The sequence below is a fragment of the Natrix helvetica genome, assembly GCF_964273705.1.
Source record: "Natrix helvetica genome assembly, chromosome: 3".
Lineage (NCBI taxonomy): Eukaryota > Metazoa > Chordata > Lepidosauria > Squamata > Natricidae > Natrix > Natrix helvetica.
Window position 1 is genome coordinate 52,303,275 of NC_138549.1, and position 72,089 is coordinate 52,375,363.

The window sequence follows — 72,089 nt, forward strand, 5'->3', positions numbered from 1 at the left end:
GAAAGCAAGAAGGGGATACCTGGTTCCTGAACAAAAGTCTTTATGGTCTGAAACAGTCAGGTTTAATGTGGTATTTATGTCTTACTGACAAACTAAATTCAATGGGCTTTATTAAGTCCGAAACTGATGAATGCGTGTTCACAAAAAGATCTAACAAAGTTTATGAGATAATTCTTGTTTATGTTGATGATATTGTTTATATTGGTCCAAATAAGAAAATGAGTGAGATTTTTGCCAAAAGTTTGCAGAGATACTTCACACTGAAATCTTTAGGACACATTAGCACTTATTTAGGTGTTCAAATTGAAAAGACACAGAAGGGGTTTAGTCTTTCACAAGAAGAGAAAATTGACCACATTCTACATCATTGCAACATGAAAGATGCTAGCACAACAAAGGCACCCATGCAAACAGATTTTCACAACTTAACACATGAACCAAGTCCTGAGTTCGAGGACCAAACACTTTATCATTCAGTCATTGGTTCACTATTATACATCAGTAGTTGGACCAGACCTGACATAGCACTTAGTGTTAATCTTTTATCACGACACGTAGGTAAGGCAACACAATTTCATTGGTCATGCATTAAGAAGTTGTTGAAATACCTGAAACACATGAAGTTATTGCTAGAACCAACACACACTGATCAACCAAAGTTGATTTGTTTTTCTGATTCTGACTGGGCGAGTGACAAGAAGTCACGCTAAAGCACTTCTGGTTACATGATGTTCCTAAATGGTTGTCCTGTTTACTGGCAAGTGAGAAAACAGAGTTTTGTTTCATGTTCATCTACTGAAGCTGAATATGCTTGTGTTTCAGATGCTTGTAATTCTCTAACGTGGTTTGATGCTTTGATCACAGATATCTGGACGCGTTCGATTCGACCAATCACCGTGATGGAAGATAATGTATCTGTTGTTTATATTTCTGAGTCACATTTTACAGGTTCTAGGTCCAGACACATTGACATTCGTTATCAAAACACAAAGCAATTAGTTAAGCATGGTTTTGTTAAATTGCAATATGTTTCTACACATGATCAGATTGCAGATATGCTGAACAAACCACTTCCTGTAAATCAACACGAGTATCTGCGAAAGAAGATGTGCCTTAATTGACGATTTGATGATGTCAGCCCAGACTAGCAAAAGAAGGGGTGTCACGATGTTAAAAAGTTTGCTAGACATGAACTGACTGGAAACTGACACTCAAGAGTTAAACTAAGAAAGCTTTATTGCGCAGGTCATAAAACAAAGTTATCTGAAAGTGATTTATTGCGCATGCTTCACACATTCCAGAACTATTCCTTTGTTCATTTGTTGACAATGATAACTCAAAATGGTGCAAATTTATTGATCCTAAACATGTGATTGTCATTTCACTATCTGCTAATTTTGAGGAAGACATTGACTGGTCCAGGATTCATTCCAATGACCCTGGAGTTTATTTTCCTAGAGATGATATTGCAGATGTCACGCAGCCTGATGACAATTTGCAGGCAGATATTCCTTCTACCAGTTCTTCACAACCTGATGTTGTGTCTTTGCAAGCCGCGGATGCTGATGCTAGCGACGAACGTGAGGACGAGGACGAAGAAGAAGAAAAAGACTGGACTGTTGTTCCGAGACGTTCCAAGAGGGCCACAAAAGGAATCCCTCCACAACAATATTCGTGGCAACTGACAAAAACACCATTGCCTTTGATTTGCAACGTTACTCTTCCTCCTGAGACATTCACACAAATCAAACAGCTTTCTGATTCCGAGCAAGACAAATGGTATGATGCAATGCAGGATGAAATGGACAGTTTAAAGAAACTTAATGTATTCACAGCTGCAAAACCTCCAGCAAACAAGAAAGTCATTGGCACTCGATGGGTCTACAGAATCAAGAAGAAACCGAATGGTGAGTCTTTATACAAAGCCAGACTTGTAGCTCAGTGTTTCGCTCAACGTTATCCTGAGGACTACACAAACACTTACTCACCAACAGTCAGAACTGAAAGTGTAAAAATTGCTTTAACCACTGCAACTATTCTTGGTTTAGAAGTTTTCCAATTTGATGTGGACACAGCTCATCTACATGCAGACCTAGATGAAGAGATCTACGTGAGAAGCCCTCCAGGATTCTGAAAGCAAGAAGGGGATACCTGGTTCCTGAACAAAAGTCTTTATGGTCTGAAACAGTCAGGTTTAATGTGGTACTTATGTCTTACTGACAAACTAAATTCAATGGGCTTTATTAAGTCCGAAACTGATGAATGCGTGTTCACAAAAAGATCTAACAATGCATATGAGATAATTCTTGTTTATGTTGATGATATTGTTTAGTCTCTTTTCAGGAAACATTTTTCTTCTAAGGAGAGGCTGCCTGTCAGGCCTCTAGTTATGTTCCTTTTAGGATCTTTGGCCCACCACGCTCTCTATTATTTCATTATGCTGTTTCATTAGTGTAGTAATTGGGAGGGGGGAATAGAAAGGAGTAGAATTGTGGAATGTGTTGTTGTCATTCTTTTCTAGAAGCCAAAGTCATCTTTTGTCTCCATACCTCGACACCTGACCAGAAGCAGCTGGGTGGAGATGCCAGCGTGGAAGATTGGACCATGTGATGGATTTATGGGTGTGGGGATAAGATCATGAACTTCCAACTGGGTGGAATCCCAGGAAGTTCTTCAGATTTGGGATTTTCCTCAGATGTGCCAACATGTCTGTCTTATTAAATTGGAACTTTAAGGATAGCTCTGCCTTAGACTCTGATTTAATTCTGCATAATATTTGGAACGCTGACACCTCCAGCCTCCGAGTAGCAGTGTTATTGTTGCAATTTTCTTTGTTTCTTTTTGTATCTTTTTTGTATTTGAAATTTTAAAAAGGTCCGATTCTTGAACAAGGTAGAAAAACACCCACAGTAATGAAAGAGGAGAATTTTAGTCCATAGGTTACAAAGAATAATAAAAGAAAAAAAATAGAAGAAAACTTAATCCATTCGTTTTAAAAGGCTTGCATAAATTCCATCCATGAACATAACATTTAAAAAGTTAGATAACCCAGTCCAAAACCATTCCAAACTTAATTCTGCCACTTATTTCTTCTGTTCTCCAATTTAAATTAATTTTAACTTTTATAGGCAGTCTCTTTTAAAACGGCAAAAATTCTTCACCAGCTGGAAACACTTTCTCTTTCCGTATCCTTCCGTTTTAGAGCCGCCCCGACTTCATCAGCCTTGGCTGGATCTTTTGTCGCCGGCTTGAAGAACTTCTCTTGCATCGATCAGGGACTTTGCGATGTCCCTGAGATCAGCAAGAGATATTCTTCCTGTTCACAGTCTCTGCGGGACAGTTTAGGTCTGATTGGACCACCCAAAAGTATCGGCTGCAGTTTCGGAGCATCTAGACGGCACGTCCGTATCGTCGCAACGTTGGCTCCTCCTCAGAATGCTTTGGTTTTATGCCCTCTGTTGGCCCCCACCCCAAAGCTTCCCCTCCCCGTGTAAGAAATGCATTCTGATTGGTGGTGAGATGCCCAGGGGGCAGTGCATGGGCAACTATGTAGGCTGTGTTGTATGTTCTGCTGGCTGATGAAATCACGCCAGGTCCCATGTGGTGAGATGGGTAGAAGGCTAATCCTACCTTTGTTATGCAGAATAGACTGGCCAAGGCCTTTAATGGCCCATTGACAAAGGTGGGGTCTATTAAGAGTGAGTCTGTTTCCTGCCTAAAAACATGTTTCTGTTTCTGATCCAGGGAAATGTAATATTCTGCTTTTTCAATATTTCCCAGGATATTTCATTTTTCTAGGAGAGGGGTGAGTAACTTCCTATAGAGCTTAACAATTTGCTTCATACAGGGACAAAAATAATAGTTATTCTGAGATCCTCAGAAATTTTCAGATGAACTCTGTCTAACACTTTGAACTGGGTAGTTTTACCAAAGCACTCTCCTACTTGAAAAGTAGCAGCAAACCTCTAATAGAGCTATATATGTGCAAACATGATTTGGAACTTTTGAAAAATGCTGGAGCCAAGTACATCATCCCTTAAACCAGTGGTCACCAACTGGTGGTCCGTGAGAACATTTTGGTGGTCTGTAGAAAAATTATTTGCATTTTTAATATTGCACTAGATACTAAATACTATTTATCTTTTAAAAAATCATATTAGTGATATATGTGGGATTTAAAAATTATGAATTTAGTGGTCCCTGAGGTCCGAAAGGTTGGTGACCCTGCCTTAAACCAATCAAGTCAAACCAATTTTTTCAGGCTTTGATATAAATAGAGGAGAATAACAAGAGGATTTTTATTGCAGCCTTATTCTTCTTTTTTTTTTAGAAACTACTGTGTCACCTCATGTTCCCATGCCCTTTACTTGCTGTTGCCCCTATAACTATTGAAGCTTTATGGAAGTGTATGTTTGTGAAATGGTTGATAAAGGGATTTTTAATATCGGAATTTTTTTTTTAATAAGAGCTTCATTTTATTACAAGTTCATAGTTGGTTATTTTTTGCAAACAGAAATCTAACGAATAAACATATATAGCAAAAATATGGCTTGGGAATATTAGCAATTAATTTTACTTCCAGTTTGTGTGAAGAAATGCATAGGAGCAGGGTCAGAGGATAGCATATGTGTGATGAAAGAAATGTCCTTCTGGGTTCGGCTCCAAGTGGGGAAAAAGACACTGGAGACATGGAGGCTGCTTGGAAAGATGGTTTTAATGGTGGACAGGACCACATGGCTTGAGTCCTGAATAGAAAAGGTGATCACATGCTTCAATGTTGGGGAGAAGAAGAGAAAGGCCGATGGAGGGGCTTGCTAGGCTTTTTATAATCTGTTCAGTCCCACCTCTGTTTCCTGTTCCTGTGTAAGAAATGTATTCTGATTGGTTGTCAGACTCACATGGGCCCATGCTGGGGCAACTCTCTAGGTTGAGTCCAGGTTTGTTGAATTCTCAGAGTTCTCAGATGCCATGTGGTCAGTTGAGTAAAGGCTTATATTATCATGCCTTAATCCCATCCCCCTGGAGCTGAAGGGGAGAACTCTTTATTATGTAAAGGGACTGGTTTGGCCACCTCAATGGCCCATTGACAAAGTGGGTAGAGGCAGGAAGCTACAGGGAGCTATTCTCAATTTAAAACATGTTTCTTCCTTTTCACATCCAGGGAAATATAATATTCTGCCTTTTCAATATTTCCTAGGATATTTCATTTTTCTGGGAGAGGGCTGGGTGAGTGGTTGGGAAACTAACGTTTATAGGTTAACATGGTTTACAAGCCAAATTGTGTTTTATAAAGTATGATTAAGGTTTAGAATAATGTTAAGGACCACACACAGTTAGAAGCTCGGCCCAAATTAGCAACAGGCACACACCAATGAACTCTGAGCAAAATCGTTATCACAGGTATGGTATGGTAGTGCGATTTCTGCAACTTACAGAGTCTCTTTACATATACATTTAGAACTACTGAGGTAGAACGGTATTAGGAAAAATTACAGCAGTTATAACGAGACATCCTTATGCAACGATACTTCCGGTTTGGTCGTCAGCACCACCCATTCCGCAGCCGGCCGAAAAAAACGCGTTCTGCCGCTGTATGCCTTTCCTTACACGCCGGTTGCATCAGCCAGGCCCGGGGTCCTTCTTGAGCAGCCTAGCATATTGCCTGACCGAACCGCGATTTATTTTCTAAACTGGCCCCTGGGCAAAGCAAGGATGCAAGATTTAACTCCGTTCCTAGTTATTTTGCAGCATCGTCTGGGAGTAAGCCGCGTGCCTCATAAATTACTGGGTTCTGTAGGAAAAGGTCAGGCAGACTCGGCGGACTTCTAACTTCTTTTCAGGCAAGATGGCGGGAACCGAAGCGGGTGTGACACTGGGGCAGCCGCATCTTTCGCGGCAAGACCTGACTACTTTGGTAAGAAGGGAATTCGGAGTGGGGAGGGCGCGTCATCTGAAGGGTGCAGTATTCCAACGGTTGCCCTACGCTATTTTTGCCCGGTACTGGGTGATGGTCCGAGTTCAGAAAATCTGCCTCGCCTTGCTCGTCTTCTGCCTTTTTGTTCCTATCAGGGTAGTTAGAATGGGAAGGAAAGGTTTTATGACGGTGGGAAAGAAATCTCCCAAATGTTCTTACACTTCTTTTTCGCTATATACAATAATGTTACTTCATTTAGTACGAAAGTACAAAGCCATAATGCCAGGCAGAGGGTCGTCCTACCCTTAAAAGCTAGTTCCAGCGAAAGAAACGTGATCTCTATCGATAACTGAATTCCGACGTTATATGGTTGTGTTCAGAGAAAATATTTCCCACCCTTTCTGCTTCATTCTCTAGCGCAATCAGTACAGGGTAGAACACAGAGAAGCTGAGTTCCCATTGCATACTGTACAGTACAAGGCTATGCTTTAGTTATGTTCGGTCAGATTTGCATAAAAAGTCACACAATACTATAAAGTTAGAATGGTAGTACATTCCCAACCCACACCTGGCCTTAAGTATACCCGTAGTAGCTGGGATCTTCAGTGCTACTAATGATAATTATGAAAAATTGTTAGCATAGTTCTCATTTCATTTTGGAAATATATGTTTATTTAGCATTTTACAATAAATTGGATAAAAGTGTTTCTTTGAGTAACGATGCATTAACTCATTATCCATTGCAACAAGCACATTTAAATTGTCAGGTACTAAAATATATTCAAAAAATTATAATATTCCTATTTGATGAAATTGAATAAAATTTACAATGATAATTTGTTGTAATGATATAAAATTCATTCAGTGATATTTTATTTTGATTTATTAAATTTATAGGCAGCCCATCTCATTGTTAGCAACTCTGGGATTCCTATAAACTTAATAAATTAGTATTTTTATAAAGAGAAGCAAACTGGCATTGGTCTTGTTGGAAAAGTAAAACAAGCTGTGGCTTTCATTGCATAGTGTGATTTTGATATTTTAAAACGATATTTGTGGCACATAAAATTGTTTGGAATCCTTACATGGAGAGAATATGCTACCAGTTAACATTGCATATTTCACAGTGTGATGTATTTGTTGTTTGCAACTGTGGTTGTGATCTCATGATAAATAAGTCTTTTTCCATTCACTTTTCCTCCTTGAAAAATAGGACTATACTAATTTTACGTAAGGAACTTGTTAGGATAAATATAAAGAAACACAGTCTCTTCGTTTTTTCCCAAAAATTATATACTTTTATTAATTCATTCATAAAATAGTATAAAATAAAAACAATTGACTATAGAAAAACAAAAGCAAAGAAAAACTTTAAACAAAAAAATAATACGCAGAAGACACAAACTGTAATTAAAATCATATCCCAACTATTTTTGTAAATCTTTAAAATGTTGGAAGTGTTGGAAGAAATGTCCTTCTGGGTATAGTTCCAAGCGGGGGAAAAGACACTGGAAACATGGCTGCTTGGAAAGATGGTTTAATGGTGCACAGGAGCATGGCTTGAACTCCTGAACAGAAAAGTGTATCACATGCTTCCAGATGTTGGATGAAGAAGAAAAGAGAGTGAGATGCTGAGAGTCCCTGGTTTTATGGCCTCTCTGGCCTTTGAACCTGAGCTTGTATTCTGATTGGTTCTCAGACTCCCATGGGGCCATGCAGCGGCAACTCTCTAGGCTGTGTTTTTTGAGTCCAAGTTTGGGTGAGCATTGCTTCTTCCCAGGTGCCCTGTGGTGAGATGGGTAAAGGGCTAATACTATAATGCCTTAATCCCATCAACCTGGAGCTGAAGTGGGAGATTTTTGTTATGTAGAACAGACTGGTTCAGGCATTTTAATAGCTCATTGACAAAGGTGGGGGCTAAAGAGTGAGTCTGTTTCCTGCCTAAAACATGTTTCTCCATTTCTGATCCAGGCAAATATAATATTCTGCTTTTTCAATATTTCCCAGGATATTTCATTTTTTTGGAGGGGGTGGTGGTTAACTTCCTACAAAAATAAAAACCTAACATTAAGAGCTTTTAATGTTGACCAAGCCAGTTTAAAAGGATTTCCAAAGGGAGAGATAGGACATTTTCCTGATTAACCACCTACAATTTTCTCAAAAGTTGCTAACAACTCTGAAATTCCATTCTTTATGTCTTGAATTATAGTATTATCCCATCTAATTCTTTTGTTATTATTAGAGCACAAAATCCTTCTTTGTTCTGAACATATTAAATCCCAAAAAGTTGGCATGTATTCAGTACACATGGTATTTTTAAAAAACAATTTTCTCAATATTTCTATCAATGTATAAATTTTTTACAATGCCAATGCAAAAGATCCATTCTAAATGAAAGATTATAGTAGATATGAAAAACAATATTTTGATAAATTCAATTTTAAATCACAGGACATCAATTTGAGGACTTCATGTGTGCAAGCTTTATAGCTAATCATGTTTATAGGATAATTATAAGATAAGATAAAATGTTTTATGACATGAACAGCATAATTTATATAACTACTTTTTAAACATTATTTCAAACCACATTTTTAAAAAATCTCATCACTCTAAAAACAGTGGAGGGAAAAGTGGTGTATTAGAATTCAGTTTTATTTAGTTGCAAAATAATCTTAAACTAAGTGTAGAATTCTTAGTAGAGCAAGTATCTAAAAGTATAATTTTACTTGAATAGTAAAACCTGGACTTGAGAGATCTGCTTTTTTACATTATGGAAACCTCAAAAAATCCTTTATATATTTTGGAATCTTTAATGCTCTGGAATTCACTAATAATCTGTTCTTTGCAGGATGTTACAAAATTAACCCCTCTGTCACCAGAAGTCATCAGTAGACAAGCTACAATTAATATAGGTAAGAATATAACAAATTATAGCTAGAGGTTGCTGTCTGGTATTAATTGCGTACTATTCACTGTGCAGTGCTTCAGTAGACGCTGTTAGAAAATACTATATCATTTTATTCATTTGTTTATTTAAAGTTTAACCTAAAATGTGAGCATGTAAGACATAAATGCATGTACTGTAGCTCTGTAGAAACCCTCTGTATTGTTTAGTTCAGGGGTGTCAAACTCGCATTGTCACGTCATGTGACATATCGCAACTTTTTCAACTTCACTAAAACGGGAATGGGCGTAGCCAGTGAGTGATGTATCTGACCTGTGGGCTGTGAGTTTGACACCCTGGTTTAGTTGGATCACAAATCATATTCTGCTGTTGGGATCCTCAAACTTTTTAAACAGGGGACCAATTCATGGTCCCTCAAACTGTTGGCTGGACTCTGCAGGCCAAAAATGTTGGCCGTACTGGGGCGGGACTTGCTGCCAGCATGAATGGCTGCTCGGACAGAGAGCTCTGTTAGTAGCAGCCAAATCTAACGTCCGGAGGAGGTTTGATGAAAAGATTTTGATAAGCCAAGCCTTCCTGGAAGGAAGACTGAAGAGAGGTTGGTTTGACACGACCATAGGACGGCAATCCATGGTCTGTGCTTGAAATCTTCATATCCCCGGACGTGGAAGAGGGCGACAGTAATGGCCATCCCAAAATGCTGACAAGAGTTCAAAGCAAGTGAGGATTTATTACAGAGAGCTGTCGGAGTTGCGAGTGACCTAACAGCTTCCGGATCTTGGAGAAGGTAATTCTATCCCAAAACAGCTCAAGAGATTAAGGGCTCCAAGAAGAAGTGGGGGGGTTGCTTTCCCTCCTTTATCACAGCGGCGAGAAGTAATATGCTGAGTGAAAAATGGAGACTTTATCTTTTTACTCTCTGAACTGTCTGATAAGCTGAACCTAAACCTAATCTGTTAACATAACAAAGCCAGCTGTAAATAACTCTGACTATACGGATAGCTTCAGGGGGTTTTGAGTTAATTATACAAGTCTGGAAGGCTCGAAGGGAAAAATATATTTTAGCAACATATATAGGTGGAGTGATTGCAGTTGGTCAGCGTCTGGACAAGTGGAAGAGCGACATCTACTGGCGAAATCTGGAATTTCCCCCTCTCTTAATACCCTAAGAGAAAACAGGATTTTTGCTGACTATATTCTCTGGACAACCTTTGGATACTACTATCTGGAGAGAGAGAAAGAAGATCTATCGGAGCAGGGGAACTCAGAACATTTGCATATAACTATCCAACACAGGAGGGACGCATCTAAGGTTGAACTTAAAACCTAGGAATTAATGTGATAATACTACCAACAAAGGAATATATTGTTTTTGCTATTGTTATTGTTGTAAGATTACTAACCCTAACTTCTTTCAATATTATTGGCACTAGTACTGATTAATCTAGGATAATATAAGTAATAACTATAAGCATTCTACCCTTAGATTTTATTAAGTTATTAAAATAGATTATTAGATTAATAGAAAGTTAGGAGTATTATAAATGTGACATACACACACACATATATATATATACAGTGATTAACCGATAAGTCTCTCATACTATCCCACTATCCTATGACAGCTGTTCCTATATAACACACGAACTAATCGATATATAGAGTTTACGACCCTCTATCACTATTTAAAATTGATATTTGAGTAGAGATAGAGGGAAGAGGAGAGGGAGAAGAAGAAAGGTAGGTAGGCAGGAAGGAAGGAAGGAAGGAAGAAAGAAAGAAAGAAGGAAGGTAGGAAGGAGGGAGGAAGGAAGGAAGAAAGAAAGAAAGAAAGAAAGAAAGAAAGAAAGAAAGAAAGAAAGAAGGGGGACTGGAGAAAGTCACGAGGGAGAGAAGTAAGTGGGAGTTCTGGGGAAAAATTAAAGTAGGGATCCAATTCCTCCAAAAAATGACAAGTAGTACAAATTTTACAAAAATTGGCACGGGGAGGAAGCCAGCATCCCAGCCATCCCTAGCGGCTGCCAGTCCCTCGAACCAAAGATCTTCAGAGGATATGCCTCAGAGAGAAAGATCCAACTCAACTAAGGAATTGCAGATGGTGCTACAGTCTATGCAAGAGCCAATGGCTAAAAATCACGAAGAACTTAAAAAGGATATTAAAGAAATAAGAATCAGAAATTAACATTGGCTACGGTGTATAAAGAAAATCTTTACAAGATGTTCTACAGATGGCATCTCCCGCCAGCACGGCTATCTAAAATGTTCAAAGATTTGGCCCCAAATTGCTGGAAGTGTAAAAAAACACCAGGCACCTTCTACCATATGTGGTGGACGTGCAATGAGGCAAAAAAATATTGGAAAATGATCCAATCATGGTTAGAACAAATGGTGGGAGAACAAATTATGTTTAAACCAGAAACTTTTCTCCTAGGCATAATACCGGAGGGGTTTAAGAAAGATACACTCTATCTAATTATACATATACTGACTGCAGCGCGCATAACCTATGCACAGCATTGGAAAAAAGAAAATACACCATCAGAGCTAGATATAATCAGAAAAGTGTTGGCCTGTGCAGAAGCAGATAGGCTCACTTTGGAACTTAAAAATAAAGGGGAATCAGAATATTTTGAGGTATGGAATAGATTTTATGAGTGGTATAAGTTAAGATGACAAGACTGGAACAAATGTATATATTGTGATCGAACAGAAGGACAGACAATGTATTAAGTAAAATAACTGTTAATGGTTGAAACTAGCTGTACATAATATGAATATATGATCACCCCGACTCCGCGGCATTGCATTGTTTTAAATGTAAAAACAATAAAAATATATTTTAAAAAAATGTTGGCCGTACCTTCCATAGAGCTCCATTCCATAGAGCTCGCAAAGGTAAGTCCTGCACTTGGCCGAAGGGTGAGGGCCAGCAGGTGGGCGGGGCAGCCTCATGATCCTGCGTGGGTTGGATTAATGGCATTGTCGGCCTGTGTCTGGCCCGCATGCTGTAGTTTGAGGACTCCTGTTCTAGGATGTATAATGCTTTATGGCTTGACTTTGTTCAGTTTCTTTAATTCACCACCTAAATAGTCTGAATTCATTTTAATTTGTAAGTCTTAAATGGTTTCCATCATCATCCCCACCCCCAAAGGGTTATTATTTGATTCCTGGATTGTATTGTATTTTCAGTAGGAACCGTTCATTTGATTTCTATCTTTTCTATACCTTTCTGGTCCTTTCTTTAAACTTCTAAGAAGCTTGAGTGTGTGTGTGTGTGTCACGGAGAGGGAGAGGAAGAAAAGAGTAAATTCATCTCATTCCATACTCTGCTCTAGTTAATCTTGCTACACTGAAAATAATTCAATTATATGTAGCATAGTCTGTATTGGAAGGAAGGTTAGGATTCAAAAGATCATCTTATTATAGAATTGATGTTGCCTCAACATTAAAAGGAGGTTAATTTTTGCTCTGCAAAATGTTTTATGTTAACATTGCTACAGCTAGACTTGAAGTATAACGAAGTTCTACAATGTTTTGTTGTTTTTAAATCATTTAATTTGGCTAATGTCTCAGTTGCTATGGAAAGCCAATGTTTTATATCATTCTAGTTCTGTTGTCCATTACAATACAAGAAAAAGGAGTTGAGTTTTTCATACAGTAAATGCTTGGGGATAACATTAATATAATTTATTAATATATTTAATATTTAAATAGATGTTGGGGATTATAAAATTCATTCACTTCTTAGAGAATTTTTATGAAATTAATAACAAATTTTGCTTTTAAAATCTAGGTACAATTGGCCATGTAGCTCATGGAAAATCAACAGTAGTAAAAGCAATTTCTGGAGTTCACACAGTCAGATTCAAAAATGAACTGGAAAGAAATATCACTATCAAGCTTGGCTATGCCAATGCTAAGGTTTGTCACTATTGTACATCTAATCAAATTATACGTTTTTATTTGAACCATCATCTTGTTTAATTTAAACTCAACTGATCGCTAGTGAAGACTTACTGTCTTTTCTCTGCAGATTTACAAGCTTGATGATCCAAATTGTTCCCGGCCAGAATGTTACCGATCCTGTGGAAGCAGTACACCTGATGAATTCCCTACAGATATCCCTGGGACCAAAGGCAATTTTAAATTAGTCAGGTGACAAATCTAGTTCAACATGATTTGTTTTTTATACATACATTTTGTGTGAAATTATATGTAAGTAAGTAGGTATAGTTAAACTTTGATTTCACTAGAAAACGTTTCCCCCCAAAACTTTTCAAAAACGATGGCTAATTATGATAGGGCCCTTCAAACTGAACACAAATATCACTTCAGAATGACTTTATCATATAGGAATAATGAGAAATATAAAATTAACATTTAATGACTATAATGTATTTAATCATATAATATTCCAACACACTGCATGAGTTCAATAGGACTAAAATGTTTTGCTGCTGATTTTTATTTGTACTCCGTGTCTAATATAGCCTTTTTGAATTTCAGTCTGTTATTAGTTGTTTTTAGTGATTAGACATCGAATTAGTGTGTTGATAATCTTAACTGAACATTTCCATAAATTCTGTTGTGCTTTGTTTACTTGTAATTATGTTATATAACTCAAGTCATTAATAGTTTATATTTTTAAAAAAAATTGAAAAAAAAATTAAAATATATTGATATATTCCCTAGACAGAATACAAATCTGTTTTATTTAAACTCAGAAAATATGTTAATACATGGCACAGGGGGGAAAGGGTGTGTGTACATCACACACACATGCACATACACATAAAACATATTTATAGTGCAATATGTTATTTAAAAACAAGTTAATAATTAAAATTTTAAGAAAAAATTAATCTCTGAGAAAGCTGTTCTCTGTTAGAATCTTGTAGTCTCTCAAGAAAGATACAACTTTTTTCACATCTATATATACAAAAGCAAAATACCACTCATGCATCATCATGAAATCTCCAGAACCGTAAAGCGTACAGACTTCAATTTTGCCACATATGTTCCTCTTGGCTTCTAAGTGCTCACTAAGAAAGTATTTTTTGAAATGACCATCAGAGCATCAGTATTTCCTATACTAGTTTACTATAACATGTCAAAATTCATGTTTTTTTTTACATTTTTACACCTAATAACTAATATAATTCTTTTGTTAGGAAATATTATTTATGGTTATTCTTTTTTCTCCTTTCCTTATATTATAGACATGTCTCTTTTGTGGATTGTCCTGGCCATGACATTTTGATGGCTACGATGTTGAATGGAGCAGCTGTCATGGATGCAGCTTTACTGTTAATAGGTAATTATTATTGTAGGAGTTTGATATTGCAATAGATCTATGACATTGTGGCTAAGGACTTGTAATGTTAATATTATGCTTGCAAGTTACATTATGTCATGTTATGCTGGAGAAGGCAACACTCTGGAGGAATGCATTCCTAAAAATGTAGTGAAAAGTAGCTATTGGGACAAAGAGGGCAGGGAAATGAATGGCCACTAGTAGAGAAAGGCAAATAATTTTCAGTTCATCCTTATTATTTTTCTTAGCAATGACTAAGAAGATTCAAGCACTGCTGTGTAATCATCAAATGTATTGCCTGATTGAATTTAATAAGGTTTTGAAGCAAGTTAATATATTACGTGCTACTTTCTCTGCTGGAAAATAGACATAAAATTAGTGGCTGACATTAGCAGATACTAAAGTAGGCTTCCTGCTATCTCTGCTGCAGAAAGAAAGAATATGAAATTCACAGCAGTGTAAGACAGATAGAAATCTTTTGCCAGATTTAGTTCTAGATACTGCACTGACTAGTTTATAGTGAATGTATTCAGTCAACCTCACATCCAATACATTTTCTCTCTTTTTGTCACATGCATACAGGTATGTTAGCATTGAAACATAGGAGTTGACAGAAGTAAGATTGTGCTAATGTTCATTTTGCTCTAAGGATATATTTCTTGCACTACATAATCAATTAGAGGCACAAACTTCACATCTTTGTAAACAAGATTTCATTAATTATAATCCTTATTGCAACACACACTATACTCATTACATGAAATTCACATGTACAGTTTCACTCTCAGGTGTTCTAATTATTCTTAATTATAATTTACAGGAGGATTAGTATCCTGTACTTTAACCGTTTATTAAGAAGTCGATCAGTGTTCTATATTCTGCTGTAAACATTGTTTTTCTGTTATTCCAGCTGGCAATGAATCATGTCCTCAGCCGCAGACCTCAGAACACTTAGCTGCTATTGAAATTATGAAACTGAAACACATTCTAATTCTACAGAATAAAATTGATTTGGTCAAAGAGAGCCAAGCCAAAGAACAGTATGAACAAATTCTAGCATTTGTGCAAGGTGAGTTTCCAGGTCAAAATCAAGAAGTCTCTCTTTTTTACTATAAGCCAACTTTTGTCTTTTCTCACAAACAGCTCATTTTCACACTTATTGCCATATCAAATTTGTCAAACTAATTTTGCAAATTTATTAGTTAATTTTAGTAAATTTATCCACGATCAGAACTCCAAAGCAAACAAACAAAAAGTGACTAAAGGATAAATGGGGTAAAGAAACCCCATTAACCCCAGTAAAGAAACCAAGTCAAACTCCCAAGAAATTCATAATAGCAAGGACCTTGACAAAGAGAGAGTCAAACAAGACCCTCGTATATCAAGATTGTACTAATAATTTAGACCTGCCAAAATTGTTCCTTAAAAGATCTTAGTCTAGAACAGGGGTGTCAAACTCAATTTCATTGAGGGCTGCATCAGGGCTGTGGTTGACCTCGGAGCGGGCATGTGTGGCTGATTGGGTGGGTGTGGCCAACTGGGTGGACATGGCCAGCTTGACGCCACTCCCAAACTGCTGACATGTTTCCTCTTCGCATTGGGTAGACTGGGCCGAAGTGACACGGGCGATCCTGCGGGCCAGATGCCACTCACAGGCCTTGTGTTTGACACCCCTTGTCGAGAAGAATAATGGGTTCAGCAAGAGGTTCTTTTTCAGTGTTACATATTTTATTTTTTAAATAAATGTATATAGCCACCCAACTTACACATTGGTGACTGCAGTTTGTAAAATGATGTAATAGAATGTGTGGATAATCTTGGGGATCGAGAGGCAGAAAATCTGCCCCTCGATCCTGCTTAGGAAATAATCAGATCTGTATTAAGAAACTGGACTTACTTAGTTTTTTCTTTGAAAACATTTCACTTTTCATCCAAGAAGTTTTAGCTTCAGAAGCTTCAGTTTTAAATGAAGAAATTAGAACTAAAGAAGCTTCTTCAATGAGAAGCAAAATGTTTTCAAAGGAAAAAGAACAAGGAAATCCAGTTGCCTTTTGGAAAAAACACTTTTGGGACAACCATTATCTGTATGATTGAGAATCTCCATAGACTATCAGATGAGAGATGGAGGAGTTTCCAGTGGCTAGAGAGAAAGAAATTTAGGATTAGTCCTAACTGATCAGATGTTTAAAACAGACAAGATGAAGTTTGTACCTTCAGTCATGCAAGATTCTGTAAAAGTTGTCTTACACTAAAGTAAAATTGCTTATTTTGTTGTGCATCTTGTCTGGTTTACCTGGGAATATTGTCATAAAAACAGTCTGTAGTACTTCTGGTGGTTTGGTTTAGCATCAATTCTATGTAATCCAGTCACTTCATTTGCAGTAGAACATTTTAAACATTGAGCCAACTAATACATGAAGAATAGAAACATACAATTTAATTTGATTGCAACAGTACAGTCTGTGTAGAATTTGTAACTGGTGTTGGTGCATATTACAATTATAGTCTTGTCTAAAATTGTAAGATTTTCTATTTGTAATAGCCTATATCTGTTAAAAGTACAATATTTATCCAGTTGATTTCAAGTCCCTGTAGAGTGCTTATCTCAAAGAAAGCAGTGTATATTGTTGCTATCTTTTGCTTATCTGTTCTTAAGCAAAATTATAGACTCAGATTTTGCACTAAATACTCTTGCACTCTAATAACAACAAAAAAGAGTAAAGAAAATTAATTTATCCGACATTCTATTTGTTTCTTAGTCTTTTCTTAGATTTTTTTTGTAAGAGATTATCAAATATTGGTTAAAAAAATAAGGATTAGTTTTTAACCTTTTAATCCTTGTTAGGCCAGCTTTTGTTTGTTTGTTTGTTTCTTATATAAAACTCTTTAATTTAGTTTGGGCAGTAGAGAAATAAACAAATATTTCCTAGCAGAAAATAATCCTGAAAATGCTCAGTTACTTTTAGTCAAGAAGAAGCCAGAAAAGCCATTTTTATGATTAGAATATCTTCTTGCTGATTACTCAGAGGAGGAATTTGGAGAGTGATAGCTAATTGTAACTACTACTTCAAATTAAAGACCAGTAGATGAACAGAAAATAAATTGATGTTTCAACTGAAGGAAGCATTTTTCACTACAAATTCTTTCCTATGCTTAATTGTGGCATGAAGAACTCTTTGAAGCATAAAAATCAAATCTTTGAATTTTTGCTATTCATCCTCAAACATTAATTTTTGAGGAATAGAATTGATTTATTGAAATTATGATTACCGTATTTTTTCGGAGTATAACATGCACCACGATTTTGAAGAGATAAATTTTAAAAAAAAGTTTTTTCCCTCCCTGGACACTCTGCCGGCCTCCCAAATCCTCGGCACACCCCGTTTTTTGTGAAACATTTTTTTTTTTGTAAAAAAACGGGCCAAGCAGAGAGTTTGGAGGCATGCAAAGTGCTCCTGGGAGCCAGGGAGAACAAAACCGTGACGTGTGGAGGCTCAATTTTCCTAAAGGGTAAGGCTTTTATCGATCTCAAATCCGCTTTTCTCTACCCCTTCCACGGCAGGGCAGGACTAAAGATCTTTCTCCAGATTCCAGGCTGCAGGGATCGCCCGCTGCCTGAAATGCTCTTTTTCCTCCCCAATTGAAAAAACGGGGGCGTGCATTCCTCCTGGCCAGATCCATCTCCCGGGCCAGGAGCAGAAGCCAACTGCCCTTCAGCTGGGTTGTCTAAAGAAACGGGAGTCTGAGCAGCGAGCCACCTTGTCTTATGCCTCCTGCGTAGTGCTCGCTTCACTTGCCCCTTCTCCTGATGACCCAGTCAGCCAAATTTGGAGCATAAGACGTACCCAGATTTTCACCCTCTTTTTTGAGGGGTAAAAGGTGCGTCTTATACTCCGGAAAATACAGTATTTGTTCTGAACCGACTTTTCTTTAGCAAACCATTCTGTTAGTGAATCTGTATGGTTTCTTTTTTTCTTGTCCAAAAACGGATATATTCTGTAGATCAGGGGTGTCAAATTCAATTCCATGACAGCCATGGGTCTGACTCAAGTAATTCAGGACCCCACTCACGAGCGAGGCCACATTCTGGATCTTGTGTTTGTCTCCGACCAGTGGACGAGTGATCTGGGAAGAGGGCATTTAGTCATCACGCCCCTGTCATGGTCAGATCACTCACTTCTCCAGCTTGACTTCCCTGGCGCTACTTCCCACCGCGGGGAGGCGGAACCAGATTATCCCAGATGGTTCCGCCCCAAGCGCCTGATGGAACCGGATAGGTTCCAGGCTGAGCTTGGGCCATTTCCTGCTGACCTGTCCCGCTCCCGGGCTGAGGACCTGGTAGCCGCATGGAATAGTGCGGCTGCCGGTGCCTTGGACCGGGTGGCGCCTTTGCGGCCTCTCCGACGGCCACGATCGACCCGAGCCCCCTGGTTTAACGGGGAGCTAAGGGCGATGAAACGCCTTAGGAGACGCCTGGAGAGTAAGTGGAGATCCTCTCGCTCCGAAGCTGACCGAACACAGGTAAGAGCCTACATAAGGACCTACCTTGTGGCAATAAGAGTGGCCAAACGTCAGTATTGTGCCACTCTTATAGCGTCCGCAGAGAACCGCCCTGCTGCCCTGTTTCGGGTGACCCGCTCCCTTCTGTCACAGGAGCAGCGGGACCCCCCATTGCAGGGCAGGGCAGAGGAATTTGGAGAGTTCCTGCAGGATAAAATCGATCATATCCGGAGAGGTTGGACCCACTCCAGTGCTCCAGTGGGGACGTCCGAGACTAGTCTTGAGAGACCATGCTGGGAGGAGTTTGACCCTGTTGTCATCAAAGATTTGGACAGGTTGCGCGGGCGACTGCGGGCCACCACATGTTTACTGGACCCGTGTCCCTCCTGGTTGGTGCTGGCCTCCTGGGAGGGCTCACGAGTCTGGCTACTGGGACTGGTGAACGCTTCGTTGGGGGAGGGCCGGATGCCGGCCGCCTTGAAAGAGGCGGTGGTCAGGCCCCTGCTCAAGAAGCCTTCTCTGGACCCAAAGGAACTAGCAAATTATCGTCCTGTCTCCAACCTTCCTTTTTTAGCAAAGGTTGTTGAGAGTGTGGTGGCTCAGCAGTTTCTGCATCACCTGGAGGAAGATGATTATCTAGACCCGCGCCAGTCCGGCTTCCGACTCGGTCACAGCACGGAGACGGCCTTGGTCGCGTTGGTGGATGATCTCTGGAGGGCAAAGGATGAGGGTTGTTCCTCCATCCTTGTTCTATTAGATCTCTCGGCGGCCTTCGATACCATCGACCATGGTATCCTACTGCGCCGGCTGGAGGGGTTGGGGATTGGAGGCACCGTGCTACGGTGGTTCCACTCCTACCTCTCTGGCCGGACGCAATGTGTGTTGACGGGGGAGCAGAGGTCGACCGCAAGGCCCCTCATTTGTGGGGTCCCACAGGGGTCGATTCTCTCGCCTCTCTTGTTCAACGTATATATGAAGCCGCTGGGCGAGATCATCCGTGGTTTTGGGGTGAGTTACCATCTGTACGCTGATGATACTCAGTTGTACATTTCCACCCCAAACCACCCCAACGAGGCTGTCGAAGTGATGACCCGATGTCTGGAAGCCGTACGGGTCTGGATGGATGACAGCAGGCTCAGGCTCAACCCCTCCAAGACAGAGTGGCTGTGGTTCCCGGCTTCCCGATTCAATCAGCATATTCCATCGCTGACCATCGGGGATGAGCAATTAGCCCCGGTGGAAGGGGCGCGCAACTTGGGCGTCCTCCTTGACGATCGGCTGACCTTAGAAGATCACGTGGCGGCCGTGGCAAGGGGGGCGTTCCACCAGGTTCGCCTCGTGCGCCAGTTGCGGCCCCTTTTGGACCGGGAGGCCTTGCGCACAGTCACTCACGTGCTGGTGACGTCCCGCCTGGACTACTGTAACGCTCTCTACATGGGGCTCCCCTTGAGGTGCACCCGGAGACTGCAGTTGGTCCAGAATGCAGCCGCGCGGGTTATTATGGGGAGATCGAGATTCTCCCATATAACACCTATCCTGAGCGAGCTGCACTGGCTTCCTGTGGCCTACCGGGTGCGCTTTAAGGTACTGGTTACCATCTTCAAAGCGCTCCATGGCACAGGGCCTAGTTACCTGCGGGATCGCGTCCTGCCCCATACATCCCTGCGACCCACTCGCTCACACAGGGAGGGGCTACTCCGGGTGCCGTCCTCTAGAGAGTGCCTGGGGACGGTGCCCAGGAGTAGGGCCTTCTCTGTGGTGGGCCCTACCCTTTGGAATGACCTCCCCCCAGACATCCGGACAACAACCGATCTTCGCTCCTTCCGTATGAAGCTGAAGACCTACCTGTTTTGTCAAGCCGGCCTGGCATAACGTTACTATCTTGCCACCCCAGGTCATTTTACAATGGGAAATTTTGTTTTTAATATTTTTGGGGTTTTAAACTTTGTAAGTATGCTTATTTATGGACTTATTTTTACCTCCTCTGCACGATTTTATGGTGCTATCTTGATTATTGCTCTGTACGTCGCCCCGAGTCCCTGTGGGGAGAGGGGGCGACTAATAAGTTCAATAAAATAAATAATAATAATAATAATTTCATTGAGGGCTGCATCAGGGTTGTGTTTCACCTCAGAGGGCTGGGGGCATGGCTATGGTGGGCATGACAGCACTCAGCCTCCTGCAGCACTCTGCCAGCCAAAACAGGGTGCAGGGGTTAATTATAAAATGTGGGCTTTGTTTTGTGACATCCAGGGGTGTAACCTGCACAGAAAATACACTTTTGTTTTGTTATGAAGAAATATCCTCAAACTCAGGGAAAATATCCCCAAACTCTGTAGACTTACTTTTAGCTGCACTCCTTCCCAGCAAACAGCAAATTTTGAAGCTCCAGGTAAAGCGATTCGTTTTAGGATGAGTAACCACAGTTTGTATGTTGGAGGTTCCTAAAAGAATGCTGGGAAACTGTATTTTAAAGAACATTTGAGGGAAGGGTGCAGAATAGCCCTTCTCTGCCTGAGGCTGTACAGACCCAGCACCAATCAAAACACTTTTTGTTAAGCAACTGATCAACACTGACAGAATAAGCCACTAGAATATGAAAATAAGAGCAAACTCCACTTCCTTCTAGTATACCTAGTTTGGTAATGAAACATCTGCAATAAAGCCATCAAGGTCCGAGAGCACCAAGGACCCCACAGTTCAACCCTGAGCTACAAATATTCTATCAATAAACACTTTTTGGTTACTCAGAGACTGCCTTATATGAGATGGCTCCCAATGGATTTCATTCTAAATTTTGATATGATTTCTGTAAATAAGGAATGTAAAATTATAATGGCTGAATTTTTGATCCTTCATACATAAAAAAATACAAAGCTAAGGGATAAACAAATAAACAGATTTGAAGGGGAAAGGCTCAGGAAAGCTAGAGTGAAAGTGTAAGAAAAAAAGAGGCAAGAAGGAAAATCGAAAAAGAATGACTTCCAACTTTCTGTGGTACAGATATAAGTAAAAAATATATCAAACTCTTACTCTAAGATTAACATTTGTCTATATTATTTCTATAATCCCATATCTAATCATCAAAGCCCCAGATCAACTTTTAATTTCAGTTTCTCACAAAAAGTCCAGTAATGTACTGCTTTAATCACTATTTGTTAAGGAAACCACAACTGATTTATTTAATTGCACCAAACTCTAAATAAAAAAGGAATGGAAAATCCTAAACTCTAGTGTAGACCCATGCTTCTCAACTTTGGAAACTTTTAAGGTGCATGACTTCAATTCCCAGAATTCCCTAGGCAGCATGAAGTTCGTCCATATTAAACTTGCCAACACTGAAAAACGCTGATCTACAGATAGGAATTTTTCCATTCCACTTTTACTAGTTCTTAATGATTTTTTTGGAGTATAAGATGCTCCATAGCACATTAGTTTTTGAGGAGGAAAATGAGAGAAAAAAATTCTGCCTCTGTTTACCAGCATCCATCGATATTCATCTGGCTAGTGTCCTTGCAGCCAACAGCCTGGTCAACTTCAGCACGTTATCGCAGCCTGATTCAGCACTAGCAGCTGATTGGCGATTGGATCGACCTCCCAGAATACCGTCAATCAGCTAGTCCAACCTGCGGTGATCGCCAGAGCCCATTGCCACCTCCACTTGTGTTTTTGGCATCCGTGTGTTGCGTTTTCTGCCTCTGCATGCTCCGTTTTAGTCCTGTTCCAGACTGCAGGGATTGCCACAGCACATCGCCGCTGATCGCTGCCTCTGCACGTTGCATTTTTGGCCTACGTGCATTGTATTTTCGGCTTCTACCCACCCCATTTTTGGCCTCACATCGCGTTTTTGGCCCGTTGCAGGTGGCAGGGATCAGAGGCCGAAAATGCAACAGATGGAGGCAGCGATCAGAGGCGATGTGCTGTGTCGATCCCCGTAGCCAGGAACGGGTCTAAAACATAGTACTGAGGTCAAAAACGCGGCACCTAGAGGCTGAAAATGGCCGAAGTGTAGGGGGGGGCGGGGCTTCGGTAATATTTGCTGTATAAGACACACAGACATTTCCACCCACTTTTAAGGGGAAGGGATAAGCATCTTTTTAAAAAAAAGATTTTATTTTATTATAAACAATCTATCGTCCATTAAACAGTGTGTTGTCTGTGTACAAATATCTTGTGCAATAACAAATTTACAATCGTATTCATTATTTATCTATTCCAGTTTAATACCAATACCCTAAATATCTAATACTATAACAATCCTCTTAATTTATTTAGCTCTATTAATTATTTTAACTCTATTAATGCATTTTTACACAGCCAATTTTACTTCTAATTCTTATATTTATTCTCTAACCATTGATAAATGATACCCATATAATATAATAATCAGTTTGTTCTTTCTCTTTAATTGCCAGTGTTAATCTGTTCATTTCTGCACATTCTAATATTTTCCTAATCACATTTCCCTCTGTGAGAATCTCTTCGCTTTTCCAATTATGTGCAAATACAATTCTAGCTGCTGTTATAACATGAATGATCAAATATACATTTTTTTAACCATAAGTTTCTGGTAAAATCCCCAACAGCAATATTTCAGATTTTATGTCTACATGTTGTATTATCTTTTCTAACCACGTATGTATTTTGGTCCAGTATTTTTTTGCTTCTGCACATGTCCACCACATGATAGTACGAGCCAGGTGTCTGGTGGCATTTCCAACATTTAATTGATTTGTCCTTGAACATCTTCGCCAATCTTGCTGGTAGCAAGTGTCTTCTATAAAACATTTTATACAAATTCTCCTTATACACAGTTGATATTGTTAATTTATAATTTCTATCCCATAATTGCTGCCATTTAGCTAGTTCTATTGTATAACCATTTTTTTTGCCCAGGCTATCACTGTTTACTTGTTTTTCTTCTATCTTAATACTCATTAAGTAGCTATACAATTTTTAAAATCATCCTCTCTTCTGTTCCTGTTAATATCTTATCTAATTCTGTCAAATCCATATAGAAACCATATAATTTAGCATCTTTTTCATACCTAGACTGTATTTGCAGTTGTGTATTCCAAGCTATATCGATCCCGTTTTTCTAATTCTTGTTTAGTTTTGAGCTCCCCCTTTTCATTCAAAATATCCTTGTATCTAACAATATTTCCCTTATTGATAATATTTGGGTGTATTAGTGCTTCCATCGTCAAAAGCCAAACTGATATCTTTAAATATTGTTGTTCTCTTAATTTTATCCCATATTAACAATAAAACATTTCTTATATAGTGTTTTTGATACTAACCATGTATCTTACTTTTCCCATACCATAAGAAGGCATACCGACCCAATTGTAAATCATGTCTCTCCAATGTTCATAGTCTTATGTTTCTCAATACAATGCATTCTTTCATTCATGTTAACACTGCTGCCTACTAATATAATTCCCAATTTGGTAATCCAAAACCTCTAACTCTTGCATCCAGTAACATTTTAAATTAATTTTTGCTTTTCCCCTGCCGGATATATTTTATTATTGACTTATTAAGATCTTCAAAGTAATTTTTTCTCCAGTCTTATTGGAGTTGTTTGAAATAAATATAGTAACTTTGGTAATACATTCAACTTAATTGTAGCTATTCTTCCTATTAATGATAATTGCAAGCTTTTCAATTTTTCCAGGTCTGTCTTAATTTGTTGTATCATCTTATAAGAATTATCTTCCTTAATTGTTACACATCTCACAGTTAATTGAATCCCTAAATATTTTACTTTTATTGTGATCTGGATATCTAATCTGTTCATTAGCTCTCTTTTTTGTTTTTCTGTAATATTCTTCACTAAAATCTTAGTTTTTCCTTTGTTTATTTTCAGACCTGTCACTTCACCATACACTTCTATTCTTTTTAGCAGTTTAGGCCCTGTTTCTTGTGGATCTTCTAAGATAAAAACCAGATCATCTGTAAATGCCTGCAATTTATATTCTTCCTCTTTTTATCCCATGCCTCTTATCTCCTTATCCTTTCTAATATTTCTGTTTAATTCTTCCAGCGTCAGTATAACGGGCACAGAGGACATCCCTGCCTTGTGCCTTTCGTTATGTTAACTTTTTCTGTCATGTCTCCATTTACTATCACTTCAACAGTTTGTTTATAGTATATTGCCTTAATCATTTTAATAAATCTCTCCCCAAAACCCATAACTTTAAATTGTGTCAACATAAAATGTCAGCTCATGTTATCAAATGCTTTCTGTGCATCAAGGAAGATCAAGGCCATTTAGTGTGCTTTATAGTATTCCAGCGTATTTAGCATTATCCTCATATTGTCTTTTATTTGTCTCTGGTAAAAAGCCATTCTGATCTGTATGTATAAATTGGCTTTAAAATCTCTTTAATGTTTCTGCTATTATTGAAGCAAAATCTTATAGTCCACATTCAATAACAATATCGGCCTATAGTTTTTTATCCGTTGCAGATCTGCATCTTCTTTTGGTATGAGAGTAATATATGCGTTTGCCTCTGATAGTAGTTCATTGAATACTTCCAACATTAAATTACCTATAGCAGTGATGGTGAACCTATAACACGCGTGCCACAGGTGGCACGCGGAGCCATTTGTCAGGGCACGCGAGGCGCTGCCCTGTCAGCTGGCCAGCACGTATGCGTGCGCTGGCCAACTGAATTCACCTTTTTAAAAGCCATTTTTCGCCCTCCCCAGGCTCCAGAGGCTTTATAGGCACCTGGGGATGGCGAAAAGAGCCCCCCTGGCCCTCTGGAGGCTTCAGGGACCGTCCGGAGGCTTCCCTGATGCCTTTGGAGCGCTTAAAACGACGCTCCGAGCAAACCGGAAGTCACTTCCGGTTTGCTTGGAGAGTGGTTTTAAGCGTTGCAAAGGCTTCAGGGACTGTCCGGAGGCTTCCCTGACGCCTTCGGAGCGCTTAAAACGACCCTCCGAGCAAACTGGAAGTGACTTCCGGTTTGCTCGGAGGGTCGTTTTAAGCATTCCGAAGGCTTCAGGGAAGCCTCCGGACGGTCCCTGAAGCCTGCAGGAGGCCTCTGGGGGGGCGGGGGAGGCGCTTTTCGCCCTCCCCAGGCTCCTCTAAAGCCTCTGGAGCCTGGGGAGGGCGAAAAAAGCATGTAAAAATGGGGGGATCGCGCGTTGTGCACGCATGCGCACTGGGGGGTCACGCATTGCATTATGGGTGCGGCATGCCCACACACGACCCCCCCTGCACTCCCCCCCATGTGGCACGCGAGCCAAAATAGGTTCGCCATCGCTGACCTATAGTATCTAGTAGTGTTTTGTATAGTTCTGCTGGTAGTCCATCCAGACCTGGTGTTTTGCCATTCTTTTGTCTTTTAATTGCTTCTGTTAATTCCATCATTGTTATTCTTTCATCTAGTGCTATTTTAACTGTTTCTGGTACTGTGGATAACTCTACTTTTTCTAACTATTGTTTTTTGTAGTAATCAAAGTAATTAAAGTACATCTAATACTCTGAAAAATATGATACGTATGAGCAATCATAATGCAAAATCCTCACTTCCACCCCATTCCAGAATAACCAGAATTCCTCACTAACCTGTTTTCCACCGCTGTTCTCCTGTGTGCAGGGCAACAAAAGAAGACCATGTGACTACCAGTTTAGAAAAAAATGCAATCAGACCTTCCAACTCCTGGCGGGGAGAGATCTCGCCAAATTAGGTGTGACTGAACTTTTTTTTTTACTGGTAGTCACATGGTCTTTTGTTGCCCTGTGTGCCGGAGAAAGAAGCTGGAAAGCAGGTTAGTGAGGGAATTGTCTTTGCTGTAGGATTTTGCAGGTGGTGGTTTAGGCCACAAATGGGCCACGGAGGGGCCGCACATGACCCATTTTCGCTAGAAGAGGCACCGCCAGCTGGTCCTTTGCTATTTCCAAACTGGCCAGATGTAAGCACCCCACGGGCCTTGAATTTGACATTCCTGCTATAGATATTGTCAGGCCTGTAGTTATGTTCTTTTTAGGATTTTTGGCCTGCCACACTTTCTTATAATTTCTTATGCTGTTTCATTAGTGTAGTAGTTGGGAGGGGGGAATAGAAAGTAGATTTGTGGAATGTATTGTTGTCATTCTTTTATAGAAGCTCAAGGTCATCTTTTGTCTCTGCACCTCAACACCTGACCGGAAACAGAGGGGTGTAGATGTCAGCGTGGAAGATGATGATTGGAACATGTGATGGATTTGTGGGTGTGGGGATAGATCATGAACTTTCAACTGGGTGGAATTCCAGGAAGAACATTAGAGTTGGAATTCCATAGACGTGTAACTTGCCTGTATGATTAAAAAGGAACTTTAAGGATGATTCTACCTTGGTCTCTGATGATTTCATACATGGTATTTAGAACGCCTGACATTATTCCAACTCTCCCTTTAAAATAATTCACTAGCACCCCCCCTCACAGAGGGGGGGGGGCTGGTGATGGGGGGTGCTGAATTCCCATCGCTGACCGGGACAGCGTAAAATATCAGAAATAATGAGAAAGCTTTTGGTGATAAGAAGCTGAGAGCTGAGAGCTGACGCTTCAAAGGCAATGGAATGCTGCTTCAAGATTTATTGCATCTGGCAAGAGGACGCAGGGGGCTGGAAAAGGCTTTTCCTACACCCGGTTAGAAGATGAAAGGAATGGAGATTCAAGCCATCCCCACGCAGTCATCTCTGATGGGCTTCCCTGACCATCTCGGACAACTAAACGTGAGTGCAGGCTCCCCCTCCTTCCCCCCAGCTTGGAAACAAGGCTTGGAAAAAAAACCTGGATTGGAGATTTTGACTCCTTCCAGACAGCAATAAATGAAATGGCTTATTACCCTGCAAATGAGTGGGAGACAGATTCCCTATCAAAATGGGAATTTCAACCCAGCCAGCAAGAAGGGATTTGGCCAGCATCTTTCACTTGCCAGCCACAAATTGGGCTGCAACCAGTGAATGAAGCACCACCAGATTGGGCTTTCTTCCCAGAGTATGGATGGATAAGATGCTACTGGGCAACTCCTTTGCCATCAACATGGGAAAATGCTCCAAGCCATCAGATGACACCTACTTGGCCCATAACTCCTCCAAGCCAGCAGGAGGGTCCTTGGCACATAAAACCCCCTAGCCAGCCATCATTGGTTGAGCTGCAACCTGTGAAGCAGGCAACCCCGGGATGGGTCTTAACCCCAGGTCATGGATGGGAGGAATGCCAGTGGGCACCTGCCCTCCCTCAGCAGATGGCACCATGGCAGAAAACTGGGCAGTGGCCAACCGAGGGATTGACCTCCCCACCGGTTCCAGTCTCGCCTGCAAGGCCCCAAAAGGTTCTTACCCCACCTCCCTACAGAGAAGCAATCTCCAAAGGGGAAGAAGGGATTACCAAAGAGAGGCCTGCAGGATGTATGGCAGGAAAATGTGCACCTGCAATGCCCCAAGTGGTTCTTGCCCCACCTTCCTACAGAGAAGCAATCTCCACCATGGAAGAAGGGATTACCAAAGAGAGGCCTGCAGGATGGGAAGCGGGACAAGGTGCATCTGCAGTGCCCCAAAAGGTTCTTACCCTACCTTCCTACAGAGAAGCAATCTCCATCATGGAATAAGGGTTTACCAAGGGGGAAGCTGCAAGTTGGAGAGCAAGCCAATGTGATGAAACAGTTCCTACATTTAGAAAAGTAACTAGGTTCCATTCCTCGTGGGGGCCAATAAAATGCCACCATTGCTGTCAACTTGGCCACAGAGCGTCAGAGTGCTTGGCTCCAGCCCCCATGCCACAAACGTGCGCACTAACCACCACGGCGGTAAAGAGAGGGCCCCAGATGCCACCACAGAAGAGTCATCTGGGCCAACAATCTCCGGAGGAGGATCCCCAACTTAAGGTGACAAAGAGTCCAACTAAGAGGGAGGCCTCGGAGGGGGAAAAGCCCAAACGACCTCTGGAAGAGGATCCCCAACTTAAGGTGACGAAGAGTCCTACCAAGGGGGAGGCCTCAGAGGAGGGAATTGGCGAAGAACAAATGTGTGTACCAATCGCCACGGTGGTAAAGAGAGGGCCCCAGATGCCACCACAGAAGAGTCATCTGGGCCAACAACCTCTGGAAGAGGATCCTCAACTTAAGGTGACGAAAAGTCCTACCAAGGGGGAGGCCTCGGAGGAGGAAAAAGGCCAGCCGTGGATGATTGAATCCAGGAGCCCAGAACCTATAGCACCTGCAGCAGAGAGCCCTAACCGACCATGGGAAGAGGTGGCAATGGACTTCATTGTGGAACTCCCAGACAGCATTGGGAATAGAGTAATCTGGACAGCTATTGATTTGGTTTCTAAGCAGCAAACGAATTAGCGAAAATGTTTGTGAAACACATTTATCGCCTGCACGGAGTACCCAAGAGGATCATTTCAGACCGCGGAGTCCAGTTCACAGCCAATTTCTGGAGAGAGGTCCTGAGATCCATTGGGTCCACACAAGAACTGAGCTCAGAGGCTCATCCCAGCATGAACTGCGCAGCAGAGAGAGACAATGCGGTGGTGGAACAATACATCCGGTCTTTTGTGGACTATCAACAAGACAACTGGTCGGACTTGCTACCCTTTGCCGAAGTGGCATACAACGATGCGGTCCACAGCAGCACAGGATTAGCGGGTTTCCAGATTACCAGTGGCATGGAAATTGTTGCCATACCTGAGCTGCCGAGAAAACCACCCTCCTCCATGCCTTTGGATGAATGGATGGACACGCTAGAGAAAGGATGGGAGAATACGAAGAAGGCTCTAGCAATTGCGGCAGAAGCCTACACGAAGCAAGCTGAGAAACATCACTCGCTCCAAAACCCCTTCTGTGTGGGGGACAAAGTTTTTGTATCTACCAAATCATAAGATTAAGAATGCCTAGTAAGGAATTGGGTCCAAAATTTCTAGGTCCATTCCCAATAGTGAAGATAGTTAACCCAGTTACAGTTCAACTCAGTCTACCCAGAAGTCTAGGGAAAATTGACCCAGAATTTCATTGTAGCTTGTTGAAGCCAGTAATTGGGTCTAACATAAGAGCATCCACCCAAACTCACTCTCCTCCTGTAGTGATAGAAGGGGAAACACAATCTGAGGTGGAAAAAATTGTAGACTCCAGGCTGAATAGGGGTCGCTTACAGTACTTAGTGCGTTGGAAGGGTTACCCTTGGTCTGAAGCTACTTGGGTGAACAGTGGGAACCAAAAAGTGGAGAAGTTAGTAAAGCAATTCCATGAGAAGTTTCCCGATAAGTCAATGGGTTCCCCTGGGTGGAGAAGAGGTGGTTAATTTTGTTATGTTAACTTCTATGTTATTCTCTTTTCAGGAAACATTTTTCTTCTGAGGAGAGGCTGCCTGTCAGGCCTGTAGTTATGTTCTTTTTAGGATTTTTGGCCTGCCACACTTTCTTATAATTTCTTATGCTGTTTCATTAGTGTAGTAGTTGGGTGGGGGGAATAGAAAGGAGTAGAATTGTGGAATGTTTTGTTGTCATTGTTTTGTAGAAGCTCAAGGTCATCTTTTGTCTCCACACCTCAACACCTGACCGGAAGCAGAGGGGTGTAAATGCCAGCGTGGAAGATGATGATTGGAACATGTGATGGATTTGTGGGTGTGGGGATAGATCATGAACTTTCAACTGGGTGGAATTCCAGGAAGAACATTAGAGTTGGAATTCCATAGACGTGCTAACTTGCCTGTATGATTAAAAGGGAACTTTAAGGATGATTCTGCCTTGGTCTCTGATGATTTTATACATGGTATTTAGAACGCCTGACAGATATAAAGCAAAAAGTGTATTTGTGCTGGAGTTTCCAATATGTTAATCATAATAGAGCATTACAAGTATTATAATACGTGACTGTTTGTTGAAATAGGTACAGTTGCAGAAGGAGCTCCAATTATTCCAATCTCAGCACAGCTAAAATACAACATTGAAGTTGTTTGTGAATACATTGTAAAGAAAATTCCAGTGCCTTTAAGGGACTTCACATCAGAACCAAGGCTTATTGGTATGTCCATTTGAATCACTGATTCTACCTAGAAAATACACTGACACAAGTATTTGGTTAATGATGTGATAAATACATATTTACTGTAGTCATTGGTACTGTTGTTAACATAGCATCTTTGCTACATAAAACGTATAGGAAATATTTTGATATGACAAATTTAGCTTAAATTTAGCTATATATCATTAATTCTAACTGAACATGATATGTTGTGTGATTAGAATCTAGCAGGACACATATTTAGATGAATTGGAACATGTTAAAATAGTGTGTATTTATGTAACATTTTATAACTTCATAATGATTTAACTTTCTGTGCCCTCTTAATTGAGTGATGGTAAGCATAGTCATAAGAAATTAAAACATTGATTTCATAGGGCCAATATTTATTGATTTGAGGACTGCAACCTTTAACAGATAAGTGGAACTCATTATTTTGTATGACTAATACACTTTTTTTGTCAAATCAGTAACAGTTTGTCTTATATTGTTGAGGTCCTTATTCAAGAAAACTGAATAGATGGCTCCCATAAACTGATTTTGAAATTCCACTTTGTAAATTATGATGTCTTGCAAGTTTCTGTTCAAAATAAATAAATCTGATATTGCTTTGTGCTCCTAGAATTAATAACTTTTTGAATTGAACTGTCAGATATATTTTTATAAATGGGTAAAATGTCTAGAAGAAATTTATTTCTAGACATGCAATGTTTGTTTCAAGAGTTTCTGATAATGTCACATCTACCACATGAAGGTCAATCAAGAAACTGATTTGAGGAAGCAGTCACATATATTTTTAGTTTCTTTATGTATAAATTTATTTTAATTAAATTATCTTACCATCTTACTTTACCATGGGGACCCCCCAGATTACTGGGGGGCAATATGTTGACTCTGTAAACTGCTTAGAGAGGGCTGTAAACTGCTAGAGAAGGCTGTAAAGCACTGTGAAGTGGTATAAGTCTAAGTGCTATTGCTAGTGTGATCTTCCAAAAAGAAATAAGGAACCAACAACATACAACAAATCAGTGGCTTAATAAAGTATTAGATCCAGAGTGTAACTAATTGATAAATATATTATGGTATTAAAATGTTTAAAGTTTTTTGCAAGCTGAACTTAATGCAATATTCTTTTCAGTTATTAGATCTTTTGATGTTAATAAGCCTGGATGTGAAGTTGATGACTTGAAGGGAGGTGTAGCTGGTGGTAGCATTCTCAAAGGTGTGTTAAAGGTAATGTTTCTTTCCAATGCTGATTAACAAACTGTTATCATTTTATGTTAATGATAGAATTGTATGTATTTTTCCTCCTATTCCTTTTACATACCGTGTTTCCTTGAAAATAAGACAGTCTTATTTTATTTTGACCCCCATAATAAGGGCTTAGCCTTATTATCGGGGGGGGGGGGGCTTATTTTCTGGCAGGTGGGGCGGGTGAGAAGCGAGACGTGCGTCTTACCTTTCCAGCTCTGTTGCATTCCTCGCCATTGTGTCCAGGGAAACACATTGTAAAAAAAACCTTCTTGTGAGTTCAAACTTCTCGAACGCGAGGTTTTTTTACGTGTTTGCCTGCACAGAGTGGCCAAGAGACACAATGAGCTGTCAGTGTCCAGTAAGATGCGGGTCTCGTGCTAGGGTGCAATTTGGGGGGTGGCATTTGGGATGGGTCGGGCCGGAAGATGCATGTCTTACTGGACACTGGCAGCTCTGTTGTGTCACTCAACCAGTCTGCAGGGAAACACCTTGCACAGTAAAGAAAAAACTTCTCACGAGTTCGAGAAGTTCTTAATTGCTTGCACTCACGAGAAGTTTTTTCTTTACTGTGCAAGGTGTTTCCCTGCACAGACTGGCCAAGAGACACAACAGAGCTGCCAGTGTCCGGTAAGATATGTGTCTTGCACTGGGATGCAATTTGGGGTGTGGCAGGTGGTGCGCAAGACACGGTGGATGCTCTTTGTGGCAGGCCCTCTTTTTGCACAGCCATCACCATTACTGTTAGGTACGGTAATGGTGTGTGGAGTGCATGGGGCATGTCCCCCCTTCCCTCCCTCCAAAAGCAACTAGAGGAAATGGTGGGGATCGGCTGCGCATGTGTTTTAGTAGTTTGGGGTGATGGTGGTAATTTGGGGGGAGAGTATTTAGCCAATGCCCTGAAAAGCCTGATTGGGCTTAGTATCAGAACATGTCACATTTTTGGGGAAACACAGTATGTGGGAGTTGAGGGATTCTCCAGAACTTATTTGGTGAACATGAAGGCTAGGAGATTAAAACTAAATCCTGTTGGATGAATCAAAGTCCATAAGTTTAGATATAATAATAGTATAAATTGATGTTTTTGACAGTAACTCTCCTGTCATATCCCAGGCCAAGTGTGTGAGTGTGTGTGTGTGTATGTGCGTGCATGCGCACACACACACATAATTTTGTTCTCTTTACTAAAAGGATTGCAAACAAAGGCACTTGCAATATAGAGACAAATCCCCACTCCTGTCCCCCTCAAGTTCAACAAGTTTGGCTTAGAAGTTTCCAAATCAAAGCAGCATGCAAGAAAGTAGTGAAGCAAAGTCCAAAGATCAAAGCTTGTGGTTGGCATTTCCAGGCTCAAAATCAGGGTTGTAAAGTTTTGCAAGTCAAGCTACAAGGAATGGGATTTAACTGGCAGTTGTCAATAGAGAGCTCTATTGCCTGTTCTACACTCTTTGCAGACCACCAAACTGTTGTGTTGGGAGGAAGTGGTAATTCCACATCCCCATTTTCAGAAAGCTAAGGCATTTGTGACTTCTGTTTGTGGTTTTGCCTTACTTCTTTTGGCTAATTCACATGGAAGTCCATTTGGTGGTGCTGGAGCTGTCTATGTCACCCCCGAAACAGCAAGCCTCTGGTGAGCTGTCTCGTGGTTGCCATTCGGAGAGGGGAGGATGCAGGGGCATGACTGGGAGCTGAACTGATCAGCTGGGAGGCTGAAAATGGAATGGCTGTGCTGATCAGCTGGGAGGTTGACAGCAAATGGATCAGCTGGGTGTCGGAGCTGATCGACTGGGAAGCAAAGCGCCAAACAGCTGCAGCATGGAGAGCCGGCCAGCAACTGAGAGTCGGCCTACACATGGCCAAAGATTCCAGGCTGTTAGCAGTGTCCAGAAGCCAAGGGTGTGGAGTAGGCGCGGGCATGGGGATGTTAAGATGCGACGGAAATACTGTGGGTAATGCTGACTTTGTATGTCATTCAGTGCCCGGTTTCCAAGCTTTCCAGAATAAAACACTTCAAACAAAAACTGTGTTGCGTGAGGTTTCTTGGTGCTGGATACACGCAACATGACTGTCTGCTTATCATCAGTCAGCATTTCTGACTTTGCTTTGCTGCTGGTTGCTCATCATTAGTCCTCTCTTGTGAATCTGAGAATGTCAATAGCCCAAGAATGGAATCAATGACATTGTTTCAAGATCTTTGTTGTGATCTCTGGAATGCTTGGCATTTGGAACAATGATCTCCATGCCATACTCTCCATTATTTATGGTATCTCCTTAATTTCTTAAGATGCTTAATTTCTGTGATGCTTATCATGTAAAATGATGATTGGGGAAAAACAAGCACTCCCACTGCTTCTGAAACTAATCATTAGTATATCTGGACACATTATAGAGAAAACCAGTGTTCTACATAAGCGTGTGCAAACCATGGCTATAGTAAACTGACATAGAGAATTGGCTATAAAATCCATTACCAATGCACTATATAGAGATTGCTATATAATAACCTTCCTTTCTTATATCTTTTATTATTAGGTTGGCCAGGAACTGGAGGTGAGACCTGGCATTGTCTCAAAGGATAGTGAAGGAAAACTTATGTGCAAGCCTATTTTCTCCAAAATTGTATCTCTGTTTGCAGAACATAATGATTTGCAATATGCTGCACCAGGAGGCCTTATTGGTATGCCTGTTTTACATTTATGTTTAAGAGAACATGGAAGATACCAAGATAAGACTTTGGCTATGAATATATAGTTTCAGGGACTTTCTTTGCAACAGCTATGTTTCTATATTTTCTAAAACCATTTTTAAAGTGGTAGTTATAGTATTATATGTGCATTATATACATATTAACTCAAGCTAGAATTGAATACTTTTCAGTTTCATTTAATGTTTTATTTATAGCACAACACACAGTGATAGAATGAAGATCTATCAACAATAGAGGAAAACATAAGGGTTTTTAAGTTTTAGCTCATTCACCATTCTGTAATGGCTCTTGGATGAAGGGGAAAGGGAACTATAACTCTTACAACACTCCAGTTTGTTTTGCTATGGTTTAGGAGTCTATATTCCTGGTAGTGATGCATTTTTACTGTGAGCTGTGTCTTTACTATCACTGTTTCCCCTGAGAATGTGTTTTGAACAACTTCCAAATCATCTGGAATTCAACAAATGTTATAATATTCATTTATTAATACATATTTATGTAGTATTACAAATAAAATTATAAAAGAAACTTTGCAATAGTAAAGCATATATCTAAGCAGCAGAATCTATTTTTGGCAAATTCATTAGAATTGTTAAACTATTCTTATAAGATCCAAGAAAAAGAAAAGAATCCATTGCAATGGCCAACTGATCAATTTAAATAAATAAATATTACTCTAAAAGCACTGAATAGTGCCTGGTGATTTAAAAGTAACTTAACAATTGAAAACCTGTTGCTTTTTAAAAATAAAAATATTTTGTTATTAGGTGTTGGTACCAAGATTGACCCAACTTTGTGCCGAGCTGATCGAATGGTAGGGCAAGTTTTAGGTGCAGTTGAAGCACTACCTGAAATATTCACAGAACTTGAAATTTCCTACTTCTTGTTGAGGCGATTACTGGGTGTCCGTACTGAAGGGGACAAGAAAGCTGCCAAGGTTAGTTATTTCTGATAAATCTGGACATTCTGTAAATTTCTGTAATTTAAAAGGGATGCTTGCAAATTTAAAATGGTACAAATTGCACATGTCTTTAAAATGTTTTACTACTTGTAGGTGCAAAAATTATCTAAAAATGAAGTACTAATGGTAAACATAGGATCTCTTTCAACTGGAGGACGGGTCAGTGCAGTGAAAGCTGATCTGGGGAAAATAGTGCTAACTAATCCTGTATGCACTGAAGTAGGAGAAAAAATTGCCCTTAGTCGAAGAGTTGAAAAACATTGGCGGTAAGTTGATTTGAAAGGAAACATAATGTATCACTATAAATACATTTTAAGCTAAACACAAATTATTGGATGAATCTAGCAGAAAAAGCAGATAATATAAAGTTAGTATCTATGCTGCTGGATGTAATCCATGATACTTAATACTAATTAATAACTTGTTGGACCTGACATAATGTTTCAAAACACACTAAACATTGTTTTTCCATGCTGGTAAATAGATATTCCTTTCCAGTCTACCTAATAGTTTTCCATTTATCCTTGCATCCTGCCATTCTATAGATGTTGAAAGTATTTGTCAAGAGTTGCCTCAAACCACGAGATGGGTGGCAAATTTAATAATAGTTAATAAAATAAATTCCTCCATAAATTTTTCAGGTTCCTTTTGTATTTTTGTAAAACTGTGTTCCTTGATGTCTCTTCTTATGCATAGATGTAATATTTTAACAACATAAGAGGTACTATTTAGAGATTGCAATTTCTATTTATAATGGTAAAATTCTAAGTTCAATAAAATATTGAACTTATTATTATAGTAATAATTTCAGTTATTAAAATATCACACAACTCTATTCTAAGGACTGTTGTTGCTTGTGTTGATGTTTCCTATCAAATATAAAATGTCAAAGATGCTAAATAAATGGAACACAAGTAGTCTTTGAAGACTGCTTAGCAACTGCTCAAAATCATAATAGCATTGAAAAAGTAAGTTTATAGTTGGTCCTCAAACTTATGATGGATGCAGAATTCCAAGATCATGTGATCAGAATTCTATTTTTTATCACCTCAGTCTCCCAGTCACATAATCACAATTTGTGACTTTCATGGCTGGCTTTTGATATGAAGTCAGTGGGGAAGGTGACAATAATTGCAACTCACAGTCACGTGATTTGCTTAACTACATCAGAACTTACATAACTCAAGCATGGTCATTCCCATGTTTCACTTACTACTGCGTTGCTACCCATTCTAACTCTCATGAGAGAACTTACCTGGATACAAGTGGTGTACAAAGCATTTCATATTGAAGCAATCAGATTTTGGATTTTTTTTCTGATAATGGCCAATTCCAGTATTCAAAAGTGATTCATGAATTATCTGGAATGGGAAATGATTACTAATGTTTGCATAATGTTATCTTATATATTGTATTTAGAGGTTCTTCTTTTATTCTAATTTTTTTTTGATACCTTGAAGTTAATCTGCTTTTCTTGTTTTCCAGTTTAATTGGATGGGGACAAATTAGAAGAGGAGTAACAATCAAGCCTACTGTGGATGATGATTGAAAGCAAAAGGCCAATTCTTCAATTTGTAAAAAATGATGTGTGTTGGAGTGCATTTTTAGTGAGGAAGCTGTTGCACAGATGTCCACATTGTATTGAAAATCAAATCTCTTGACGGTATCTGCAATAAATTAAATAAATTAGCAAATATGGATCTAATTCTCCAGTATTTCACAAAAACTAAATTTGTTTTGTGTTTATGTCAGTTTTTTAGAGACTGTGTGGGGCTGACTATTTGATTTTAAACAATGTAACTCAAGAGCCCATAATCTGATTTGGAATTTTGAAAATTACTTATTTTTTCATTTAACTCTTATAGGTAATTGAGTAACAAAAAACCAAAATGTTTGTCAATGAAACAAATTTAAATAAACTTTTCTTGGAAGATGAATTTTCTTTCTTGTTACATACCATACTTTGACCTTGCAGCAAATATGATTCTACATATTATTAAATGCTTGAATATCCTATTTATCTGCCAGTAAATGTTTTTTAAAAACTAAACCCCTCAAAAGAGAACTCTGAAATATAATTCCAATTACACAGCCAAAATAAAATATTTGCAGCCACAATGGACAGTATCCAAAAAGGGAAGTTAATTATTGTCTATTTTAATTATTTGGAAAAGGCTAAAATTATTGTATAGAAATGCGGTATAACTGAATTGTAAGTTGAGAAGTAAATAATGATTGATGCAGTAGATCTGGTTTAATGTAATTATGATGTAATACCATATCAGTCATTCATGACATTTAGCTACTCAGTATCCTGTGGGATTGCTAATAGAACATGAATACTTATTTGAAAGTTTAGCTGGGGTGATACATTCATTTTGATTATTGCAATTGATCCTACCAAGATAACTTAAAGCTTCTCCACTTTTTAATGTCTCTTGCCATAGAGTTATTCTTGATTGTTACCTGTCAAGCAACCATATTCTTGCAGCAGATTGAAAATATTGTTTTTCTTAACTCTTTTGCCTTTTGTGGTCCTATGATATTTAATATCACATTATCTCCATAATATTTCAGCATGTATTCCTCTTCAAATTCTCACATATCCATCTTTGGTATGGAATTAATAAGCACACTAATCTAACTTGTATTATTGAGAGCAGGTTGGACAACAGTGGGAATATAACCTTGTCAGTAATTTGCACATAGTAGTTTTTAGTCCTGTATTAGTCATGCCAGTTTGACTAAGAAAAAAAGTGGCTGTAAGCACTGATCTAGAAGTAACCAGTTGGGAGTTTTTCCAATTGGGCTGTTAAACTGGTGTTACTGCTGGAATACTAATTACTTACCTGCATGGCAGTGACTCTACAAGCTCCTGATTGTCACTCAGGATTGGGACTGGAACTCCCGAAGTATCCTGGAAAGAAAGTCTGATGAAACTTGTGAATTCATGACCTCCATGACAATTATAGTCCTTTTCAGGTAATCTGACCTGGGAGGATATAGAGTGGTTTTTATTTCATTTCAGATGAATTGTGATCTAGAAATGAAATACATTATGCTATTGTGGTTAAATAATTTTTGCATTAAACTGCACTTCCAAGCTGCCTTTGACTTCAATATAGATGGTGGACCTTTTCAAGTGGACCCAAAATTGTCCAGTAGTTTTCCTTTTAGTTGCAAGATTATTTGAGCATAAAATTACTCATTTCTCAGAACCTAATTCCATTATTAGTAAGCTTTATGTGAAGTGTCTTGAGTAATGGCCCCTGAAGGGCAATCTGAAATACATTTGATTTAATATTAAAACTTTTTCAAGCAGAATATGGAATTGTTTTCTTTCATTTTTATTTTATTTTTTATGAATAATGCAGCAATTATACTCTGCAAATATTCATATGGATGGTTTAAAAATAGTTTAATGTTAACTATTTTCTATCCTTGAAATTGGCATATATTGGATTTTCTCCTGTTCTATAGTTTGAAATGTCAAATTCTGTTCTGATAAAGTTTATCTTGTCTCCTTTAAGGTTTTGGTCTAGGAAAATACTTAGTGTTTTCAGACTGATCATCAATCTATGTAACTATGAAACACACCTAGCATGTGTTTTACTGGGATCAGTATAGGACTCCAAGGAATTTCTGCCATGAAAACAAAATTTCTGAAGGAAAAAAACATAGCCTCAACCTAGGATTGGTCCTCCTGTTGCATAGTTTCTAGAGATCCCTTGAAAATTTACATTGTCTTAAATATTGTATTAATCATTCCATCATAAAAATTCTAAAACCAAAATATATTGATTTTCCAGAAACAAATTATTTTTCCAGGCTTGGAGACTATGCCAAAAAACAGAGGTTGACTATTGTTTTTGTTGGTTAGTAAAAGAAGAAAATGGGTAACAAAAAAAGGCTTGGTTTACATATCACACTAAGTAAAAATCAGATGTTATGTTCATCTTAATACAACAAATTAAGTTTTATTCAAACAAACCAGTTTAGGATAATGTACAAAACTTCCTATTTATTGTATCAGTAAGAATTATAATAACCTTGCATTTGAATATATACTTGGAGTTTAACATTAGCTGATATAGTGGTATTGTCCTGTTATAGTTGAATTTGAGCCAATATCAACAGGATTGTTAATATGACTGCTGTTCTTCATAGCTTAAATACAAGAATTACGGACTTTTCAGGCATGAAAATTGGCTAAGAATGGCACAATGTAGGATGAAATCTATATTGCTCATAATGTAATTTCCAAGCCTTTTTTACCTCTTATTTTCTTTACTCTATGATTCATTTTTGTGATTGTATTGATCCTTTTATACAGTTTTATATTTTGTACCTTTGATTGGTGTATCAAAAATTGTGCAAACCAGCCAATTTATTCAATTAACATACTATATGTTTTATTTGGTTACGAAGAAAAGGTTGGCTCATTAGACCAAAAGGTCCCTCTAAGTCAGAATTTTGTTTGCAAAGTAACTAATTAGATGTTTCTTGAAAGGATTTCATGCAGACACATGCAAGACTGTCATGTAGACAGTCTTTATCTTCCTACATGTTTAAACCTATTTTTAATTCTAAACTGAATTCTCAGCATTACATCATGTGACACTGAATTCCATAAACTATGGTGTATAAAGTGTTCTTTATGAGGATGGATAGTTGCTCCTGACTACTTCAACTTTTAATGTAGTCCTCCCCTAAATATCATACATTTTATTAAACCAAGTTATTAAAACAATAAACCATGCAATTAAAATAATATTAGGGAAACAAGATACACAACAATTTACTAAACATGGTAATGTATTTTATTGCTAATAATTGAAGGTACACAGAAAATAAAATAACAGGAGAGGTCTTCTCCTTCCAGAGGATGGATTTCAGTTCTCAGAATTCCCCAGCTAGTTTGACTATATTATACCTGAGAATTTAGCAACTTGAAATTTACTTTAACTTTAAAAATGCTATCTAAGCTTAATAGAAAATATAAAAAAATAGCATCTATAACACAAAGCAAAGGCACAAAATTGTGTTCTGCTGTTAACGCAATGAGATGCAATGCATATGTGATTTGCATTTTAGGGCTCCACAGGAAATTAGCCTTAATTTGATCCATACTCATATCAAGTATCCAAAATTTCATTTTGATATCTGAAAACAGAACCTGTAAAAACCATCTATGTAAGTTTTAGAATTGTGTCATTAACAAAATATAGATTGTTACAACGAAGTATACAGTAAATTTAAGTTTGCAACTATGAAACGGGAGTAATTATTTTGAAACATTCATTTCACAACAAAAGACACTCTGGCACCTAATGTCTAATAATCGCAAATTTTGTATTTGACAACTAAGGTTGCTCATTCTGATTTGGAAAAGTAGCTGTACAACAAAGTACCCCTGACTCCCTATAAAACCAGAAACAAAACATGGTAGATAACTGCATTCACCAAAACGATTGATATATATGAACAGGGCTTAAAGCACTGTACTTTCATTTTCCTGACTTCCTATGTAAGAAAAATATATGTTCTTCGTCAAATGAAGAAGGGGAGGCGGAGGGAAGAGATAGCGGGACAATACTTTCATTAAAAATGCCGTAATAAGGTACCTCTTATTTTCATTTTCCAAAAGGCTGTGGATAAATTTATTTTCGGCAAGCGAGGGGGATGTATTACGATTTGGGAGGCGGGGTGCCCAGGGCAATGCCTGTGGAGAAGCCACCCCAAAATGTTGGGGATTTTCCAGGCCTAAACAACTCCTCATTCCCCGGCGCCGAGTTGAGCAAGTCTGAGCCCGGAGCGGAATTTTACGGCCGAGTTGGAACGGAGACGGCGGCAGAAGCGGCAGCTGCAGCGGAAGGGGTTGGCGGGGATCCACCGTCCTTCTACTTCATCCACTCGGCCCGTCCCGGTTCCCTCTCGATCGCGCACCCGGTCTGGCCTGGCCCGGGGCCGAAGAGCAGGCGGCTCAAGCAGCAGCGGAGCCGGGAACTCCTTCCGCATTTCCCTGGGTCTCCCACGGGCAGTGACGTGACGTGCTGACGGCTGCCCGGCCCGGGGAGCTTGGCCGCTTCCACTCAGCTCCGAGCTCGGCCCCTCCCTCCCCTTCGCGCCCGCCCGCCCGCCCCGCCGCCGCGACACTACCACCGAGATCGGCCCGGCTACGTGGAGAAAGGCCTCCCAGAGTCCGCCGCCACCGTCCCGCCTGGTAAGCAGCACGGGACAGGCCCGAGCTAGGCCCTTACCCCTGCGTGGAACCAGGCCTCGGCGCCTGCTTCGGTACAGGCCTTGAGAAGGCCGCAGCTAGGCCGCACGGCGTTCCTTGTTGCAGGAACGGGCCGGAAGCCTTGCAGGTGGGTCGGGCAGCTGTAGCTCAGCTTCCAGAGAGAGAAAGGCGGTGGGCTGTTGTACATTGCACAAGGAATGGGGATCAAGCATTCTTGGAGGACAGTGGAATCGGGCCTGAAACGGAGGGATCGCTGCTAGGAGGAGACAAGATGGCGGCGACAAGGGAGGCTGAGGAAGAGTGCCGGACGCCATCTTGAATTAATCGCTTCTGGCCCCAGACAGTCCCCATTACAGGCAGGCAGGGCAGGGCGGAGACGGCGCCAGTGGGGGAAGCTTGCCCCTCCCCTCTTTCCCTCCCTTACTTGTGCCCAGTTGTCCTGCTCGGCTACTCCCGAGCCCTGCATACTTTAGTCCCGCCACATTCTTCCCTTTCACGTAATATCCAGCGGGCGCAGAGGCATTTTTTGCCTATTATTACTTTGCCTCCTGGCCCTCAGTATCAGACAATGACTGACGGAACACGAGTGATTATTCACATAGCTCCCCCTCCTCGTTATGTTGATACAGGAAGGGCTGCTTGCAGCGCCAGATGTTCGGTTTTGTCCAGATGGTTCTGTCTGTCCGCAAAAAATAACTTCCTAACCATGAACCACCTGCCAGTGGCAACAGATACCGTGGAAAATAATAGTCTAGGACTCTAGGTCAGTTGCATTAATTAAGAAAAGCTGATTGCATGACAGGCTTGAGGGAGCAAGCCTGTCATGAGGAAGCATGGTGGTTCCACAGCTGAAGCACCAGAATTAAATCCAAAATTCCACTAGAAACAAGCTTCCAAGAGCACACATGTGCAGAGAAAATAGTCAAGGAAAGCTGATAAATGTATTAGTAATTAGGTGTCATAAATCCTGTGGCCTCTGTTGCTCATATGATAATTTTAATATTAGTAATCATCAAGTGGCACATAAATGCTACCGCAGGATGGCTAATAATTTATAATTTGAATTATAGAGATTGAAAAGCAGCCTAGTTTTTTCCCTGTTGGTGTGATATATGAAGTAGGTAAATTGGATTATTATAGATTTAAAAAAACCTCAAAAGTGACCATTTTATTATTGTTTTGAAATAACGCATTGCAATCAGTAAACAAGCATCTGAAAAACAAATGTGATAGACAATAATTTCTAAGTAATAAAGGTTGATGCGAAGAATACTAACTTGCACCAGAAAAGAAAGTATTAGACAAGACTTCTACAGAAGATGCACAATTTAGGCAGGAAAGCAAAGATGTAGAATGTATTTATGGGAATGCTTATTTCAAGCATGAAATGAATGGAAGCAGGAATGTATGCCAGTTACTATGGTAATATATTTTAGTATACTGTATTCAGGACTCAACAATGCCAGTCAAGCAAATGAAAAGTTTTTAGTTATCCAGAAGTTTTAGATATTAAAATGGATGAAATTGAAAAAATAGCACTTTAGTATCAAAATATTATAGTCTAACAAAAAATGCATGATGTTTATGCATAGGGAGAAAAGCATGTTTAAAAAGAAGGTATTGATATTTTTCTCTGATACTTGTGAATTCTCCCATTGCTATAGGAGGTAATGAAGGGACACCAACATATTAACCATTCTTTTTATGTCTAGTCAAGAATGGGGCAAAATGTTTAAGTCTCCAGTGTGTGATAATTCCCCCCCCCCCCCGCCCGCCCGGCTTGATTGCAATATATATGCCATGTGCTAGTCTGGGACACTTATTAAAAGTCTCTGCAAAACACATTTGTTTTAATTTTATAGATATTGTGACTGATGAGATTTAAAGGCCATGGATGAGGATGGGCTTGATGGGACACATGACCCACACACGTTTTTTGATCCAACAGGTATGTGAGAAAATAACATATAAGCTTCTTTTCCTAAACTCTATAACTATTGGGTTTTTAGTAATGAATCCAGATTACTTTTACTACCCAAGTCTGGATCTAATTTATTTAATAGTTAAACTAATTTAGAACTATTTTAGAATAGTTAAAAATCTATTTTGAGGCTAAAAAATATAAGGAATATTATATGTTTCAAATATTTACATATGAATAGAATAGAATGGAATTATTTATTGGCCAAGTGTGATTGGACACACCAGGAACAATGATTGTTGTTTTGTGCCAGTTTTTTTTAAATAAAGGCAAGATAACTTACTAGCTATGTAGGAAGGCAGATTATGAAATGTTTGTGAAAACTGATCGAAAAAGAGGTTATCAATTATTAGCTTTTAAAATAGTTTTTTATCTTCTATCACACTAAATTATTTTGAGGAAATATTGCTGGTTGCTAGTAAACAGGAAGCAAATTATATAGATTACAGGTAGTCCTCGATTTACAACCTTTCATGTAATGACCATTTGTAATTACAACAGCACTGAAAATGTTATGACCGTTTTTCATACTTACAACCATTGAAACATCGCCACAGTCACATGATCAAAATTCAGATGATTGACAACTGTCTCATATTAATGATGTTTGCAGTGTCCTAGGATCATGGGATCATCTTTTGCGACCTTCTGAGAAGCAGAGTCAATGGAGATGCCAGATTCATTTACAACCATATTACTAACTTAACAACTGCAGTGATTCACTTAAAAACAATGGCAAGAAAGGTCGTAAAATGGGCCAAAACTAACTTGACTGTCTCACTTAGCAATAGAGGTTTTGGCCTTATGGTCATAAATTGAGGACTACCTGTATATGACTTCCATGATTTGCACCTGGTAAATGGATCAAGACAAGTAAAGCCCTTCAGGTCAAATTTGTTTCTGTTAGATGATATCCCTGCTACATCATAATCAAAATTTGCTGATTTTTCCTCAACTAAGATTTATGATAATATAGGACCGATTATAATTTATATATTCCAGGAGCTGATGAAACGCATTTGAATGGAGATGAAATTGTTGTCGAAATACAGGAAACTGTATATGTATCAGATGTAGAAGATTCTGATATAGCTGTACATAATTTTGTCCCTGATGATCCAGATTCTGTAGTAATTCAAGATATTATTGAGGACGTTGTTATAGAAGATGTTCAGTGTCCAGATATCATGGAAGATACAAATGTATCTCAAACTATTATTCCTGAACCAGTGCTGGACACTGATGTCACTGAAGAAGTGTCTTTGTCACACTGCAGTGTTCCAGAAGATGTTTTATCATCTGAAATTACAGCTTCAGCAATGGCAATACCTGAACATGCACTCACAAATGAATCAATACATGTACCTGATATTGAGCGTATGGAACATGTTCATGACCATAATAATGTTGTAGAAGCAGAAATTGTTACAGATTCTCTCGGAGAAGATGTAGTTTCAGAAGTTTTAGTGGCAGACTGTGCTTCTGAAGCTGTAATTGATGCCAGTGGAATATCTGTGGAGCATAATGATGAAAAAAACAACTGTGAAGACTACCTGATGATTTCCTGTAAGTGTCTGGGTAAACTATTTTCAGGACTGCAGTTTAAACTACATAATTTTTCATCCAGGCTATCCCACTGATTTTGTTCTTTGATTTTTGCAGTGCTAATCAGTACAACATGTAGGCAGTTTTAGATCCTGACATTTCATGTATTGGGAATGTAACCAACACATTTTAACTCTTGTCACTATTCTACATAATAATTGAATTAGCTTCTGGTGGCCTAATATAAAAATATTTTTTTTGGTAACAAGAACAATTTTGTTGTTAAAAATAAATAATTTAAAGTTAAAATAATAAAATCAGCATCAGTATCCATGCCTATGACTTTAAATTTTTTTTAAAGATTTTGCAGTGAACATTCCCATTTCATTGGGATATTAGTACTACTTTAGTGGGATGGTAACAATGTTCGATGCGCCTCAGCATATACTCATGTCAGCCACATGACCATGGTAGCATCTTTGGACAACGCTGGCTCCTTGGGCTAGGAAACGGAAATGAGCTCTGCCTCCCAGAGTCAGACATAACTGGATAGGGGAAGCTTTTACCTTTAACTTTTTTTCTATTAAAATATCTATTTGTTGCTGCATCAATTACCTATCATTCTTTGATCATTGGGCTGCAAGCCTTGAACTAATGTGCAAAATCCATCACTTGACACCTGTCATTATTAAGTTCATAGAATATGTTGTTGAGACTGATAGACTACTAGTTTACACTTACTCATAGTATCTGGAATGCTCTTCTTCCCAATATGCAAGGTACCCATTCTTACATTATTTAATTCCTACCGGAAATTCAGAGCTTTTTATGGATAATCCTTATATGTAAATTTTGTTATTTTTGTTTTATTTTCCATTCTTCCATCTTTTTAATGAATAAAGGTTATATATTATTTTAATCTATTCTTGTATTTCAATAATTTTAGGTTTAAGATGCTGTTGTTTAAGAATCTGTATAGGGATATATTAAATAAATACATTTCTCTGAATGGTTGCCAGCAGAAGTACAGGATGGAGAGCTAACTGGCAACAGTTAAAAGAATTGAAGAAATATTCATTTTTGCTTTTTTTTCAGAAAATAATAAGGGAAGTATACAGTGATGAACAGTAGGTGCGTAGTGAATATGTTAGCAAAAGAAGAATGAAGTGAGAGGGTGAAATATACAAGTAATCTGCAATTTACAACCACAATTGAATCCAAAATTTCCATTGCTAAGAAAGACAGTTGTTAAGTGAATTTTGCCCCATTTTACAATTTTTTTGCCACAGTTGTTAAGTGAAACACTACAGTTGTTAAGTTAGTAACATGATAAGTGACTTTGGCTTCCCCATTGATTTTGCTTCTCAGAAGGTTGCAAAAGGGGATCATATGAACCCAGGATGCTGCAAATGTCATAAATACAGGCCAGTTGCCAGGTGTCTGAATTTTGATCACATGCCCATGGTGATCCCGCAATGGTTGTGTGAAAAACAGTCGTAAGTTGTTTTTTCAGTATTGTAACTTTGAATGGCCACTAAATGAATGGTTGTAAGTCGACGACTACCTGTAACTGGTATAGGAAAAAAAAAGAACTATTTCCTAAATTGAGAACTACATTTATAAATGTGTACACTGTAATTGTGTCTAATATTTCTAGGCAAATGCAGCTCTTACACAGAAATTTATTAGTATCTGTGATTAACATGCAACGGTGTTGCAGTCTATTTCTTGTCCCAGGGTCTTGATTTGCTGTTCCATGAGATTACAGTTTATTGCTGAGTTCAATGTCTTTTGCAGGATAGTGATAATGTATTTTGTTGCCTTTTTCTTAGTACTGTAGTACTATTGTTTGCCAGATGCAGAGCGTATTATAATCCTTATTTCCTAAAAATATACTTTACCTTTTTTCTTGTGGAAATTATAAATCTATATTTGTTATGATTTGATGTGAATGCCTCTTAGTATTGGGCTAGGTGAAAGTTTCTCACTGTATTAATCTTTTTCTCAGAGTCTTATCAGAAAGTTGTATATGTTTTATACTATTTGTGTAGCCTGGTCTGTCTATAAGAATATTGCAAAATAATATGAAAACATGCTTTTCAAATTCAGTATTAATTAATTAAAGAATTAATAAAATGATTAAGAAATGCTGTGAAACTAAGAAAAGCAGGAATGATATAGCAGGTCTGAATAAAAGTATTTGATTTTGTAGGTTGAAGATGAATGCATAAATTTGAACAAAAGACTAATATGTATCAAAAGCATGAATGAATTTGATCTATATTGAGGTGTGTAAAGTAGCCTTTCATAGGTTAGTGATAATTGCATGGTGCTTCAAAAATAATGCAATTGGGGTGTGTGTGAAAAATTCTATTAAGAGACCTGTATGGATGGTAGAAATAAGATAAGCATGATAATTCACGCATACCTATTCAAGGATTGATTTATAGATAGTTCATTGTGAAACATTGAGAGGCTTAGTGAAGAATACAAGAATGATGAGAAGTATTGAATGAGGAGCAGACCATTAGGGTTAGGGGTGGAGTTAGCATGTGTAGCATGAGTTTTAGCAGGAGTAGTGAATCTTGGGAAGAAAAGAAACAAGGGAAAATAGAATGACTGCAAGAACTACAACGCCTGCTTGTAAAACATTAGAAAATGAATTTATTTCACAATAGAAAGAGTGGAAAGTGGACATCAGGAAAAATGTAGAAATGTCTTGGAAAAAATGGAAGGAATTAAGTGAAGAGTTGTATTAATAAGAAGTACATGAAAGGATTATGTAATTGTGAGGTGAAAGGCTGTGGATGGGAATTTGTATGTATGTATGTATGTATGTATAATTATTTCTGTGCAGAGAAACACAATTGCAAAAAATAATAAAAAATCAAGAAATAGTTATGATTAAAAGATGGGAAATGCAGACAGATTTGAAATAAAAGGTCTTGGGATTGCAGAAGTTAAACAAGAATTCTTTTAATTGGAATTAAAAATAAAAGTTATGCAATAATTTGGGATAAAACTCAAAATAAGGGAACACTGAAAAATTTAGCAAGTATGGTGCAGCATTTTACTGAGCAGGTTGGATACACACCAGATTTCTGTTTAATGGGTATTGAAACATGAGAAAGAAAGTTTATTGTATCTTTGTTGATTTAAAAAAGGTGTTTAATAAAATAAATAAGATTTAGTTACGGAGTGTTTTGTAGGAATATGGAGTTAAAGGGAAAATAATAGAATACCATGGAAATAAAGTATATGTGCGAATAAATAGAATGCTTGGCAAATAATTGATTTGCCATTGGGTTTTAATGTATAAACACATAAGAAATGCTTGTAATTTATGTTAGAGGAATGTTATTGTGATAATATTGTTGATTTTCTTGTAGTGGATGATGCTGTCAAAACAGAAGCTGACAATTCTGTTGACCTTAAATCTGAGTCAGAAAGTGATCCATGTAAAATGGATGGCATTTGCCCAGAAGTCATCAAAGTCTACATTTTCAAAGCTGATCCTGGAGAAGATGACATAGGTGAAGTTTTCTTTAATGAAAGAAAAAATTAGTATTTTGGTGCTTGGAGGTCTCAAGATGAAAACTGAATCCTCAAGAAATGTTCTGAGAATTTTTCATACTAAAAATGAAAAGAACCTTGAAACACCCTATGAATGGCATCCCTAACAACTGCACATTATATTATTATTATTATTATTATTATTATTATTATTATTATTATTATTATTATTATTATTATTATTATTATTATTATTATTATTATTATTATTGTCTGTCATCCCAAATGAAACTTTGGTCAGTTATCTCAATTTGTAAAAATACAGACTATGCACTTAGTCTATGATCCAATACACATTTACTAAATTAATATAATGAAGCTTATATTTTAATAGGATTTTCATAATATTTCTCTTGTTTTACTCTGTTCTTTCTAAATGTCTACTTGACAAAAGCTTCTCTCTCACCTTTTAAAAATTTGTGTTGCTGTATTTTTTTTTTTTTTGTTTCTTGAATTTGAACCATAGTGTTTTGAAGCATATTCTTACAAATAATGTTGATAATTCTTTTTAATATAGGAGGCACAGTAGACATTGTGGAAAGTGAATCTGAAAATGACCATGGTGAAACTTTAATTAACCAAAATAGTAGTGTTCGCATTCCAAGAGAAAAAATGGTGTATATGACAGTAAATGATTCTCAGCATGAAGATGAAGATTTAAGTAAGTATGTGACCTTCATTTGGGTTAAAGGTTTTTTAAAAATATACAAAACACATAACATGTTTCTTCTAATAGATGTTGCTGAAATTGCTGATGAAGTCTATATGGAAGTGATAGTAGGAGAGGAAGATGCAGCAGCGACTCATGAACAGCAAATTGATGACAGTGAAATCAAAAGCTTTATGCCAATAGCTTGGGCAGCAGCTTATGGTAGGTCATTATTCCCAAAAATTAAAGATTACCAAGTAAGGATATTGGTTTCTGGTCTTCTGTATTCAGAAAATTGAAGTAATCTTTCTGGGATGGTGTTCAGTATTTCTGGCTGAATTTACATATAAGAGCGGGTGGGATTCAACCGGTTCAGGCAAACTGGATGCTAATTTTACATCTGGTTCACCCCCATGGCCACACCCACCCAGCAACCAAGCAAAAAACCAGTTGCTAAAATTTTTCAATCCCATCTCTGTGAGTACCTATATATTATTTGATTCTTGATTGAAATGATTTATGGTTTATTTGAAACTACAGGAATTAAGAACGTTGTAATAAGAAATCAACTCTATTTCTGTTATAGTTAGAATAGTAGTAAAAATAAAAAACCAATGTTGTATCTTTTTTTACAAAAATCTGCAATTTATTCAACCTTAGAGAGAAGGAGAGTTTTTTCAAATCTTGAGACTTGGCAGTTGTTAATCTTACTAAATTTTTTGAATCAGATAAGTAAAAATGAAGTTTACAGACCTCCTATAAAATTTAGATTTTTGTAATGTTAATTATACTTATTTTCTTTTCATCAAACTTCCAGCCTGGGTCCATTTCTTTTACATGCATCAATATGAGAGATATTTTTATACTCTCATCCCATAAGGGTGGAGGATCGCTAGTTGACTTACAATCAGCCATATGGCTGCAATATTTACATGCATCTTCCAGTGGCCTTGGAAAAATAGACTCTGGTAATTGGATTCTATGGTATCTGTTTGCCAAGAGCATCTATCTTTTACAGTATTCTTTCTACCTCTGTGTTCATCATGATGTGATTAAATTCATGCTGTGAATATGTATGTATAATTCTTGAGGCTCTTTCCATGGTCAGTGAGGACAATGAGAAAGATATACAGTAGATATATATTGGCAAAAAGCTACATGTGAATAATTCACTGAATAGAAGGAGGCTTGGTTTTTTTTAAATCTAAATCTTACTTACTGTCTTTGTTGACTACAAAGATATCCAAATATATTTATTAACACAAAGACTGATTATTCAGACTTACCTTTTAAAAATATAAAAATCATTTTCAAAGATAGTATGTGGACTAATCCTTAAGATGCTAAATTCTGATCCACACTAGGAAATAATGATGCAGTTGAAAACCGAAATGGAACTGCAAGTGCTCTCTTGCATATAGATGAGTCTTCTGGTCTTGGAAGGCTAACAAAACAAAAGCCAAAGAAAAGGAGAAGACTGGAATCCAGACAATATCAAACAGGTAATAACTCAACTTCTGTTTGCTTGAAAATAGAATTGGAAATGGAAATGCATTCTCCATTAGCATTTTTAAAGGCACAGCCATCTATTTGCTCTCCCACATTCCTGGTGGGAGTTTTGTGTAATATTGCTGCTTTATTGGGGTTGTAGACTGGTAGACTGATTTCGTATTTAAAAGTAACATACTATCTTCAACTTCTGTCTTGATGGATGCTTTGCATCAATACACAGAAGCACAGGTGTATACCTGTGTATATGTTTTTTTGGAGAGTATTATCTTCAAACATGCCAGATATGAGTCATTTCTTGAAAATAAATCTATTCTCACAAGATTCCTTTGCGAGAATGCAGATGTTGCAATTGCTGACATGTCAAGATATTCCTTTCCACAGGGTTAATTTGTCTAATTAAGTGATATGTTGGCTCTTGACATTGCTTCCAATTATTTAAATTCTCTAAGCCATATTTCTGTTGGAAGATTTTTAATTTTGAGGGAGAAAGCTGACATACCATTGTAATTACCTCTTGACAATTAATTGATCTGAACTTAATTTGTAATTACAGCAGTGTTTGGGATATTGGTATCCTGTGTATTTCAATTTGAAGCTTAAGCATGTGCTTAATTTTGCTACCAAAACTAATAGGAACTTAAAATGTGTAACTTCTGTGCAATTATGCTAGTGCTTGCCAGGTATTTAGTAGATGCTATTTTTATTATTTTTTCTTTTCTTTTTTTATTATGCAGCCATAATTATTGGGCCTGATGGCCATCCTTTGACTGTCTACCCATGTATGATTTGTGGAAAGAAATTTAAATCCAGAGGCTTCTTGAAAAGACACATGAAAAATCACCCAGAGCACCTTCTTGCTAAGAAAAAATATCGATGCACTGATTGTGATTACACTACAAATAAAAAGTTAAGTCTGCATAATCATCTTGAGAGCCACAAGCTTACTACCAAGACTGAGAAAATAATTGAATGTGATGAATGTGGAAAAAGTTTCTCGCACGCAGGAGCTTTGTTTACACATAAGATGGTGCATAGGGACAAAGCAGCAAACAAAATGCACAAGTGCAAATTCTGTGAGTATGAAACAGCAGAACAGGGATTACTGAATCGTCACCTTCTAGCTGTACACAGCAAAAACTTTCCTCATATTTGCGTGGAATGTGGAAAAGGATTTCGACATCCATCAGAGCTCAAGAAACACATGCGAATCCATACTGGTGAAAAGCCCTATCAATGCCAATATTGTGAGTATAGATCTGCTGACTCTTCTAACCTGAAAACTCATGTAAAGACTAGGCATAGTAAAGAAATGCCATTCAAGTGTGACATTTGTTTTCAAATATTTTCTGATACCAAAGAGCTGCAACAGCACATTCTTATGCATCAAGAAAGCAAAACACATCAGTGTCTGCACTGTGATCACAAAAGCTCAAACTCAAGTGATTTAAAAAGACATATAATTTCCGTTCACACAAAGGACTATCCCCACAAGTGTGACATGTGTGATAAAGGCTTTCATAGGCCTTCAGAACTGAAAAAACACGTTGCAGTGCACAAAGGGAAAAAGCTGCACCAGTGCAGACATTGTGACTTTAAAATTGCAGATCCATTTGTTCTGAGCCGTCATATTCTCTCAGTTCACACAAAAGATCTTCCGTTCAGATGCAAGAGGTGTAAGAAAGGATTCAAGCTGCAAATGGAACTTAAAAAACACATGAAAACACACAGTGGTAGAAAAGTTTATCAATGTGAGTACTGTGAATATAGCACTACAGATGCCTCAGGTTTCAAGCGGCATGTTATTTCCATTCATACAAAAGACTATCCTCACCGTTGTGAATTCTGTAAAAAAGGCTTTCGAAGGCCTTCAGAGAAGAATCAACACATTCTGCGGCATCATAAAGACATTGGGTTACCATGAGGATTCAAAGATAGGGATTTGGGAAGGGTGTAAAAGATTTGCTTTTTAGGCAGTCATTGTATTTTAAAGCAGATCTTACAAATGAAATACTGTGCATTTGATATAGTGCTGTATATAGATAGGAATATTGCTTCTAGTTGACTTTTATATATTTTGTTCATTAGTGTGTTCTGAATTATTCCGTTCGTTTGATAAATGAGGAAGATGGCAACAATAAAGTTGGGTTTAATAAAGTAAACTTTGTCTTATACTGAATTTTTCAATTACATTAATTCTCAAAATGTTTTCCTGCCATGCCAATTCAGTTTTGACATAAATTAAATTTCTAATTCACTCAAAGATGTCATATAGAGGGCTGTTCAAAAATCAGAGCAGAATTAATATCAAAATGCTGCATTGTACAATAGGATCCACTTGATTGTCCCATTGGTATTTAAGGAACTTACTACATTCATTTGAGTGGTTATTTAACTTTTTTCCAATACTGAAGTTATTTCTTTATAGTATTGAATACTTCCATAATGTAAGAAATACATTGGTTGCTGGGAGCATTTATTTTCAATAGGGTGAATTTTAAAGAAAAACTTGAGGCACTTGTTCATTAAGTATTCATTATCTGCTTCTCTGCTTTTTTGTTCTGTATTGCAAATGTACTTGTATTTTTGAAACATATTGTTTCAGTTGTTGACAACAGATATTCAATTGACTGTTGCTAGGTTTATCCCAAATTAAATGCAGTTTTATTACAAGACTCTAACTGTATGGAATTTTTGGTTTGGTCTCATTTTTATCTACCTGGATCTTTGGCAGCTTTCAAAGATAAACCATCTGGAAAGAGAACAGGTGGAGGAATAAATAATAGAAGCAGGTCATTTTAAAGAAATATTTATTTTCTTCCAGTTTTTTTTTAAATCTTTTTTTATTCTTTTAGGGTCACAGAATTTTCCTTACCAAAATAATTTCAGAAGGAAGGAATTAGACATCCATGGCTAAGTTAAGCAGTAACTTTTTAATAATTCCATTATTTCTGTCCATTTATACACTTACGGATATATGTTGAATGACCACTGTATTCTTTAAAATTATTGCTAAGTTAAAGCTGCTTCAGTCTGTTTCACAGTAAGTGTTTCATTAGTTTATAATAAAGCATGTTGGAAACTTGATGAATAAAACATTTCACATTTCAAGTGAAATCAAAGCTAATTTTTAAAAATATGATATTCTGAATAACTTCTCTTAGCTTGCTTTTTCTCATCTGTCCTCCCTAACTTTGGTTCCTAGAATTCATTGATTAAATGTATTGAAAGTGAATAAAAATTTAAGCAATTTTTTCTCATGCTTTCCCATGTCTCCTCCCTCCTTTCCTTTCATCAGAAACATAAGGATTCCAAGTCATCAGTTCTATACCATATATTACATTGTCAGAGATTATAATGTGTGTACGTACATTCCTTCATATAGCTCGATATTCCCTGGGTGATTCATTTTAATATAAAATTAGAATTATAATGCAAATAGTTGTTATGCAAACAAAAAGGCTTAATGTTAACATCTTATTTTGTATGAATTGTAAGATGTATGTGGAATTATATTTGTTTCTGACTTTTTAATGTGTATGAACTGTTGCATGTTCACCAAATTTTTAGAAAATATTGGTAAAAATTATTGTTGAGCAAGCTCTTGAGCTCTAAATCACACAGCTACAGTGTGCACATTATACTGTCATACATTAAGTGGAACATGTGAAATTGTATGGAACCATTTAAAGCTTTTGCATTGTGATGATAACTATTGCAGGGTTGAGGTCTAAAAGTACCTCAGTTTATTAAAGCAAGTGTTTTCAAGATCCAGCAATTATCCATGAAATGTAGGTTTCTCATTTTTTTAATTGAAGTCGTACATAGATTTCTTTGCACAGAAATAATTTTCAAGTTATCTATTAACTTTTGTCATATTCAGAGGTATTACCAGAAGTATTGCCATACTGGAATATTTTAAACAAATTTCAGACATAAGAAATTTGGCTACTTCCCATTTCACTAATACCACCTGGAATCATAAATACATACATTGAAGCATAATTTTGGCAATGTAGAAAAAGCAATTAAGAATTTATCAGTTCAGTGGATTTTGCACAATGTGGCTATATAAAAAGCAAATGAAAACTAGTTATTGTTAATGTATTGACAGTTATAAACTAGTTTTGATTAGCAAACACTATAAAATTGATGTTGAAGTTTCATGTTTTAAAATGGTACATTAAAAGGACGTAATATAAACAATTGTTCTGTATAATGCTTGTGAAGTACTTGATGTCCTTCCCTCTTGTACACTATGTAAAAATTAAAAAAACAAATTACATAGACTCATATATAGGGCTGTGTGATGTAATGTGTACTTGATAATGTGAAAAAATAAAAATCAAATTATTTTCCTGTTAATTATATGTTTCATTTGCTATATCACTGTTTTCACCAACACACTACTTTAGCAATATAATTTTAAAATTCAGTTGTGTAATTACTTCCATGGAGTACTGAGAGATGCCTGAAAGTGAACCTGGAAACCTTCCTTTCTTCAGGAAACCATGTTCATACAATGAAGCTGATGGCCTCACTAGCTACTCCTGTTTGGATTCAGTCAATTCCTTCCCTTGTGTGAAATGAATTGTGTCTGGGTGCAATGAAAATGATTCTGCTGCTGGGAACAATAGCTGAGATCTCAGCTCACTCCTCTTTACAAAAAGGTGAGTATATATTCTATTGGTCAAAATTAAATATAAATAGAACTGTGTATTACAAACTGGGATTCCCATAGAACTATTACTACACTTGCTTTCTGTGATTCTGATCCAGCTGCAAAGGTGAAGCAGGCTACTTTAGGGGCCTAGGAAGGGCACACTAACAAGTTCTACAGCAGCACACTGGAAGGATTTGGGTCAACTTTAAGATCCAACAATTTCTTAGGAGTGGACTCCAAGTTCAACTTAAGAAAAAAGTCTGCAGCCCTCTGCCTGCTTTGGGGTCATGCTGGCATCAAGTCATTCCTGATGATAAGTGAATCTGGCTTCAGAAGACTCAGACAGATTTATGTGTTGGATAAGTAAAAGCTGGCAATTGAAAGAAAACTGGCTGCCTGTTCCTCTGTCCTGTTCTCTTCTATGGACATGGAAAGGGGAAATTATGTTCATATGCCTTTATATTAAACTATATAGTAACTGGAATGGATGGTCAAACTAACATGAATGATAATTTTTCCAACTTTAAAAGGAGATGTGAAACAAACAAAATGTTACCAAAAGGCAAGGGACAACCATCAGATATTTAAGTACAGTCTATTAGCTTTTTGTACTCTGAGTCTTACCAATAGATGGCAATGGTGTATAAGACCTGAAGGAAGTTCAATACAATGGTATATTTCCTAAAGAATAAACAAACGGAAAGGTTTGCCAGCAAATAAAAGTGCTTTTGCGCTATAGTAATGGGGGCTGGAATTTAATATTTAATTCTAGTAAATTAATTGCCCCTTTTCATTTTGTAGATCTATTATCTACCTATCATAATCTCTCAATCATTTATCTATGCCAATCATCCATCTGTGCGGTTCTTGGGGTTCTCTATGCTTGGTTGTTTTCTTGCAGAAGTTTCATTAGGTAACATCGTCAGTGCTAGTAGTGGGGTTTGCTCTCATTTTATATACTAGTAGCTTCCCCTATCTGTTGGTGAGAGTGATATTGGTAGTTCCTTGATTGGGGTATTGTTTGTTTCTTGATTGTTAGTCTAATGTTAACCTTGGTTTAATCTCTTATTTAAATGTTGATTGCTGGTTAGGAGATAATTTTATTTTATTTTATTTTTTCCTTTTTAGCTTTTGGGCTTGAACCAGGACCCCAAAGACCTCACAGTTATTGCTTTATTTGAGCAATTGGCACAATTATATCTTGTACATCAGTTGTTGTCTTCTATGGATCAGGAGGCCTTACACTTGCTGAAGGGTTACGGTTAGAGTTACTCTACCAACACAAGATTGCTGTCTTTGGGGTATGTGAGGTTGAGTCTTCCCCACAATGACATCCCCCCTTCTTTGGAACTGCTGACATACCACATTGTCAAAGAATCCATAGTAACATACCTCTTCAGAAAGGGATTTAGAGATGAGTAATATCATATTGGTGTATCAGATTGATTGAATAATTGTATTAGTTGGGTTTTGTTTCAAACTTACCATATTAATGCCTTAATTTTTTTAGAAACTCTAGAAATGGAGTGACATATGAACTGTATTAACAATTTTTTAAAAATTGTAAATTTCCTCCCACCATTCCTATATCTAATTAAAAAGGTCACCAAAGTTTACAAATATTAACTGAAATTGCCACAGCAAACTGTTCATCGACAGATTATAAGTATGCAAAACACTAAGATTGATAACATTATTCAGGATTTGACTGTACCACTTCAAATTGCAGATGGAGGATTATGTCTCTGATCCAAATAATTATTTTTCAAAGTCATTAATAAGGTCTTTTGGTTCCCTTAAGTTGTTTTGAAGGGCTTTTGTTAGCTCGTGTGCTACACTGATTCCATGTAGTGATAGTACTCCAAAGACCCAGCAACCCCTGAAGAAAAAACAGGAGTCATCTACATTCTACAACATACAATTTAAGAACTGCAACAACCATTATGTAGGACAAATAGGCAGAAGATTGGCAGAACACATCCATGAACACCAACTGGCAGTCAAAAGACATGACAAAAATTCTTTAATTTCACAACATATAGACAGATTTTACCATAATTTCAACTGAAAAAATGTGACAATCCTAGACCAGGCCAAGTCCAAAAATTCCAGGGAATTTCTAGAAGCCTGGCACTTTGATAAATCAGCCATCAACAGACATAGAGACATTAACAACATCTATAGACTATGCAAAAGAGGCACTCAACCAACCCAAAAGAGAAAAAGACTTCAGCATATCTCCACCAATAATCAGCACTCAGATCAGCATAGATTAAGGTTAATTTCTGACCAATCAAGTAAGCAATACCTTAATCAAGAAACTGCCAAAGAGCCATCAGTAAATAGCTGAACTAAAGAATCTCTAAGACCGCCCCCACCCATACAGACAGGCAAGACACCAAAATATAAACTGACAACAAACAACCCTCCTTACTAGCACTGATGATGTTACCTAGTTAGGTTAATGAAAGGTCGGCAAGAAAATAAGTTCAGAGAGCACAAAGGACCCCACATTAAGTTCATTGTTTCAAGAACATTTTTTATGAATTTGAAGCTATCAAGCTCAGTTCACTAAAGTCTCTATCTCTCTGAACTGTGGAACAAAAATGTGGAAGTTATTTTTCAGACTGTTGGAAGAGTATAAAGAGATTTCAATGTTATAGGAACAAAGAAGTTGAGCATTTCGCTGAATCTGAAAAAATGCACATTAAAAATAGAAGTAACCTTTCCTGGTAGATGATCCAGCAGCCCAGTACAAATAAGTAAGGGTACCCCAGAGCATGCACCAGCTAACGAGAATGCAGGCACTGCATATCGACATAATGAAATGCAGCAGGCATATTGGACCGCCCTGCTTGTTCCAGCAGAGAACTATTTTTAATGCACAGTAAAAAAAGAACTTCTCAAAATCTAGGCATGGACTGAGAATGACATTATCTGTTCCTGCCCTCCTCAAACAAGAAGTGCTTAGCTTCATCCCTGTCCCAACAGGCAACATTCCTTGTTAACAATACTGATGCAAATGACTGACCACACATCAGGGTAGACGGTACTTTTTTAGTTTATGCATTTTGTTATGGACGTTCTGCTCAATCTTTTATGATCAACACATACATCCTTTCATAATTGTGAAGCAGCCTGATTTTCAAGTAAATCTGAATGGGCAATATTTAATTCTGCCTCTTTTCCATGCTCTTCTTTTGATACTTTTGCTCACAGTTTAGAAAAGACTGCTTTCATGTAAAGGCTAGTACTTTTTAAAAAAAGTTGCATTATCTCATCAAGAAACAATTGTATCTTTCCTACCCTTTTTATTTTTAGAATTTTAAAAGTCGGCAACATTCTATAATATTTGCAGATAATGTTACTTGCAATTATTCTGGTTATATATTGTGCTATGAATGCCATAGAAGTCCTTTGAAAAAGTTTGTTCATCAATCAGTTTCATAAGAGGAGCAAAATTCCATGCAGTATTTTCAAAATAGGAATAGAGAAGTTGCTAATTTTGTATTTCCCTGCTTGTAAGCTATTCCTAATATTCATGCTTAAAAATATAGTACCGTATTTTCCCGAAAATACAACCTACCCCAAAAGCCCTAGCTTGATTTTTATATGTGCCCAATAAAAGCCCTATGTGAAGTTCCCAAGAGATGACCTAATTAATTTACGAGCCTCGAGACAAAGTTAAAAAAAAAACATTCATTTATTAGGATCAACATCTTGGCATGTTCTTCTGTGGAGCCAAAACTAATTCCCACTTAATGGCGTCTGAACTTTACCCCTGTGTCCCCTCCTATCTGCCTTGGTCATAAATCACATTCACCAACAAAGTGCTATGGCAGGTTATGGACATGCGCATTCACATGCCAGCTGGAAGAACATGAGACCTGACTCTGGCCAACAGTATGCATGGAATTATCCTCCCTTCTGAGAAGGAATGGAAAGTTTCCCTTCCACCTTTGATTGAGGTGCGGATCGCCAGCCCTCCTTGCAGCATATCTCTTGATAAGAAATAAAACCCAAGAACATGTTCTAATTAAAACAAACTTTAATATGAAAATAAAATAAAAACAGATCTATCTAATTGTTACATTTTGCCAAGAGCAATTGTCGCCCACCTTCTCCGGTAGGCAGACAAACAGAAGATCAGAAGTCTCTCTTTTTTTTTTGGAATGTGTGTGAGCAGGCGCAGTACATTACTTCCTGATAAGACCTATGACCTGCGCAGTAAATTTTCAGCACGGCTAGCAAACAATTAACGCAGTGACACCCCATCTTTTGCTGGTTGGGCTGATGTCATCAAATAATCAAATAAGGCACATCTTCCGCAGATACTCGTGGTGGTTTGTTGAGCATGTCAGCAATTTGATCTTGTGTAGAAACATATTGCAATTTAACAAAACCTTGCTTAACTAATTGCTTTGTGTTTTGATAACGGTCAATGTGTCTGGACCTAGAACCTGTAAAATGTGACTCAGAAATGTAAACCACCGATTCATTGTCTTTCATCACGGTGATTGGTTGAATCGGACGTGTCCAGATATCTGTGATCAAAGCATCAAACCACGTTAGAGAATTACATGCATCTGAAACACAAGCATATTCAGCTTCAGTAGATGAGCATGAAACAAAACTCTGTTTTCTCACTTGCCAGTAAACAGGACATCCATTCAGGAACATCATGTAACCTGAAGTACTTTTGCGTGATTTCTTATCACTTGCCCAATCAGAATCGGCATAACAACATAATTCTGCATAATCAGTGTGTGTTGGTTCTAGCAATAACTTCATGTGTTTAGTGTGTTTCAGGTATTTCAATAACTTCTTAATGCATGTCCAATGAAATTGTGTTGCCTTACCTATGTGTCGTGATAAAAGATTAACACTAAGTGCAATGTTAGGTCTGGTCCAACTACTAATGTATAACAGTGACCCAATGACTGAACGATAAAGTGTTTGATCTTCGAACTCAGGACTTGGTTCATGTGTTAAGTTGTGAAAATCTGTTTGCATGGGTGTCTTTGATGTGTTAGCATCTTTCATGTTGCAATGATGCAGAATGTGGTCAATTTTCTCTTCTTGTAAAAAACTAAACCCCTTCTGTGTTTTTTCAATCTGAACACCTAAATAAGTACTTATGTGACCTAAAGATTTCAATGTGAAGTATCTCTGCAAACTTTTAGCAAAAATCTCACTCATTTTCTTATTTGGACCAATGTAAACAATATCATCAACATAAACAAGAATTATCTCATATGCATTGTTAGATCTTTTTGTGAACACTCATTCATCAGTTTTGGACTTAATAAAGCCCATTGAATTTAGTTTGTCAGTAAGACATAAGTACCACATTAAACCTGACTGTTTCAGACCGTAAAGACTTTTGTTCAGGAACCAGGTATCCCCTTCTTGCTTTCAGAATCCTGGAGGGCTTCTCACGTAGATCTCTTCATCTAAATCTGCATGTAGATAAGCTGTGTCCACATCAAATTGGAAAACTTCTAAACCAAGAATAGTTGCAGTGGTTAAAGCAATTTTTACACTCTCAGTTCTGACTGTTGGTGAGTAAATGTTTGTATAGTCCTCAGGATAACGTTGAGCGAAACCCTGAGCTACAAATCTGGCTTTGTACAAAGACTCACCATTCGGTTTCTTCTTGATTCTGTAGACCCATTGAGTACCAATGACCTTCTTGTTTGCTGGAGGTTTTGCAGGTGTAAATACATTAAGTTTCTTTAAACTGTCCATTTCATCCTACATTGTATCATACCATTTGTCTTGCTCCGAATCAGGAAGCTGCTTGATTTGTGTGAATGTATCAGGAGGAAGAGTAACGTTGCAAATCAAAGGCAATGGTGTTTTTGTCAGTTGCCACGAATATCGTTGTGGAGGGATTCCTTTTGTGACCCTCTTGGAACAACAGTCCATTCTTCTTCTTCGTCCTCGTCCTCACGTTCATCGCTAGCATCAGCATCCGCGGCTTGCGAAGACGGAACATCAAGTTGTGAAGAACTGGTAGAAGGAATATCTGCCTGTGAACATTGGTCATCAGGCTGGGTCTTCAACACCATCTCTAGGAAAATAAACTCCAGGATCATTTGAATGAATCCTGGACCAGTCAATATCTTCCTCAAAATTAGCAGATTGTGAAATGACAATCACATGTTTAGGATCAATAAATTTGCTCCATTTTGAATTATCATCAATACCCATAAATCTCAGTCTCTTTGCAACTGGACCTCCTTTTCTTCTTTGAGCTAAGGGAATGTTCACCATAGCGTATGAACCAAAAATGTGGAGGTTCTTGAGATCAGGCTTGTAGCCATACATCATGTAGAAAGAAGTTTGATTTATTACACTGCTCCAAGTGCGGTTGACAATGTAATTTGCATATTTGATTGCTTCACCCCAGTATATGTTACCGAGATTGGCATCTTCTAGGAGACAACGCATCATGGTTTGTAGAACTCCTTGTTTTCTTTCTACGACTCCATTATGAGCCGGTGTATATGGAGCAGATGTCTGATGAAGAATTCCATTCTTACGAATCCAGTCCGGGAAACACTGAGACATGAATTCTGCACCACGGTCACTCTGGATTCTGGCGATGCGAACTTGGTATTGTGTAGAAACAAAAGTTGCAAAGTCTTTAAAGATCTGAAAGGTCTCAGATTTCTCTCTCATAGGATATACAAATCCATATCTAGAATGATTGTCTACAATTGTTAGAAAATACTTTCTGCCACCAATTTTTGGTGGGAAAGGACCCACTATATCAGTGTGTACCAAATCAAAAATGCGTGTTGACAGGCTTGAAGCGTGTTTGGGAATTGCAGCTGCTTTGGATTTAGCTTTCCTGCAAACTGCACAATCCAAAAACACCTTACACCTCTTTAGATCCAAACCTTTTGTGAACTCCAGCATCTTTCTAAGAACACGGAAACTGGCGTGCCCCAATCTTCTATGCCACTTGTGGATACACCTGGAATGCAAAGGTTTACAAGTTAGTGAATTCTCAACATTAACAGTTTCATGAGGAACCTCAGGCTTGCTCTGAGCAACCTGCTTCTGTTTTCTCTGTTTGTTGGCTTTAGGAGCCTTTGGAATAGCAACGGGATCTCTCTCTGAACCAACTCTCTCTGGGCCTGTGCTGTCCCTTTTTGGAGTTTGCATACTTGCCTGTGCTTTTGGCTTTAAGTAATAAACACCACCAATTAGCATGGTTTCAGCAACAATATCTCCATCTTTAACTATGTAATTTGCTTTTTCGAGGTGGTGAACCTGGAACTTTAACTCTCTAGACAAGTGACTTTGACTAAGCAAATTACTGGTTGCTGAAGGTATGTAATAAACATCCGGGATGAATGTATCGAGCTCTTCAATGTAAACAGTTCCTTTTCCCATGACCTTACAGGTGTGGTTGGAGAAGGAGTACAATTCTTGATATTCCGGCTCGGGTTCACCCATCTCTGTGAAAAGTTCCTTTCTGCAGGTAACGTGTAAAGCTGCTCCACTATCTAAAGTCCACAAAAGACGTCTATCATATTCTGGATCAGGTTGTGGAACGTTGGTTATGGCCAATGTTGCGAGTGGAGGTTGTGGATCATGCCTTGGACCACGACAACCTTGTCTTCCGCCTCTACCTCTGCCTCTGGAGTCTGTTCCTCTGGGCTGGTATGTGATGGGAGCTGGAACTCATTGGGGACAATCCCAGGTGTCATGTCCCATACGGTTGCAGATGTAGCATCTTGGCATCCTTGGAGCGTAGCCTCTTTCTTGGAAGGGACATCTAGCTGGAGCTTTTGACGCTGGGGGTCGTTGCAGATGTGGTGTAGCTAATTTGATAGCTTCCTCCTCAATTAAAAGTCTGCATACATGATTAACAGTGCGTTGAGCAATAGGCACGTGGTTAATCTTTGCAATGGCATCTTTCCATTCATAATTCAATGAGTTAATGATGATGCTGATAATTTGAATATCATCAATAACATGGCCACTTTCTCTCAATCCACTTCTCATTCCTTTCAGTTTGGTCAAATGTCCACCAATTTGTTCACCAAGTTTCAACTTCGAACCATGGAACTCAGACATGAGCAAACATGAAGATTCAATTGAAATGGGCCTTTAGCAATCTTCCAAAGTAACCCAAATTTGTTGGGCTGTTGCATCAGGTGGGAAAGTAACCTGCAATTCAGTATCCATGGACATCAACAATGTTGTGCAAGCCTTAGTCTCTAGGTCTCTTATTGCAGGAGTCCATGGTTGGGCAGGAGGATTAAACACCATACAATGGGTACCTTCTCTGTGAAGCAAGAGTGCAATTTCACTGACCCAGGCTTTATAATTCTGTCCTGACATTTTTAATCTGGCCTCACCAGTCAAACGAGTGACAGAAGGTGCCTGTTGAGGAATATGGATTTGAGCAGCTTGCTGTGCAGGTAAATATGCTGGTTGTTGAGCCAGGGGGTGCTGTAACGTGACCTGTGATCTCTGTGTTCCATTTGCCGTTGGTGCTTGAGCAGCAAAATTAAATTGGCTTGCTTGAGAGGCTGGCATTTGCCTTTGCTGCATTAAGTATTGCCTTGTTCCATCTAGGGGAAATCCAACACCACTAGGGGGCGTTGAAGATTGAACCTTTGGAGGCATTTGCATTGGTGCTTGGATATCTGGACGGGCTACAGATAACCAAGACTGTTGCAATTCCTTTAACTGCTGCTCTAATAAATTATTTCCGCCAGGAGATGGCAGTGCAGCATCACTTTTCAGCTATAACAGATCTGTCTGCATGGCAAAATCTGAAGAACAAAGGAGATCACGTGGCCTCTGTGAGGTGTACATATCTCTCTGTTCTGATTTGCCTGACACATTATCTACCAGGAGTTGTGTCTTAGGCTGTGGAGAAGAAGGCAAGATGGCGTCCTCAGACATTTTGGAAATGGGGAAGCCCCTCCTACGTGCTTCTAATCTTTCATTGGTTTCTTTGGCTTGAAAAAACTGTTTTTCGAAAAAGTCTATCCGGTCACGATAGCTTTTCATATCTTGCCCAAGGCCTGGGAAGAATTCATAAGTTTCTCTTTCTCTGTGGGGGTGGAATTCTTCTGCCGGCGAGGGTTTTGGCCACTGATCAATTGTTTCATAATCTTGAAGAGATATTTGGGAGTGAATTTGCTCTGGCAAGGAATGCTTTGGTTTAGCCCCGAGCATTTCATAATCTCTTGGAGATATTTGGGAACATGCATAATCAGAAGGAAAAATAACTGACCTTGGTCTGTTGGTTTCAACTTCGAAAGCAGTTTTATCTCCTGTGTGAGGTGTTCCTCCCATGGCAGATTCTCCTCTCGGCCCGGCTGTTGAAGTACGGAGACTTGGAAGCCAGCGTGAAAAATTCTCCACTTCTGTGTCAGAGGGGAGAGACCCTTCGGAACGTGCTTCATTTCTGCCTTTTCTCTTTTTCTTCTTCGGCATGGTTAGAACGTTAAATTTAAGCGTATCTCAATAGCTATAGACCATTCTTTCTAATTAGCCTGGTCACTTATCTCTTGAAGATAACTAGCAAGGAAAAAGTCGTAAATTATAACCATCCTCTGCTACCATTATGAGAAGGAATGGAAAGTTTCCCTTCCACCTTTGATTGAGGTGTGGATCGCCAACTCTCCTTGCAGCATATCTCTTGATAAGAAATAAAACCCAAGAACATGTTCTAATTAAAACAAACTTTAATATGAAAATAAAATAAAAACAGATCTATCTAATTGTTATATTTTGGCAAGAGCAATTGTCGCCCACCTTCTCCGGTAGGCAGATGAACAGAAGATCAGAAGTCTCTTTTTTTTTTGGAATGTGTGTGAGCAGGCGCAGTACATCACTTGCTGATAAGACCTATGACCTGCGCAGTAAAATTTCAGCACGACTAGCAAATAATTAACACAGTGACACCTTCTGTATGCCACTTGATAGTAGTCATGGTAACACGCAAGTTGACATCCGGCTCCCCTCACTTCCCGAAAGCAACCTGTGTAAAGCACAGCAATTTGAGTACAGGCGTACAATTTAGGGATGTGTTCCTCCCCCAGACTTGCCTGGATTTTCTGCATGGAATTTTGCTATAAGGTGATCAGCCTGGATATTTCTACTTTTTACCCAAGATGCCTCTGATAAGGGGTAGCTCTTCCACTTGATTAAGTATTGGAGTTGTCTCCTGTGCCACCTCGAATCATTGAACTTCATAATGGGTTTGGCCCCCTATGACCACAGGGCCTGGGGGCTCCCAGGTAGTGGTCTCAGAGTGGATCCAATCACAGGTTTTAAGCGGCTACTATGAAACACTGGGTGTATCTTCCCCAGCAATCGTGGCAGCTTCAATTGCACTGTGACTGGGTTGATGATCTTTTTATGGGGAATGGTCCCATAAACTTTGGCCCCAGTTTCTTGCTTGGCAGTTTTAATTTCAAATATTTTGTGGAGAGGTAAATCTTCTCTCCCACCCGGAATGGCCGTTGCGGAGCCCAGTGTTTATCTGCCTGTTTCTTATAGGTTCGTGTCGCTTTACCAGTGCTTTTTTGACATTTTCCCAGGTTGCTTTCAGCATCAACATCCAATCATCAAGCTGATTGAGGAGGGGGGATCTCTTGAACACTGAGGCATTGGAACAAAGTCCATACCGCTCACTATTTTGAACAGCGCGAGTCCTGTGCTACTGTGAACAGCATTATTGTACGTGACCTCAGCAAAAGATAAAAGGCTGCCCAATTAGACTGCTGATAGTTCACGTAGCACCTCAGGTACTGCTTTACCATGTGTTCAGTCTCTCTGCTGCCCCATTGGTGTTCGGATGAAAAGCCATGTTAAGGCCCTGGGATGACCCAATGGACCGCAGGAACTCCCTCCAGAACTTAGCCATGAACTGGAACCCCTCTGTCTGAAATAATTCTTGAAGGTACTTCATGCAGTCAGTAGATATGCTTCACGAACATTTTAGCCAGCTTGTGAGCTGAGGGTAGTCCACTGCAGGGTATGAAGTGTGCCTGTTTGGAGAAAGGTCCAAATCACTGTGTCCAAATCACTGTTTCCCCCACTTTTCGGCAACTCTACTATAAAGTCCATTGTGATCTCCTCCCACAGCCTTGTTGTCTCTGCTACTGTTTGCAGTAGTCCGGGAGGTTTTCCCGGTTATCTCTTCATTGTGGTGCAGATGATGCAACTTTTCACCTAACTATCCACATCTTTCTTTATGCCTCTGGGCTAAGTGTAAAGTCTTTAGGAACCCAAAGTGCCCTGCTGGTTTGGCATCGTGACTCCTCTGGAGAATTAGGGTGCATAGGGATTCTGGGATGTAGAGTTTCGTCCCCTTTCATGCAAGGACATCTCTTTTTGTCAAGATGTGTTGGTTGTTTTGGAACCAGGGGTCTGCTTGCAGTTTGGTTTTTAGCCTCATGGTTAGGTCACTTGCTGGTTGGTTTTGCCGGTCATGGCGTTGCCGCCTGGTAGTCACTTGGGCAGCTGTTTGAGTAGAGGGAATGATGGCGTCCACTACGTGCTCCTGTTCGCATTTGTACTGAAGTATACGGGAGAGAGCGTCAGTTAGAAAGTTCCTCCCCCCTGGAATGTGCTTTAAAATAAAATCAAAACGGTTGAAGTATTGAGCCCATTGGACTTGTTTGGGTGATAGTTTCCATGGGGTCCTAAGCGCCTCCAGATTTTTGTGGTCAGTCCAGACTTCGAATGGTTTCTGGCCCCCTTCCAACAGGTGTCTTCAGGTTAGCAGTGCCCATCTCACTATGAAAGCCTCCTTTTCCCACGTGACCTATCATCTCTCTGTATCTGTGAGTTTGTGGGAGGTGCAGGGTTGTAAGTTTCCTTGGTTGTTCCTTTGGAGTAGCACCGCTCCCACTGCCATGTCGCTAGCATCTTCCTGGATTATGAAGGGTTGCTCGGGGTCAGGATGCTTCAGCACTGGCTGCTTTGCAAACATTTCTTTTAGTGTTTTGAACTCCTCTTGGCAGGTTAGGTCCCAGACGAGGTTTCATTGGGGTTGTCCCAGACAAGGTTTTGTTCCTGGGCTCCCTGTTTTCAGGAGGTCTGTCAGGGGTTTGGCAATCTTCGCAAAGGGGGATGAATTGCCTGAAGAAGTTCGTGAACCCTAGGAAGTTTGTAGATGTCTGCAGGTGTGGGGTGGGGGGGTTGCCAGCCCAGGACGGCTTGTACTTTGGCTGGGTCCATCTCTATTCCACTATTAATTTGACACTCGGTAACCCAGATATTCTAACCATGCATGGTGGAATTCGCATTTTGATACCTTGACGTACAAGTTGGCCACCAGAGGTTTTTCCAGTACGGCGGACCAGGGGTATGTGGTCGTCCATGGTCTCAGTGTAGATGAGGATGTCATCTAGGTAGACAAGGACTGCCTTATAGAGGTGCTCGTGCAGCACCTCGTTTATTAACTGCATGAATACCGCTGGGGCCCCCTGCAGTCTGAAAGGCATCACTTTGAATTGAAAGCTCCCTAGGGGGGCACTCATCTCCCTCTCTGATACGTACTTGATAGTATGCTTCTCTGAGGTCTAGTTTGGTGAAGACTCCCCTTGGCCAGATGAGATAGCATGTCCTTCATGAGGGGGAGGGTGTATAGGTCAGTGATGGCAAAACTTTTTTGGCTCACGTGCCATAAGTGGGGAGAGCGCAGGGGGGTCGTGTGCGGGCATGCCACACCCATAATGCAATGTGTGACCCCCCATTTTTTGCATGCTTTTTTTGCCCTCCCCAGGCTCCAGAGGCTTTGTAGGAGCCTGGGGAGGGTGAAAACTGCCTCCCCCACCCCCCCAGAAGCCCTCCGGAGGCTTCAGGGACCTTCAGGAGGCTTCCCTGAAGCCTCCGGAGCAATCAAAATGAACTTCTGAGCAAACAGGAAGTCACTTCCAGTTTGCTCAGAGGGTCGTTTTGAGCGCTCCGAATGCTTCAGGGACCTTCAGAATGCTTCCCTGAAGCCTCCGGAGCAGTCAAAACAAACCTCCGATCTGCAGCCGGGGGGGGGATCGCCCTAGGCATCGGGAAGCATGATGGGGAGGCGCTCCGGCATCTTCGTGAGGAGGCAGCTGGAAGAATGAGCGATCAGAAGGACGCGGCTGCGGTGCGGTGAGGCGGAAACTTCTCTCCATTCCCTTTGCTTGCTTGTAAAGAAATTGCCAGCTATTTAAAACTCTCTTTCAACTTGGCTTGGAGAAGCGCGGATGGAGGGAGGGGGATTCCCCCCCCCCCAGACAGGCGGCTGTAAACTGTTTTTGCTCTCAGCCCTAGGGGAGGAGGTAGGGAGAGAGCCAACTAATGACACCACGCTCATAGCAAAGGCGAATTTCGGACTATAACGCTATAAATGAAGTGATGATCTGAAAACTCTGGAAACTTTGAAAACTTTTGTTATGCCTCCTAACCCCGAAGCTGGCAGAGCAAGATGGCACACTTCTGTTGTCTTTATAAACAGTGAAAATTGACTCCACCTATAGAACTTCAGGCTTCCGGTCTTTGTCTCCGTGCTACTCAGACAAATCTCTTGTTGATTTGGATTTTTTGGACTCCCTGGAGTGAAAGATTTACTACTCTATTGCCAGAAAGTATGACCAGAAAAATCTCCTTCTGGCTGGACCTTTAGTCTCTTGAACTCTCTTGGCGGTTCTACCTCTCTGATTGATCTTTCTCTGTATTGACTTTGAACTCTTTATTGCTCATACAATGTCATGTAAAAAGCCACCTCCTGGAAAGCCCGGCTTTGCTGCTTCTGCCCCGACATCTACAGCATCTAGTCCCAGTACACAACCAACGATAACATCTCTGATGCAGCCTAAAACTACTGAGACTGATTTCCAACAAATGTTTCAACAAATCCTAGAGGGACAAGAGGAGATAAAAAGACAATTAAAAGAGATGAAAGAAGAACTTAAAGAGAACCAGGACCAGACCAGTAAAAATTCACAGACACTGGATCTTTTGGAGGGGGGGACGGCTGAGATGAGGGGGGAGATGGAAGGGGTGCAGAAGGGGAACAAAGAACTTGAGATTCAACAGATGAAAATAGAATTTGAAATAATGTCCTTTTATCTTAGATTTCAAAATGTGGTTGAGACAGATGATGAAGACATAAGGGACATTATGACAAGTATTTTGGCTGAATACATTCAGAAAGAGAAGCAACAGATGGGGTGGGAACTAGATCTGGTTTATAGAGTAAATTCAGCATATGCTAGAACACACAATGTACCCAGGGAGGTACACATTAAATTTCTCAGAAAAACCACAAGAGATGAAATCTTGAGTGCACAAAGGGGGCAAGTTTTGAAATACCAAGATAGGGAAATAACCATTCTGAAACAGATCCCCAAGAAAGTGAGGGAGAAAAGAAAAAATTATTCGCAATTAGCGAAGAAACTTTACCAGAAGGGGGTGTGGTTCAGATGGCTGATGCCTGAAGGTATGCTAATATTCTGGGAGGATACAAGAGTTAGAATCAATACAACCATAGAGGCACAGGCCTTTATGGAAAAAAACAAAGCACTCCTAGATAAACCAGATGATCCTACAACAGACACACAGGACACGGGAGGGGCTGGAGCTCTGCTGGCGGGGGGAGAAGGGGCAATACCAAGAAAACTCAGATCACAAAAATGAGTAAGAAAATCTACTTGATATAAATTGATTGAAATTATTAACTGATTTTATATGCTGACTAAATATTGCTATTTAGTATTGAACTTTGTTTAAATATATACTATGAGTATAGGGGGAGGGGACACCTGCCGCACGTTGCAACTGCCAAAATTTGTAACCCTTTCCATCACCCCTTTCCTTTTTTATTCCCTAAAAACCAATAAAACTTTGTTTAAAAAAAAAGCAAAAAACCTCTGAGCAAACCGGAAGTCTGTTCTTGAACTTCCGGTTTGCCCTTAGGGCTGGTTTTTTGCACTCTGGAGGCTTCAGGGAAACTCATGAAGCATCCGGAGGGCCTCCAGGGGGGGAGGCTCTTTTCACCCTCCCCAGGCTCCTATAAAGCCTCTGGAGCCTGGGGAGGGCGAAAAATGGCTTTATAAAAGGGCAAACTCAGCTGGCCAGTATGCGCATGCATGCTGGCCAGCTAACAGGGCAGCGCCTCATGTGCCCTGACATGGCTCCGTGCGCCACCTGTGGCATGCATGCCATAGGTTCGTCATCACTGGTATAGGTTGTGTACGCACACCCCATTTATCCCTCGAAAGTCCACACACAATTTCATAATTCCATCTTTTTTTTTTCTTTGAAGAGGACTTCCAACCCTACCAGAAACAATAAAAGAAACATTAAATGAGAAAATAACAAGGCTAGAATTAAAAAGGGCAATCCAAAAACAAAAAAATAATAAAACTCCAGGCCCAGATGGAATTCCAGCAGAATTTTATAAAGAATTGCAAAAATCATTAGAGAACATATTATTAGAAATGTATAATGAAGTATTAGAACGAACTAAGACACCAAAATCCTGGATGGAGGCACTAATAACACTAATTCCCAAAGACAACGCTGAAAAACAAAAGATCCAAAATTATAGGCCAATCGCGCTGCTAAATGCTGATTATAAAATATTTATGACAATAATGGCGGAAAGAATTAAAAATATATTAAACGGAATCATACACCCAGACCAAAACCCAACAGACACATAAAAAACAATATACGAACAATAATGGACATATTAGAATACTACGAGATACATCCAGGAAAACAAGCAGCATTGATATTTATAGATGCTCAAAAAGCATTTGATAACCTGAATTGGGATTTTCTTATAAATCAATTAGCAGTAATGAACTTCGGAGAGAAATTCATCGGGATGATCAGAGCAATATATTCGAGTCAGAGGGCAAAAATAATACTAAACGGGGAAGCAACAGAAGATTTCAGCATAACCAAAAGGGTAAGACAGGGATGCCCCCTATCTCCCCTGTTATTTATCCTCTCATTAGAGACATTGATATCACAAATCAGGCAAAATAAGGACATAAAGGACTGAAAATTAGAACACAGAAATATAAAGTGCAGGCCTTTGCAGACGATCTTGCATTTATCATAGAGGAACCCCTAGAAACTGGATTAAAACTATTACAGGATATAAACCAATTCAGTAAAGTGGCAGGGCTTAAAATAAATAAAGAGAAAACTAAAATATTAACTAAGAATTTAACCAAAAGACAAAATGAAGAACTAGAAGAGAAACTTGGAATTTCGAGGGCCAAGAAAATTAAATATTTGGGAATATAGCTATCGGCAAAATGTATTACAATAAAAGAAGATAATTACAACAAACTGCTACGACAGATACAAAAAGATT

At 38.9% G+C, this 72,089-nt stretch overlaps 2 protein-coding genes and 1 long non-coding RNA gene across 3 annotated transcripts; 2 read left to right on the forward strand and 1 right to left on the reverse strand.

Moving 5' to 3' along the window:
- Window positions 1-5,681: 5,681 nt before the first annotated feature.
- Window positions 5,682-37,511, forward strand: EIF2S3 (eukaryotic translation initiation factor 2 subunit gamma). Its single transcript, XM_081947128.1, has 12 exons — window positions 5,682-5,914; window positions 8,766-8,829; window positions 12,616-12,743; window positions 12,856-12,977; window positions 14,042-14,136; window positions 15,047-15,205; window positions 30,521-30,655; window positions 31,794-31,888; window positions 34,439-34,583; window positions 35,381-35,550; window positions 35,668-35,840; window positions 37,060-37,511. Exons 1-12 carry the CDS (start codon window positions 5,846-5,848, stop codon window positions 37,121-37,123), a joined length of 1,419 nt encoding a protein of 472 aa, XP_081803254.1. The 5' UTR covers window positions 5,682-5,845; the 3' UTR covers window positions 37,124-37,511.
- On the reverse strand, window positions 22,074-37,149 carry LOC309389132. The gene is made up of 3 exons (XR_014174899.1): window positions 37,028-37,149; window positions 36,830-36,935; window positions 22,074-23,413 (listed from the first exon to the last, which is right to left on the reverse strand). It is a non-coding gene; the product is annotated as an uncharacterized lncRNA (long non-coding RNA).
- Window positions 37,512-41,201: 3,690 nt separating the features above from the next.
- Window positions 41,202-54,332, forward strand: ZFX (zinc finger protein X-linked). The gene is made up of 8 exons (XM_081947127.1): window positions 41,202-41,797; window positions 43,678-43,763; window positions 44,799-45,362; window positions 48,731-48,874; window positions 49,432-49,575; window positions 49,651-49,785; window positions 50,928-51,065; window positions 51,810-54,332. Exons 2-8 carry the CDS (start codon window positions 43,706-43,708, stop codon window positions 52,994-52,996), a joined length of 2,370 nt encoding a protein of 789 aa, XP_081803253.1. The 5' UTR covers window positions 41,202-41,797; window positions 43,678-43,705; the 3' UTR covers window positions 52,997-54,332.
- The last annotated feature ends 17,757 nt before the right edge of the window (window positions 54,333-72,089 follow it).

Coding starts and splice junctions, on each gene's coding strand:
- EIF2S3 (XM_081947128.1), top strand. CDS start 5,846: ATGGCGGGAACCGAAGCGGGTGTGACACTGGGGCAGCCGCATCTTTCG. Junction 8,830..12,615: donor ACAAGCTACAATTAATATAG/GTAAGAATATAA, acceptor TTTAAAATCTAG/GTACAATTGGCCATGTAGCT. Junction 14,137..15,046: donor TGCAGCTTTACTGTTAATAG/GTAATTATTATT, acceptor CTGTTATTCCAG/CTGGCAATGAATCATGTCCT.
- ZFX (XM_081947127.1), top strand. CDS start 43,706: ATGGATGAGGATGGGCTTGATGGGACACATGACCCACACACGTTTTTT. Junction 43,764..44,798: donor CACGTTTTTTGATCCAACAG/GTATGTGAGAAA, acceptor TATATATTCCAG/GAGCTGATGAAACGCATTTG. Junction 48,875..49,431: donor TCCTGGAGAAGATGACATAG/GTGAAGTTTTCT, acceptor TTTTTAATATAG/GAGGCACAGTAGACATTGTG.